The 57714-nt window shown below is 47.1% G+C and overlaps 4 protein-coding genes across 5 annotated transcripts; all 4 read left to right on the top strand.

The window, feature by feature from the left end:
* The first annotated feature begins 177 nt into the window (after positions 1-177).
* Positions 178-5815, top strand: LOC104153192 (lymphocyte antigen 6E). Of its 2 annotated transcripts, XR_011139368.1 has the most exons (4): positions 178-312; positions 2053-2172; positions 2891-3153; positions 5308-5815. XR_011139368.1 is itself a non-coding variant. In XM_068933511.1 (3 exons), the coding sequence occupies exons 1-3, from the start codon at positions 261-263 to the stop codon at positions 3046-3048; spliced, it is 330 nt and encodes a 109-aa protein (XP_068789612.1). In that variant the 5' UTR covers positions 178-260; the 3' UTR covers positions 3049-4198. The 2 variants fall into 2 exon arrangements, 1 of the variants encoding a protein (XP_068789612.1); XM_068933511.1 differs by lacking the exon at positions 5308-5815 and having other exon boundaries at positions 2891-4198.
* Positions 5816-18801: 12986 nt separating this feature from the next.
* On the top strand, positions 18802-28412 carry LOC104153185 (lymphocyte antigen 6E). Its single transcript, XM_009688946.2, has 3 exons — positions 18802-18901; positions 25965-26084; positions 26648-28412. Exons 1-3 carry the CDS (start codon positions 18850-18852, stop codon positions 26854-26856), a joined length of 381 nt encoding a protein of 126 aa, XP_009687241.2. The 5' UTR covers positions 18802-18849; the 3' UTR covers positions 26857-28412.
* Positions 28413-30339: 1927 nt separating this feature from the next.
* Positions 30340-41187, top strand: LOC138066105 (lymphocyte antigen 6E-like). Its single transcript, XM_068933509.1, has 3 exons — positions 30340-30809; positions 36912-37031; positions 37822-41187. The coding sequence occupies exons 1-3, from the start codon at positions 30758-30760 to the stop codon at positions 38028-38030; spliced, it is 381 nt and encodes a 126-aa protein (XP_068789610.1). The 5' UTR covers positions 30340-30757; the 3' UTR covers positions 38031-41187.
* A 1863-nt stretch (positions 41188-43050) lies between these two features.
* LOC138066104 (lymphocyte antigen 6E-like) lies at positions 43051-50615 on the top strand. The gene is made up of 3 exons (XM_068933508.1): positions 43051-45709; positions 49505-49624; positions 50343-50615. Exons 1-3 carry the CDS (start codon positions 45652-45654, stop codon positions 50552-50554), a joined length of 390 nt encoding a protein of 129 aa, XP_068789609.1. The 5' UTR covers positions 43051-45651; the 3' UTR covers positions 50555-50615.
* Positions 50616-57714: the final 7099 nt, after the last annotated feature.

Genomic DNA, 57714 nt, shown 5'->3' with positions numbered 1-57714 from the left:
AAAGCAATAAATGGAATGAATTGCCTTAGTGCTTTCACTCTTCTCTTGACCCATCAGACCAGCCTGAAGGCAACACCGAGGTGAGAAAACAACCCACATGCATTCCTTTCCTGTCAAATAATGCATAATCACAGCCCATGGACAGCCCACTCTTTCAAAATTGTTGCCTTCATAATCACTTGGTCCAAACGCGGAGAAGATATATATCCTGTCCTCAGGTGAGGGTGCTTTTCCTGGGCTGCTGAGACCATTGAGAGAAGATGAAGGCCTCCCTCGTTGTCCTGCTGGCTTTGGTCCTATGTGCGGAGCAAGGTGAGGCATCATAGGCTCTCTGCTAGCCAGGGAATAGCTGTGTGCTGGAGAATCAAGGAGGCATTGTAGCAATGCAAAGAAAGGCAAGTGTGGAAGAGGCACCTGAGCGCTTGCAGTAGTGCTGCTGCAGGACACAGTGCTCCTTCTTGGGTTTCCCATGTGTGAGCTCAGTCTTGGTGGGTGAAGGTTTTTTTTTTGCAGGGGAAATTTCCGTATAAACTCATGTGCAACTGCATTTATATGAAAGCGCAGCAGAAAAGAGGGAGCTATTGCTGCCTCTCTATCTTTGCTAAGAGACTTTCTAGTGGGTTTGTCTGTTCAGTTGAGGCAAGGCTGCAGTTATTTCTAAAACTCTTATGAAGAAGTGCTTCAATCTACTGTAGCCCGGTGTGTCAACAACTCTGTGTGCCTGGCTCTTGCTGAAGTCGGTGACACCTTTTCCACCAGCATCAGCTGGGCAGGACCAGAGCTACAACATCTGGCCTTGGAAAACACCCATGCGCAGCTGTTTGGTGAATGCCCTAGATTTTGACCCACTTGGGAGGCCTAAACCAGCTTGGTGATTTCAATGATTCCTGTGCCAAGCTGGGCAATCAGGGGGAGGTTGGGTGCAGGCTATCTGTTTAAGCAGCCTTGTGCTGGGATACAGGGTGGGGTATATATTTGCATGTTATTTGTACTATAGATGGTGTATTATATTTCACAGAGAGACTGCAATTAAATCAGAGCCCTGCAAAAGTCTATGATCTTATAGCTGCCGCAGACAAGCTAGATAAGGAGCTAGAGAGAATAAATGTTATCCTCACTTTCTAAAGAGGAACAGGTTTTGCCTGCATTTGGAAATTTGCCATGTTAGCTAGTGCAAAAAAAATAATTTCCTGGAATAGTTATTTCTATCCCATTGTAGCCTAAGAATACCTTTCTGCTGTTTAGCTTTGTTCACTTTCCAGAATAGCGATCCTGATAAATTTCCAAGTATTAACAAGGCCTGAGGGACAGCGAGACTGTCTTCAGTGCCAAAACCAAGAGCACATTAACCTGGGTTAGATAACCTAGGCAGTAAAAACAAACTGTTAGTCTCCACAAAACTTAGGACTGAAATCACACAGCTAAGAGTTAAAAGCTCTTCTCCTCACCAGTGTTTTAACCCAGGTTATGGACATATGTTTGAGGGCCCTGACGTCTCACCCAAAGAGACAGGCCTGGGAGACTGACTTCTCTAGACTTTAGGTCAGCTGTGGAGGTCCCAATTAACCATATTTGACTGTCAGTGCTTACTGCCCAATTAGGCTATAGTTTAATTTACAGTGTTTCCAGTAGATGGTTTTCTTTATCTATCCCTGTTGACTGTAGAGAAAACCTTAGACAACTGCGCTTTGAGCAAATGCCTGAAGCCAGAGAGGGTGAACCCAGACTTCTATAGCAAACCCTGCCCTTCCCTGCTGCCAGCATCATACCAAACCCTGTGCCCTTGGGTCATCATGTTTTATTTTGAGTGCAGGGCAGGAGGGGGAGAGTTGCCACATCTGCATGTGTATGCACAGGTGTGCATGCCTGTGCACAGGCTGCGTGTAAGCGTGCAGGTGTGCGGAGAGCAGAGCGGGTTAGGACTGGATCTTGCATCTCCATCATGTTCAGCTGATCCACATCTACTACACTTAAAAGTCAATGAGAAGAAAGATTGTGAATTTTGCTACCTGGAATGTCTCCATCTTCCATATCCTGTGTTTTCCTCCGCAGCAAAAGCCTTGTGGTGCTACACCTGCGAGTGGGAACGAAGCAACTGGAGCTGTCTGAAGGCTGTGAAGTGCTCAGACAAGGATGAGTACTGTGTGACGAATGTTGCCTCTGTAGGCATCGGTATGTGCTGGTATCCTCTGATAGCGGCTCAGGAATGTGAAGTAGGGGTTGTGCATGGATTTTTTTTGGTTGATTTTTGTGGCTGGATGGGACAAGGAGTCATGGGGGAAGCATGTTTAGGAGGTGAAATCCTTACTAGCCTGAATTGGCAGTGCTGAAGTTTGCAGGGTTTGAAATCCACCACCCCAAACACGCATCAAGAGCTTCTGCTTTAGCCTTTGCTTTATGCCTGTGAGGAAAAGATAGGGGACACTGAGAGATCAGAGGAAGGATAAAGAAACTGGGACCTTGGTCAGCCAGGGACATGAAAAGAATCAGATACCTGGGATGGATGAGAAGGTCTAGAGGGAAACAGAAGGGAATAAAGCTACTTGCTTTTCATAGAGAAGCCTGGAGATGTGCTTTTAATGTAGGTACGAATGCTGCTTGGAAGATGCCATGGCATGCCTAAGAAAGCCTCAGTGTGAGCGGCCATCCTGGGAGGTCCTGGATGCCTGGCAGGGATATTGAATGGCAGGGGTATTCATGGTGAAGCTGGTCACCAGTAATTACTGGAACATGCTGCGAATGGGCTGGGGCTCATTGGCTATGCTGTTCCTCGGGGCTCTGGGAGGGACAGCGAGACCCATCAGCCCATCTCCCTCCTGTATGAGATCTAGGAGCACAAGGCAAACCCTTCGCACTAACACTGTTCTCTCCCTTCTCCTTTTTTGGCAAGGATTTTTGACTTTGTGGAAGAGGATCACCAAGAAGTGCTCCGAGACCTGCCCACACCACAACTTCAGCCTGGGCCTGGCCTCCTACACCTCTTCTTGCTGCCAGACCTTCTTATGCAACCTGAGTGCATGCCCAGGACCAAAGCTGGCTCGGCAGTGAGGTGGTGGGAGATCCTTTGCCAATGTCCTTCTTCAGCTGCTCAGAGGTGGTGGGACATAGTGGATCCTGAAGGCCTGAAGAGCACAGCCAAATTCTTTCAGGAGGGTACGGACACCGAGCGCACTGCAGAGTAGATAAAGTGCTATGGTCACCACCTCCTGCCCTGTGTTGCCTCCCAACCTGTGAGGAAGCAGCTTCTCACTTGCTTTTCATGCTTGAGCTCTGCCGTCCTTTGCAGCTTGAAGGAAACGCTCCCTTGCTATGTCCTCTGCAGCCCAGAAGACGCAAATATTGCTTCTATATGTCACAGAGATTTCTAGAGAGGTTTCTCCTGTAATCTTGCCTCTTCCCTTAGCTGTACTGTAAGACTAGGCTTTCCCTAAGAGAATGGTAAATCCCCAGAAGATGAAGTTCCTTTCCTAGAGACAATTCCTGTTGCTGGCAGGCTGTAAGAGATGCAAATTTTCCCTCAGGAGCAGGAGGAAATCAGGTCCATCCACTCAGTGTCCCCAGCTTGGGAGTTTTGCTGGAAGAGCACTGTGAGGCCTTGAAGGGCTGGCAGGGAAGGTGGGAGGGGCTTGGAGCAAGGAGACCTGCATGGAGACGTGGGGCAGCTGGGAGCCATACAGCTAGCAGGTCTCAACATTGCAGCAGCTGCCCAGGCTCAGGGGGAAGAGATAAGAGTCCCTCTGCACCGACTCAGAACGAAAATCATGCAAATTCATGAGGCTGTCGCCAGTGAAGGTAAAAGCCAGTCCTGAGTATAAAACGCTGAACTTGTGATGGGCACTATCTGCAGCACTCTTCCCTTGCATCTCTCGCCCCCCTCCATCTAGCCTCTCCACTCCTGCCTCCCATCACCACCAACTTGGGGACAACGACATTCCTCTGTGCCAACACCCCATTAGCAGTCAGATATGTCAACCACATGCCTCTTCCTCTTGACTCTGCCTGCGGTGACATGTTATAGAAATGATACCTATCTGCCTGTATTTCTCTCTGCAGTCATTGTCCCCAAGTCTATTTGCATTTGCAAGAGCTATCCTTTGTTATCCCCCCCTTTGCCCCCTTTTTTTTGTCTTTCCTTGATCATTAATGGATGCTGTTTGAGCTAAGTGACCTGACCTAGGGTTTGCACTGCCCTGGAACCTACTACCTGGCAACGTTTCTTCCAGAGAATCACTCATTTATCCATCCCTCAGGCACCCCTAAAAGCAACTTCAGAGTAATGAAAAGTTTTTGCAACATTTGGGTTGAGCTGGTGAGGGACAGTGAAAAGAGAAGAATACAGATTCCACAGAAGCCAAATATTTCATGTAGTTGTTTCCAGAGGTTGCAGATAAATGAAGGTAAAAGGAAACTAAAAAATGAAAGAAAGCAGAGCTGGCTCAGAGATTTTTCATTATCAGATGTGCTGCTGAATGCCTCTTCACCCTCCCAAACATCACCTTTTGGAGGGATTTTGCTTTGGCAAGAGAATGGAAATGTTTCGGCTTGGATCGAATGAGAGGGTGGAGGAGCTTTTATCTGAGCTGGGGTTGTGGCTTGGCTACCAAACCCGTGCATCAGCTTTTCCAAGCTGCCAGGAGTGCTCTTGGGGGGCCAGCTCTGCCGTGCATTTCACGAACGGCAGTGACACCAGATGTGCTGATGGTGCCTGCTCCTTTCCCACAGGAATGAGCCCCGGCTGGGTGGCGAGTGACCCAGCAGGTACTGCTGGGAGAGACCACAATGGCACCCCCACCCTCACCTGCAGCTTTACCTGCCCTTATATATCTCCCGCCCCTCTGGCATTGCCGTGCCAATGAAATCGGGCAGATCTGCAGCCCGCAATGGTTGCATGGCCCGTTGCAAAGACAAACGCAATGCAGGAGAGCTGAGCCCCTGGTCACGTCACTCTGAGAGCGGCCACACAGCACGGCACTAAACGCCAACTGCTAAATGCAGAAGCACATCGTTTTTCCCAGGCTCCTCACTTTGTTTTGGGACCTTGTTCAAAATTGGCCCCTGGGGCTTGCAAAAAGGTCAAAACGTTCCTCAGCCAAGGGATGACGCTTGGTGTTGTGCGGCGCTTTGAACCAGGCCAGGGCCCTGGTAAACAAGGCAGACAAAAGGGGCTTTGAGCCGTGTGCAGCCCTTCTCCTTTGGAGTGGTGCCCACAGCTGTTGAGGATGAATGCTTCTTTCTGAAGTGCTGCATAATGGGAAACTTCAGAGATGTAGGCTCTGTTTTATTAATCGACTTCTACTTTCCTTCCAGTGGCCTTTTACCCCGCTCCTTCTCACAGTATCACCATGCGGTGAGGGCCGATCTTCACGCTGAAGAAGCCACACTGGGTGGAACCACCTCCCTTTACCTCTTCACTAAACTGCGATCTCTTCCACACGCTACTTAGGAATCTGCTCTTTTCCCCCCGAAGCAATCAGATCTCCCTTGACCCTAATACCCCAAAGCTCTAATTTACTCCTCATACAATATTTTTACCTAAAAAGGAGTTGTGTGTTTTTTTCTGTGTGCTGGAATTATTCAGCGCTCTGAAAGCTCTGTGGAATCCCAGTTGGATAGACTCTAATAATTAATATTTCATTACATCAGATTTAAACATCCTGCAGTAGCAGAGACAGAGCGCTCCTCCCCCCGCCCCACGTCCAGCTTGCAGGAAAACATTGTTAAGTATTTTTTACCCCTTTAAAGTAAAATGGACTGTTTGGGTTTGGTTTGGTCTGCCCGTGCTGCAGAAAAGCTTTCTTGTATCTCACAGCTAATAACGGAAAATAAACTCTCCTGGGCATAATTAAAGAGGGAAGGGTTCCTTCTCTTCCCCAAATGGTCCTGCAGCTTGAAGGCAACAAAATCTGGCTCTAGTTGGCCTCTTTAGGACTCCTGTGGTAGCAGAGCTGGGGGTGCAGAGCTCCTGGGGCAGGTCTAGCAGTAATTTCTCCTCTCTAAGATGTCTGAGATGTGCAAGGAGAAAGAAGAGGTGAATGTAATTCCTAACCACTGATTTTGACCAGGAATTTGAGTTCATCAGGGTCACAAAGAGATGGAATACCTTGGGCAGAAAGGGGCTGTGCATTGGATGAAAAAGACCTAGCTGTTGCTGTCACTGCAGCCTGCACCGAGCTTTGCTGACCCTGTTCAGAGGCGTGATGGTGAGGGGAGGGCTAGGACCTGTCATTCTGAGACTTACATCTGTGCCTGTGGTGCATCACTGAAAGATGTGGTGTTCCTCCGGGTAAATGACAGCTGGCTGTCCTTTGACATAATGGGATCGTTTCGATGCTGAGGATGACAACCCCAGGTGAGCCATCGGATGGCTGCAAAGGAGGAATGATGCCATCTCCAAAGGAACAAAACCTGGACATCATCCTGGGATGCCTTAATAGCAGCAGAGCCCGCAGGAGATGTGAAGGAGCCCTTTACCTCCCAGCGCAAGGCAGGGCTGCCGTCCCCCGAAGGGCTAACAGAGCCCATGTGTGGGTGCTGTCACAGGGGAAATGTTCATGAGGGAAGACGTGTCCAGGAATGGCACTTGCAGGCAGCACAAAGCAAACACAGAGTATTTTCCATGGCTGGAACTGGCGTGCTTTGTAGGGATGAAGCAATGAACTGACGAGAAATGGCATAGTAAATGCCTGATTACAGATAGTTAGTAGCAGATCAAAAACCAAGGGACTAGTCAAAAGGGTGTAAGGAGGAGTTGTCATGTGGCTCCTGGCTGTAGGACAGTTGAACTGGTTGTGTGCAGCTCTCAACCCTATCCCCCATTATCAGCTACCAGCTTACAATCTTGAACAGCCAAACTCACGCGACAAATTCAGTGCTGCGTCAAGCTGTGTGTGTGGGCAAGGCTGGAAAAGCGCTGGGAGGGCAGCTGGAAGCAGATTGGAGCTGTCAAGCCTTGCAAAGGATGAGCAGCCGTACCCTAGACACAGGTCCCAGAGGGGCTGGGGTAGACCATGCAGGGGACAGCTGATACAGAGCAGAGCAATGACCAAACTCTGGAAGAACGTGAGGGCACTGAATCTGGAAAGCACAGATTCGAGGAGACATGGTCTGTTTTCTAACATTTCAAAAGGCTGCTCCAAAGAGGGTAGGAATATTTTCTTTCCTTTATCCACTGAGGGTGGGATGAGAGGTCCTGCCCTCAAGATGCAGGGAGGGAGAGAAAGATGAAAAAGCAGTAGCAAGTAGGGCTGCTCTGGAGGTGATTGCAGAGGGTGGTAAAGCCATGCCGGACATGGATGTCCATGAGGGATGAGTTAGGCAAAGCCAGTCTCACTTTGGAGCTAAACTGGTCGTGGGCCATGCAAAGTGGGGAGGGAAGGGGACCCAAGAACTTTTGACTGAATGAAATATACTTGGTGTCAAACTTTAGGAAGTGGCCTTCTGGACCTCACGCCATGGCCTTAATTGACACATCTAAGTGTTGGATCTCAATTTCTATCAATCAGCCTCTTTTGTCTCTTCTTAAGTTAACGGAGAGCTGGGCACTTCCAGGGTGATTCACCCCATACCAGAGCAGGCATCAAAGACTGAGGGACCTAGTGGAAACACTTGACTCTCTCCAGAGGCCCAAGGTAACCAGAGCAGAGAGAACTAATTTTTACATGCCTAAACAAGTTGCTTTGAGTCCCAGCCTCAGTGACAAAAAAATGTGGTGGCAAAACTGTCTAAAAAGAGGTTCTGATACTTCCAAAACCCTCCTTGTGATTATCAGAAGGAACCATGATGGAAGTTGGCATGTTCCCGCAAAGCTTCCATGTCTGGCACATTTATGAATGTTCTAATTTATGGGGGGGGGGGGGGAAACACTTTCCCGGGAAATTCTGGACCATTTCCAGAGCAGAGAGCTGGACTAAGTCCACGAGAGGGAGCTGGTGCCTCTGTGCAGCACTGGACTCCCCAGCAGATGTTGGCTGCCTGCAGAAACACCGTGCTCCTGGAGCAATTTTCAGAGGAAAACCAGTAGCCTTGCAGGGAATGCAACGGCTCTGACCAGAGTGGCTCGGGGAAGGACCAGATGTAGGACACCAGCAAGGACTAGCAGCAAAATGCCATGCTGCTAATGCCAAACACGCAGAGCTCTGCTCAGTGACAGCAGGCCCTGGCCGGCATTCAGGGTCTGTTCCCTCCCACGCCTTTGGCAGCCAGGGATGTGCCTCAGTTTGGCTGCACAGGCTATATCTTGTTGATTTAATATCAGCTACTGGTGTGTCTGTGCCATAGTGGGGGACATATCCATATTTGGTACCTAAAGCTGGTACCAACCCATGTAAAGTTTCAACAGGGAACCTGTGACCATGGGCTGCTTGGAAGTGGGGTGTAGCTCTCCATCCCATGCTCCTCCATGGGTGTCACCCATGGGACTCCTCTTGGGAGTCACCTAAATTGCTGGGTGACATTGGCCTGGTTCTGAGCAGCGTGTAGGGATCCCTTATGTTCTTGGCACCTGTGAGGTCCCCTAGCCTGGGGAGTAAAGAAAGCATCAACCTGCAACTCTCTGTCTTGTTATGGGTGACTCTATTCTCTTTTTCTGACTTTCCTACTCATTCCATCTTTGTAGCGCCTCCTTAAACATCTTTCCTCCCCTCTAATACTAAACTCCACTAACTCCTTCCATTCTTCCTCCCATAAATGACCATGGCCACAAGCCAGGCACCTGCAACCCACCATGCAAGCAAATAGTAGCACTTCCCCCTTTTTCTTCTCACCTAGGGGTTGCTAGCCATGCTGTTCTCCCTTTTGCCCACCATCTGATGTCTTCAACAATTGCACGAAACCAGAGAGAGGAAGGTATGCACGAAGGTCTTTGGAGAGAGGAGGGGTTAGGTGAGGCCTCAAATCCAGCTCTACTGCCACTTCACTGTGTCTGACCTTGGGAAAGTCAATCAATGTCTCTGATTCATGCACTTAAGATGGAAACAATATATGGATTCTCCTCTTGGTTGATCTGGGAGCTCTTCAGATCTCAGCGCTCAGTATCTCCGTGATGCTTCACCCAGGTGATCTAGGGGTGGCTTTACACCAGGACCAACAAGGGCCAGCCTGCCCACCCAAGCGCAGAGCAAAGCTCGTGTGCCTGCCTCTGGACTCAGAGCTTGCCTCTTGCTGGCCCCTGCAGTGCTATTCTGCTGTAACTGGTATGAACACTCATCCTCTCTGCAATGCAATGCAATGCGGAAACCTGTCAAGGCAAAACCGGGGCTACTCCCACGTCATTCACTCCTCCAGAAATGCTGTTCTTTGTCTCACTGTGGTGCTGAGGAGCTTCTGCGACTAACTCTGTGAGGAGCTGTGCATACAAAAAGCACAAAAAGACAACTTCTCTCTCCTTCCCCATCATATCTGAGCTTTTACAAGGGATGGATGTAGATACAGAGGTGAGAGCAAGGGTGCGGGCATTGCTCATTTATCGGTTGCTTGACTATTGCCAAATTTGTTGTCAGCAGAGACACATCCCTCATGGTCAGAGCTATAGGCTGGGCCTATGCAGGTATGTTGAACAGGTCCAGGCACCCTTTGGCTTGCTGCATTTTGGACGTGAATGCTGTTGGCAGCACAAAGAGAGGATACGCTTTCCTGCCAAGGAACACTGAGCCCCTGAGTCCTGCTGCTGAGGCAGAGATGCAAAGTTGCCTGCGCACCGGTCTTCCTGGGAATGTAGGCTCCATTGCACGATGGTATAGTGACCTATATACTGGTCGTATGGATTGTCACTGTACTCTCTGGTTTTGAGCTGGGACCCCTGCGCATAGCAATTAACCCCTGGCATAAAGACAAAGAGAAGTACAGAGCATGTCCTGCTTCCTGGATCAGAACTTTATCCCAGGGATTAGCCCAACTCCAGGATGGCATGCAGAGTCCCACGTCCTTGGAAAGTCTGTGAAAGGCAATGGGAGCATTGCATGCTGCTGCTGACCTTTCTCTCCCCTCCCCTCGCACCCTTGCTGGTGGGGGTGACAAGCACAGCCATGGGTGCTGCCTCAGTGCCTCAGCCTGTGCTACTGCAGAGAGGAGAGCAGGGAGACCTGGGCAGGTCCCCAGCCCTGCAAAAGTTGAGAGAGCGTCTTATCTGCTCACCATCCAGACACATGTTGGTGGTGATAAGAAGGAAGAGCGGTATTATATCACCCACCCACAGCAGTGAAACCACTCCAGGCTGCTTTATGCCTCCGTTTCCCATGCTCAGAGCTGGGTTAAGCTTTCCCTGGGCGTGAAGACCTTGCTGTGCTGCTGGGGTGGATGAGGCTGGTGCCTGGAGGCAGATACTCCCACCAAGGTTGCACTGCTTGCTGTAGGGCTGAAGAATTCAGGGGAAGCAGAGCTTGACAAGCTGCTAGGCCTGACCTCATTTTATTTCCTAAAATACCTGCTGTTGCCAAGCCAGTGTGGATGGGAGTGGCAGAAACAGAGGCAGGCCCCCAATCCTGCCCGAGATGCTGTCCCACTTCCATGGAAACCAGCGCAGGAGGTGCACAGCATCTCCCAGGCCTCTTTGGAAAGGTCCTGGCTGTGTTATTCTTTCCTTTTTTGGGGGGCAGGAAGGATGCTGTCACAGCACCTTACCCACAGATAATCTCACCTCCCACTTCAGACTTCCTGCCTTAAATATCATGTCCCGAGCACAGTCAGGAATGCTAAGAAGCAAACGGATGCAACCAACTCCTGAGGCTAAAAGCTGGAGGGATACAGTCTAGCTCCCTCCAGAGTAGTAAATAACACAGGAAAGGGTCAATTCTCTGGCCCTGAGGCCACGGCGTATGGCATGCTTGTGCCCAGATGACTAACCCCTTTTCTTCCCCAAAACAAGTCAGCCACATCCAGATGGCCCATTGGGAAGAGTCACTGGCCTGGGCTATCCACAGGCTTGGTCTGGGAGGGCATTTGTTCACATAGGTCGAAACTGGAGGTTTAGGGGACAACTCCTGTCTGTGTCAGAGTCACTGCTTTGGGAGACATGACCCATCCCTCAACTCTGCTCTGCTGGCCACGTCTCAGCTGTTTTGAGCCTGTCGTTTATGAAGAAACATCTGCTGACAGCAGAGAGGCCTGTCTGCAGCATGTGCAAAGATTGCTTGCTCAGGACAGTGTCTTACATCCTTCCTTTCCTAGCCGTGTTTCTCCTGGGGCCTGGGAAAGTGAAGAAAAGTGATGTTACCCTCCAGCAGTCATTCCCCTAAGCAGATGGGCAGGACCTGTCCCAAAAGCAAGACCCAGCGGGAGTGGGGCCACCGGAGAGGTCATGGCTGGGTTATGGGTGCAAAAGTGACACCAGAAGGCAGTGCTTGGCACTGTGGTCATTGCAGAGAAGAGGAGAGAAGATTCCTCTCAAAGCCTGTGTGAAAGCTGTGCTTGCAGGAGGGGGGTATGAGTTTTTTGCCTGCAGAATGGGTGTCCTGGAGCTGAGCTCATCCCAGAGGCATTTCTGTTGGCACTTCCTTAATCCAAAATCCCTTTCAGACTGAATGAAAGTGCATTTTTCTCCATGCAGGGAGGCAGAAAAGAGAGGCTGTGAGCAAAACCGGGGCCTGGTGCCAAGCGCTGTGTTTATAGCTCAGAAATGGGAGGGCATTTACCTGGGCCTATTTCTGAAAGGAAGGAAAGGGCCTCTTCCTGCTGGAGATCTGGCTTTCTTGCTCCCACCCCTCTCTGATTCCTCCTCCAGCAGCTTCCAGTGAAGGCTGCATTTGTGTTGCAAAATGGAGGCTGCGGGAGTAGCGATTCCGGCGGCTGCAGACTGAGGACCAAAAATCATTACTCTCCCACACCAGTGACTTTGGGCATGTCTCTCCTCCCTTAAGCCCAAATTCGCCCTGGCTCTGGGAGTCTTTGCTGCTGGTGAAGCCCTGCAAAGCCATTTCAAGGCACAGTTATCTTTTTTTTCCCTGACATTTCAACGTGGTAGGTGGTGCTTGGCCCTTTGGGAGACCCTCTGTGTGCAGTCAGATTGGGGCAAGTTGTTCCTATCTTATCCTTTCCTTGGCAAATGCAAGGCTATCTGCAAGTGCAGGGTGGTTTCACCACTTTATTTGTTGCTCTCTAGATCAGTGTGGGTGACTTTTGGCTCCCACACCCCTGTCAGGCGGTCCCTGTTGAGCTTTTCAAGCCTGTGTTTGTGCTGTGTGGCTGATGAGCTGGATCCACGAGGAGCTGCAGATGGAGCCGCCTGATGGCACATGAGCGGCTCTCAGGATAACCCCACGAGCTGCAAGGACAGCAGGTGAGAAGAGCCACGACCTGGGATTATTTGCCACTGTTTATTATTTGCAAATGTATAGGGATGCTCTGCAAGGCAGACTGATGTCTATCCCTCCCTCTGCCTGACCATCAACACAAATGCACTCGAGTGAAACCATGTCTCACTTTTCCAAAAGGTGCTTGGGAAAACAAGGTAAAACAAAAAACAGACAAACCCCCCCACCCTCCCACAGCCTCAACTTTTTTGGCTAGTCTTCCTGGGAAAATACCCTTTTGCTTACTTGATGAGGAATATAATTGCATTCGCTATACCCTCCTGTTTGTTTCTCTGTCTCGCCGAACACACCCATCGAGCTGGGATGGTTTCAGCCCAGATCTCTCCTTGATACTCAACTCCTCCACCTGCCACAGGCTCACAGCCAAGTCCTCCTCCTAGGGACAGCTCTGCTCTCCTTGGCAGGCTTTGCAGGTACCATTGCAGAAGTTTCAGCACTGCTATTACCTGAGGTGTGACAAGTTTCTAGATGTAATGAGGGCTGGCCCGAAAGCCTGTTCTAGCCATGCAACTGAGGTTTTGACACCGTCCCTCGTTGGGTCAGCAGGAGTGACTCAGGAGAGAAACCAGAGCACCCTCATGTTCCCACCCATGTGCCATGTTTTTCCACTCTCCTCCCTGTAAAATATCAGACCTAGACCTTCCCAAAGTGAAAAGAAGAGAGGTTGGCTGTGGAACGCATCACAGCTTTTAGAGTGAAACTACGTTTTTGCTTATCAGTTGAGGCTTCCCCTAACCCTGGAAATTTCAGCTATCAGGTTTCACCACAGAAGATCATTCCTAAACTTGAAATACCCAGCGCTCGAAAGCACTGGACGAGTCAAGACTCCAAAGCTTTTTTTTTTTTCTAAAGAGAGAGATTCTGCAAATCATGCATGTTTTCTTGACATCTCAGGGTGAGGTGTATGTGTAGGGGTGTCATGCAGGGAGCTTTTGTAATAGGCAGGTATAGGACATTTTGTTTCTTATAAAAGCAAAATGAAAAAGTACACTAAAGTTTTCTAGATGTCAGTGTAGATGGCTGCAAAGGCTCCCATATGGCCAGCTGGTACCACAGCTGTGTTGTACAGGAGTTTATCTTACTTAATGATGATGTGGCATCTCCAAATCACAGAATCACAGAATCACACAACGGTTGAGGTTGGAAGGGACCTCTGGAGATCATCTAGTCCAACCCCCCTGCTCAAGCAGGGTCCTCTAGAGCATGTTTCCCAGGATTGCATCCAGGTAGGTTTTGACTATCTCCAGCGAAGGAGACTCCACCACCTCTCTGGGCAACCTGTTCCAGTGCTCAGGCACCCTCACAGTCAAGAAGCTTTTCCTCATCTCTCCATGGAGCTTCCTGTGTTCCCGTTTGTGCCCGTTGCCTCTTGTCCTGTCGCTGGGCACCACGGAGAAGAGTCTGGCCCCGTGCTCTTGACACCCTCCCTTCCGATACTTGTACACATGGAGGAGATCGCCTGCCAGGCTTCTCTTCTGCAGGCTAAAGAGGCCCCGCTCTCTCCGCCTCTCTTCAGAGCAGAGATGCTCCAGTCCCCTCACCATCTTTGTAGGCCTCCGCTGCACTCTCTCCAGCAGCGCCATGTCTCTCTTGTCGTGGGGAGCCCAGAAGTGGACACAGTACTCCAGGGGAGGCCTCCGCAGGGCTGAGGAGAGGCCGAGGATCACCTCCCTCCACCTGCTGGCAACACTCTTCCTAATGCAGCCCACGATCCCTTTGGCCTTCTTGGCCACAGGGGCACATTGTTGGCTCATGGTTAACTTGTCCCCCAGCACACCCAGGTCCTTTTCTGCTCTCTACACCACTACCTAACTCTAGGATTTTGAAGCTTAATTAAAAAAAAAAAAAAGAAAACTACAGTGATCAGAAAGACATTTGTGAAAATAAACATATGAGATATCGGCTACTTTTCTTCCTGGGCAGGCTGGCCAAAATCTTCGGCAACAAAGCTTTAGACCTGCTTTTCATAAGTGTTCATGTTGGCACGATTCAGATGCCCACTGTAACGTAAAATTTCCAAAGAAACACCAGAGCCCTGCTTGTTAGGACCAGCACGAACATGCTGTAGAGGAGCTGGCCCCATTTTAGTGCTTGCACGTTGACTGCTCATATGAAAGAGAATCAACAGGCCTGAACCTGGAGCAAGTAGAAATTCCTAGTTTCAGTGGAGAGGGAAGGTCAGATTTTGAGATTATAGATCGAGCTGCTTTAGAAATGCACCTTAAATAAACTTGTGAGGGTCATTTCTCCCCAGGTGTGGTTGTGGCCAGGGGTGTCCTCCTTGGGGAGGACTAATTCCTCCAGAGGATCTCAGAAGGGTACAGAAATTTTATTGACTGCCTTTTCTTCCTCCTCCCAAATTCCTTCTTCACTGTCCTCTCCCTTTCAGACCTTACAGACCTCTAATATGCCTCCTCCCAGTTGCCGAGATCCCACTGCTAGACTAATAAACCTTGGCCCTGGAGTCAAGAAAGGCGATTCACATCCATAACTTTGATGTCTTTCCTCTAAAACAGGGCGGTCACATCTAAACTGCTTGCAAGGAGCAGTCCCGTGTCTGAGACAATGCTAGGTGGGGGCATCCAAAGCTGTGCTAATGGTGCAACAGTATGCATGGCATTGGGGCTGAGCTTGTGCCCTGTTTAGTGAGCTAGTATGGACCTGGCCTTTCAATTAGGACACTAGTGGGGATGTGAATCAAGTTGCTTGACCCCATGCGTGATGATGCTGTTTGACGTCTCCCCAGGAGCTTCCAAGCTGATGAGGCTGAAATATCTCTTGGGACCTAGTAGGCTAAGGGAATGTGATAAAATGGTTTTGGTTCCCTGTTGGCTGGTGGCTGTGGCCCCAAAGGGCTGGTGTACAGCCAGGCCCCTTCCCCCATTGTGACTGATGGCAAGGCTCTCGGTGGCCATTGTGACTGTGGCGCTCAGATGGGCGCTTACATGGACTGTGTTGCACTTCAGCCAGATGCAACACAGGGATCAGGGATACCCTTGTCCTTCCTAGATGGAGGTTTAGGAGCCTCCATTGTCTGTCACCACATCAACATGAGGAGCTCTATTCCATTGTTTGGAGCCTGCCAGATCAGCTACAGATCCAGATGGACTATGGGAAAAGGTCCCATAGAGAGCTGGGTGCCTGCAACAGCCAGACCTGAAGGAGAAAAGGCAAAATAGCACGTGCAGGTCCTCCTTTTTCCCTGGGGTAGAAGGAGGTATCGCCTCCCGCAATCGTCCCCCCTCCTGTCCTTTACCTAACCTCACCATTGTATGGCCAGATGAAGCAACTCAGCCTTCCCTGGGCTGTCAAGAAGGGAGGACCAGATCAGTTTGGTGCTGCCCTGGGCTGGGCTGGACTGCCTGCCCTGCCTGCCCTGCCTGCCCTGCTGCATTACTCAGGAGCACTGAGAGCGTGACCCACCACTGCTTGATTCCCGTCTTCTCCCATGGTTTCCTCTTTCTCTGGCTGAGGCTGCTATTTGCAGCCCTGAACTGAAACAGAGAATTTTCTCTCTGAACCGTGGAGGAGGGCTGCTTGAGGGCATGATTGGAGCTGCCCTCTGGGAAAAAAAAAGGGTTTAGGGGAGGTTAATATTAAAAAGTTTCCATGCCTAGCAGTTTGTTTCACGTAACCATTCCCTCTTGGGTCGAAAATGTGCTTTATCCGGCTCCAACTACAAAAAAGGGACAGGCCTTGCACAATGCACTCCCAAGGTCTGGCACAACCGCTCGCTGGTGGCTGCCAAGCTGCAAGGGGGTTACGGTTTCTTCCTTAAAGCTCCAAGCCTCTGTTAACTATTTAACACTCACTGTGACAGAGTCTGGTCGACACCCACCTGGCCCACTTTCTGCAGCAAAATTAGCCCTGCTGCCATCCCCTCTCTCTTTTGATGTCCCTGAAAAAGGAGTTTTAACACCTTCTCTGCTCTCTGTTCTCTAAAGTCTCCACCACCATCTGCTTTCCCTGCTGCCTCTCTGCTGGTTGTCTTCACCCTCACTTTTCTCCCAGACCTTTCTTCCCTTGCCTGAAAAATTGCTCCTTGCTTCAAGAGATGTCTGTTCCCACCGCCTCACCACCGTGGTTCTGGTTGGAGCCCTGAGCTCTGGCGGTGGCCCCACGCATGACTGCAATACCAACAGGGTACAAGAACAGTGTTTTTTGGGACCCGGCCAGACCTTGGTCTGTGTACCAAAGCCTTTGCAAACTTATCCTTTGGGGGCACACGGCTAGGTGCCAGGTAATGTCTGCCTTTTTGCCAGTGCCACAGAAGGCACTGGAGCCTGAAAGAAGTGGCTGGTTAAATTGGGATTTGCAGAACTGCTGTTCTGCAAATGCTCCTTAAACCTTGAAGGGCTGTTGTTAAATCCTGAACAGTGTCTATGCGTAGCAACATACTGCAATTTGTACAGCAATAAGTAATGCCACCACAGGGGAAATGGTGAAGCACTAGTCCTTCCCTCCTATCGCATCTTACTTCTTACCCTCCTTTTGCCTGTCTTTATTTATTCCCTCCCCCCCCCCCCCCCCCCAGGCTTTGTCTGTTTGCTTTGATTTACTTTATTTTGTGCCGTTATTTCTCAGCTACCTCTTTCTCTCTTTCTAGTTCTTTGTGAAATATCAATCTTGTTTATTATTATTAACCTTCCCTCTCTCTAATCTATTTAAATGCTTTCTCACATTTTCACTTCCTACAGCCCATTTCTCACTTGCAGATTTTCTATTCAGCAGCACTTCGCTTTAACAGTGTCATTTATTTACTGTTCATTTATTTGTTTTAATTTCAAACCCTTTCTCTTGTTCTGGGCTGTGTTCATGCGTTGTTCCTTTCTCCCCGCTGCGGAGCTGCATTTTTCAGCTCAGTTGCCTCCAAGATGAGCTGAATCCAGTTCAATAATTCAGCTTTGCTTCTGGATTCTCAATGTGGATAGAAGGGAAAGAAGTTTTGTTTTCCTGACCTCTCTCTTTCACTGACATGTGGCTGATCGGAGCCTGGCCACTATACACAAAACAAACATGCGAACTTAACCAACTCTTTTCCCCCACGCTTTAGCAAATCATATTTCCTTCCTGATATTGTTCATGCATGCATTTATATAATGCCTTGTTCAGAGACTATGGCTTTCTCACAAATTATTTCCTAAGTCTAATTACTACGTTAGCTGTCATGTGGGTGTCCTACACCCTTGATAATAGAGAAGATGATTCAAGATTCATGCTCAAGGTCAGGACAAATCTAAAGAGCAGAGAGGAAGACTTTGGACACTGGATGCTCATCCCTTCCACCCCAACTCTGGGCATGTACAAAGAGACAGAAATAATTGGGGGTTGGAAGTACTGTAGAAAGGGAGGAATCGGACAGAGAAAGAATTACTGGAACAGACCAGTCACAGGAGCTAGGCTCAGGGACATCAGCCCAGGATCCTGCTGGCAGGTGATTGGAAGAAAAGCCTATGCTTTTGGGGAGCAATATTGGGAAAAGACTAAGCAATTGGATGTTCTTTATTCTGCTTCCACACTGTTTGTGACCCTATAAACCTTGCCTCAGAAATACCCTTGGTCATTTCTGTCTCCAGTTTGGAAGGTCCTGGTCTAATTAGATCTTTCCTCGTCCAGGGCTTGCTTCAGTTCTTAGCTACTTTCACTTTTATTCATTCCCCATTTAACTCCTGCAACCTTTTTCATGCATTTTCTACCTCTGCTGTGTCCTGGGTGATTTGGAAGGAGGTGATGAAGTAGTTCCGGGAGCAGAAGGAGGGAGCCCAGAAGGACTGGAAAGATTACCATAAAAACCTGACAGGATCCAGAGCTGGGCCGCAGGTAGCAATAAACATCGTTGCTTGGAAACTCCAGATGCTTCCAGATGACAGAGAAGCAAACAAAAGCTTTGGACCTCATCCCTGTCTAGTCCGTGAGAGCCCCTGAATGACAGTTCTCAGGCACAAATAGTGTTCTTTGCAGAAGTGGTCCAAGCTGCTTTCCTGCTTAAGGTGTTTTTCTTGGTACAAGTGAGAAAACTCTGAACGATTTTGGACAATCCAGTGAAAAATCTTCTCTTTTGTCTCTTCTCCCACTTCCCAATCTTACAGATATTAAGCTATTATATTATAGCAGACAGAAAAGACAGAGGATGCCTAGAGACTCCTACTATCTTGCAAGCTTGGAGTCACCCTAGATTGGCACACCTACATCTGCTTTGCTCCAAGTTTCACAGTCCAGCCCTACGAATTGAGAAGAGACTCCCATGTCTGAGTCAGACAAATTGTTCCCCACATTAGCAACACAGACGTGATGAGCAGGAGCCTGTCTTGGAAAAGAAAAACCGACTCTAAATGAGAGGTAGAAAAAATTGCTACTTGAAGCCCATTAATAGGTTAATGGCTACACACAAACACACCCAGCAACTGATCCCATGTTATGTCTCGTCACTCCCCAAACCTCAAATTGCTGTAATCAAAGGAAACCAAAGCAAATGTGGTCCCAGTATAAAACCTACCCATGGTGCAACATCCCATACCGTACAGGCTCTGAGGGCACAACAACCATGAAGGCTTTTCTCATTGCCCTGCTGGCTGCGGTCCTGTGTGTCAAGCAAGGTAAGGAACTAAGGAGGCTGGGGGAGCCTAAAACAAGGGGATGAAAATACCAGGAGAGAGGTTAGTGAAAACATAGGGACAAGGACATTTGACAGCTTTTACTGCAATTGCTGCAGTCCTGCTATGCAACTTTCTTTTGGCATCACTTGCTTCAAACTGTATTAAATGTTGTTGAGTCTTAGCTGCTGGATGAGCTATAACGAGGAGCTCCTAACCCAGAGAAGATGAGCTCACCCCTTCTGTTTTCTTTGGCACTTTGGAGTACCAGGCTCCAGCCACTCACAGGTGAACTGAAAAACGCTGAGAGTCAAGGAATTAAGCTGGGTTCACAGTTTTGTGTTCGGTTTTCTTTTTGTTCGTGAATGAAACTGCTGTTATTGTTGATAAAAATAACAGGACTGGTGTTGAGACCTCATCTTCTCTCAGTGTTTTACTTCATATCCCACAACGACATTACAATTAAGAAATTAAGTTGCTGGCGGATATTTGAAAGACTAAGAGCTCTTTGCTTATAGGTCTAAAGAGTTTAAATGTCTGGGAATGAGTGTGTTTGTAATAGGATTCACAAATAGTCGAGCTTGGCCATGAGCCCTTGAGAGCTGCTATAGGAAAACTGGAAGAAAGCACAGAATAATTTGCAGAGCATCCCAACATTGGGAGACCAGCAGTCATGCTACGACAAAAAAAGCATTTTTTTAATACAGAAGCAAACAACACAAGCCACTGGAAAATACTAACGGAAAGATGTCTGGGGACCAGGGCAGGCAACGTAATGCTGTATAGAGGAAGGGCATAGATATTGCTAGCTGTTTTACCAGGGAGCACTAAGAGACATGTTATCTGATTTATGTGTCTGATGCTGGCATGATCCCTGCTACTGCACACTGCTTAGGTTTGGAACCAGCTGTGCGCGAGGCTGGAAGTGCTGGAGAGCAGTGAGCCAGGACCTGCGGAGGTGGGCAAGCAAGTATGCCTGAGCAGGACAGACTGCTCCTGCTCAGCCTCTCCCAAAAGGAAGACTAGATAACTGCCTAGAAATATCCTGGAGGGAAACAGAAACCTGTTAAGGGCTTCTTCCTCACCAAAGCCATGAGATGTAGAAGATGACCCTGAACTGAGCTGGAGGAGTTCACTTTAGTCACGAGCCCAGCTAGCTAATTGCAGCAAGTCCCCATCATTGGTAATGCTGAAATCAGGACCGAGGCACTTTCGAAAGAGTGGGTCAGATAGTCACTACCATGCGCTGCGTTATGCTGGAAGTGACTGGTCGTTCACAGTGATATCTTCTGAGTGATGAATAAAGCCCCCGTTCTCCTCCAGCCAGCTGTGAGGGCCATCACAGAGTAGGGGAGGGAGAGAGGAAAGGAGATGAGAGGGAGAGGAGCCTTCAAGGACGTAGCTAGTGTTGAGGAACCCATTTAGATGTTTCACAAAGGGATCTTTCATTCCTTCTGCAGTCCTGAAACCTCTACTGAAGGGCATGCAGTGCTTCTCAGAGCATTTTTCCTACAAATAATGATAATGATAAAACTTGCAAAAAATTGGGGGGTTGTGCAACGGACTGAAAGGGACTGAACACGCTGGCACAGTCCAATACATCTGAAGTGTGAGCCTCTATCCAGAAATTAAAAAACAAACAAAAAGACAGAAAACTTATTCAAATTCAACCAAAAACCCAAATGAAAGCCTCAGTACTGTAGAAGATTTTCCAGAAAGTCTGGCAAAACAGAACCAGAGCAGAGTTTCCAAGGGGAGAGCTCCCAAGGGGGCTCTGTATGGCACTGAGCATATCTAGCTCTAACTCCTGAAGCCTGTAAACTGGTGCAAGGGTAAGGCAGGGGCACCGCCTGGACTCCCGGCAGGGACGGATACACGAACACAAGGCACAGTAGGGTCGATACTGAGCTTTTATTACCTCTGCGTCTCAGCGGGGGTTCCCCAGCGATTTCCAGATCAAGGCAATAATGGAGCGGGAGAGTCCCTGGCACCGCTGAGCGTCAGTCCAGGGCGAGGAACGCCGGGCGGGGGCACTACGTGAGGTTTTTATGGACTACACACATGCGCAGCAAGGCTATTGAGCTCATCTCTGCTTCCGATTCAAAGCCCAGGTGCAACGCCACACTGGCACGGGCTCAGCCACATGACTGTGAGTCAACACGCCTTGTTGATGCTCCTTTTCCCATGGAATGGTCTGGCTAGCTTCCATCGTCTATCTCCTCGACATTCCTCCGTGTTTTCCCATACGCTCCACCCCTGTGATAGAAAGATAGTTACAGGCCGTCTCAGTCTTCAGAAGGACGTGGAGTATGAGGGCAAGAGAATTTACAAAGCAATGAAATCAAAACATAGCATAATGCAAAGCAAAGATAAACAAGAGTCCTCCTTGTATAAGGTGGCCCAGCCATCCCATTAGGGAGCCAAATGATTGAGCCAGCCAGCCATCTCTGTCGTTCTGCGGGATATGTTGGATAATATCTTCTAAGTGGCTGATAGCGTTCTTAATCGATGCTGATTCATCAGTGACGTTAAAACAGCACATCCCAGTGAAGTTATGACATCTGTGGTTATGTCGTAGTAGGAGACAGTCGATCACTAGATGGTTTTGCAGTGTTCCTTGCCATACTACTCCCAACCTTTTATTTAAAGAGACAGTGGCTCCAAATATCCAATTTAAACCTTGAGCTAAAGCACAAGCAATATGTTCTGTTTATAACTACGCACCACCACCCCTGAGATCCCAACCAGGCTTAACAATAGGCCTATCTTCTGCATGGGAAAATAAACTTATTCGGGGTTACAAGTGGAATCTAGGATATGCCATGGGGTCTTCACCACTTTGTTATAAAGGGGAGGATGGTTAAAGCAACATGACCTACAGTGCATGGGCCACCTGTAATGCTGGCTGGCATATATGTATATGCTGTAGTGCCCCACAGAAGGAACCATCCTAGTGGTAGTATCAGGCGAACAGATGCACAGGTAATATTCATAGTGTCGTTACAAATTAACTGGATATTGGTTACTTTCTACAGAACATAGGTAGCATTTACAAAGCAAAAGCAAATATCTGTTTTAGATGCGTTAGCTATATGAAAAGAGTAAGCCCAAGGTGTCAGCTTTTGGGAAACAACACCCAAATTGCATAAATTCATGGGAATAACAGAAATAGCAAAATCTTTTAGAAAAGTGTAACTCCGCAATGCCACGAGCGGAGGTAGTACACCTATGTGACACGTAGTGAAGACATCATTCAGTGATTGTCCTCCTGCAACACAGAAAGCACAGAGGTGAGCTGATCTTTGTGTGAGCCAAATCCATGTATTTACATGGGAGGCTGGATGGCCTTGCGGATCAATAGCATCTGTCGTGGTCAACAAGAGGCAACATTCCAACAGCCAACTTAGAGATGCCGAGCTGATAACCTGTTGATGGGAAGATAGAAAGGCATGGTGTCGCCATCAGGAAGAACTAGACCAGTGGCTCCTGGGCCATCTGCTAAAACAGTGCCAGGCCATTTTTCCTTCTGAGGACTTAGTATCCATGCACTGGCTAAAGACTGTACTGAGAGTATTTGCTGAACTTGAGGCAACCCAGCACTGTGGATCAGAATTCCTCGCAGTATTGGTGGTCCCTGCGAGACATTCACTGGGGTGGATATGGATACCTGGAAAGATAAATCTTGAGATGAGGTCGATAAGAGTGGGGCTATTTGAACAGCTATTAAGGGTGTAAACAGCCATACACACTGTGAAGGGCAGTCAAGTCTCAAATGTAAGCGCACAACTCTTTGTCCAGTAATCATCAGTTGCTTGGGTGTATAGAAGTCTACTTCCCCAGAGGTGAGTAAGCGGGGGGCAACTCCCCTTCCCTTACAGATATCTGAGCAGGAATCACTAGGGTTGGTTTGGGTTGTACTTGCTCATAGGGAGGAAGCATTCCAACATGCCCGTTGTTAAGCATAAACAGTGCTTGTAGGAGTATGCTCACCCACCCTCTTAAGGTCTGCGTGGGGGTAAGTTTTTGAATCTGTTCTTTTAGCAGGCCATTCATTCTCGCTATTAATCCACTAGCTTGAGAGTGGTAGGGTATGTGCAAGATCCAGGTGATCCCCAAGTCCTTTGCCCATTCTTGTACTACATGGCCGGCAAACACGGTACCCTGGTCACTCTGCATTCCTTTTGGTATGCCATAAGCATACATGAGCTGCTCTAAGCCCCGTGCAGTAGAGGATTGATTTGCATGGGAGGTAGAATATGCATACATAAGGCCTGTGTAGGTGTCTGCAGCAGTTAATATATACTTTCACCCCTATGAGGCGGGCAATGGACCTACATAATCTATTTGCCAGGTTACGAAGGGTTGTTTGCCTCGCTTGATGCGACCATATGTGCTGGTGAGGGGCACTTTTGTTATCTTCATACAAATGGGACAGTTAGCATGTGCTGTCTTATACCAATGTAACGCCAACATGGGATGCCCTCGTGATAGATCCCAAGCCTGAGCTGCAATGGGGCCATAATGCTCTGATCGTTCATGCGCTTGCCAAGCTTGCTTTAACTCTGAGGGAGTCGCCATCTGGTCGACTGCTGTATTAGTGTTGCCAGCAGGTCGAGGGAGGTGATCCTGCCCCTCTATTCAGCCCTGGTGAGGCCTCACCTGGAGTACTGTGTCCAGTTCTGGGCTCCCCAGTACAAGAGAGACATGGCACTCCTGCAGAGAGTCCAGCGGAGGGCTACCAAGATGATTAGAGGGCTGGAGCATCTCTCCTAGGAAGAAAGACTGCAAGAGCTGGGCCTGTTCAGCCTGGAGAAGAGAAGATTGAGAGGGGATCTCATCAACGTGTACAAGTATCTGAAGGGGGAGTGTCAAGAGGATGAGGCCAGCCTCTTCTCCGTGGTGCCCAGCAACAGGACAAGAGGCAATGGGCACAAACTGAACCACAGGAAGTTCCATCTGAAGCTGAGAAAAAACTTCTTGACTGTGAGGGTGACAGAGCACTGCAACAGGTTGCCCAGAGAGGTGGTGGAGTCTCCTTCCCTGGAGATATTCACAACCCGTCTGGATGTGATCCTGGGCAATATGCTCTAGGTGACCCTGCTTGAACAGGGAGGTTGGACGAGAAGATCTCCAGAGGTCCCTTCCAACCTAAACGATTCTGTGATTCTGTGATTATGCTGAGTTTTGAGGGTCTCTTGTTTCCGATGAGCGTCAACATGTCGCACAGATACAGCTTTAGTTTGCACACTGTCCCAAATCCTTTCCCATAAGGGACTCCCTCAGAGTTCCTTATCATGCATCTTTCACTGTGCGGTGGCCCATGTTGGTAACCAGGTTCGCAGACCCTTGCATGTTACCCAGTTGTCCATATAGAGATAGCGTGCATCTCTCTCATCAAGAGCTATAGCTGCAGCCTTTAATTCGGCCCACTGACTTGAGTATCCTGTTCCTGCGGCAAAACAGATAGTATCCGTGGTAGGATTATATGCTACAGAGCGCCACACTCGCTCTCCTGCCCAGGAATATGCTGCACTGCCATCAGAAAATCAGGCCTACTCTCGTTGCTCAGGAGATAACGTCTCGAAAGGAGGCACCTCCTGGACAGGCGATGGCTCTACTGGGGGAGCGGGGGTGGGGGGTGGGGCAGCCCCTCTGGCTCAGACAGTAGAGGTAGGTGCTCAAAATATATTTCCCCTGACAAGGTTGCATGTGGGGTCCTCATATCCTTTCTTCCCCTCCTGGAACTGGGCTTGTAAATAGTGTTTCCATTTCCACTGAGTTGCAGCTTGGGCCACCCTTAAATGGGGCCTGCCCCAAGTCTGAATGGGGATGGGGGTGTGTACAGTCACGTCCGGGACCCAAGTAGCTAGGGCCTAAAGTGACTCTTAATTTTCTTCTAAAACCGCTTCTGGAATTGTCCGATCAAGTGTTGTGGACAGGTTCAACTTCAGGCACGAATTTGAATCAACTGAGCAATTGCACTTTGGAGAATCCTCGGGAGGAGGTTCCTATTTTGGCCAAATGGTGATTTGTTAAAAACAGGTTCAAATTCAATTGATATGGACCATTCTATACAGAAATGAAAACCTTCCTGGGTTAAGAAAGCCAGGAGGAATCAAAGCAGGGAAATTTCAGTCAAACTGAGGACCTTCCCCAGGTTCCAATTCGGTCACCTTTGACCAAGAGCTCTCCATCAGCGCTGGCAGTAGGGCAGGTTGCCCTGAAGCTGTTCAGCTGCTAAAACATGAGGAACATTTCATGGGACTCTGAACACAAGGGAAATAGCTTCCATCAGGTGTGAATCCACCTCTAGGGAATGAGACAATGTTCTGTCTGTGTTTCTAGCTTGGCCAAGAGCTGTCCAGCCTGGAAGTGTGACTCAATTTACAACTTCATTTTTGCCCAGAAATACATATCCTACCTCCTTCTGGCTTTGGCATCGCCCTGACTTAGCCCTGCTAATAGGATCACTGAAGATATATTTTTCCAGGCTCCGGTGGGAATAATCCTTCCACTGTCCAAAGCAACCTTTCCCAAGGCACTCCCTTTAATGTGACTCTATGCTCAGTAATGTAGCTCACTGGAGTGTTATAGGATGTAATTAATTCATATCTGTATATTTCTTTGCAAATGCACTCTGAAATTAAAACACTGAAAACTAAGCTCTTACATGAGAAGAGTTATCCTCTCCTTGCTAAAACTGGCCTGGTAGGTAGCAAGCTCTACTTTTCCATGGATAACTGTCAGCAGGGCCAGTGTGGTCCAGATAGAGATGGAGCTTGATCTAAAAGAAAGGTTATCTGAAAATGCTGCTCAGGCTGAAAAATGTTTTCGTATTTAATCACCCGAAATGTCAAGAAGACAGAAAAAAAAATCTACTTTGTTCTGTTTGTTTGCTTTCTCAACTTCATCAATCAAAAACCAGCCTTTATTTCACTTTGTATGAAAAATTGTTTTTAAAATATTTTTCACCTCATATTATCCAAAAAGGGACATAGCTTTTGACACTTTCTTCCCAGGAGGGTATTCTTGGAAACGACTAATGTATCATATGTGTTCTTTCCAGCTTCCTCACTTTTTTGCTATACATGTGAAAATGAACACTCCAACTGGAACTGTCTTAAAACATACAAGTGTGAAGATCATGAGAAATACTGTACAACAACATACAGCTCTGTTGGATTTGGTGAGTAGCAGTATCACGGCTTTTTTTTCCTAAAGACTTTGGTGGACAATAGCTTTTTTAGGGATACTAATTGGGCTCTTTGGAAAGAATTACTGATCACTCAGGGTTAAGGATCTCAACACATGGAGTGTGCGTCGTGATCTGCCGTGTGGGATACTTTTCTTACTACCTTGTGGCAGGGCTCGCTGCAGCAGATATATTTCCATGAGCAGATCCTATTGCTTGGACTCAGAGCTCACAGTCTGTGACACAGGAAAGAAAGGGTCTTCCAGGTAATAAGGAACGTGAGTTTAGAAACCAAAGATGCATCAAAAATGAAATCTTGCTGTCCTACCTGAGGCATAGTGCAGGTTACTGGCAATTCCTTGAGCTAGGACTTTCTGCTGTCACATATTTGATCCACGCTGTGTGGACATTCACCCAGAACTCATCAAATCTGCTGATCCCTGTTAATGCTGCACTGCAAATTAAGTGTAGTACAATATACTCCCATTGCCTTCTGGTCATGACTTGCGGGGGAATCTTAAATAACGGCTGTCCTTTCTTGTCTGTTCTCCACGCAGGCAAGGACACGGGATATCGTATCACCAAGAAATGTTCTGCCGACTGTCCTGAGACAAATCTGAACTTCGGTGTAGCAGCTGTCTCCACCAAATGCTGCAGTACTTCCCTGTGCAATTTCAGTGGTGCCAACAGCGTAAAAATCAGCTACGCCGTGATGGTCCTGGGTATTGTGGCCAGTTTTATCTGTGTCATCAGGGCAGGATTGTGATGAGGCTAGGACGGTGAGAGGACTTGATAACCTGAGAATTCAAGTGGTCTTCCCCAACGGAGAAACCGACATCTTCTGTGACAAATGTTTCCACTGGGCTTAACGCTACCCTGTTTTTTCCAAGATATTGTTTCAGATAACATCCACAGAAAGGCACAGAAAGGTTTTTCTTCCCCTATACCATTTGTTGTTTTGTATTAATTTTTCCTTGGGAAAGCTGTTTTGATAGCATGTATGTGACAATAATCAGATAAAATAAAGATTTAGGTTATTCTAGTGTGTGTTTGTTACATCCACACTAAGCTTAGCCTGGGAAAACGGCTCTGACAGAAAGGGTTGCGCTTTGAGTCTCTACTTCACAGTTGAATTTCTCTTTTTATCAGCATCTCGGAGCCTTCTCCTAGCTGCATTTCTCCATTGACTCACTTGCATCCAGCCCCACAAGACAGATACTTCTAAAAGCCAGATGTTAAGCCTGATCACTCAGAACTAACGAATGAAGGTGTCAGTCTGGAACGGTGAAGACATTTGTGTTGTTCTCAGCATAAGTTGGTACTTGAAGCGGCACAGAGAATTATTTTGTAACTACTAACGCAATGGGAATGGGATATTTGCAGGCGCTGGTTGCATTCCTAGCTGTACTGCAAATTCCTCATGCTCGTTCCTCTGATAGTTGCGTCATTTCACCTTTTAAAATAGGCAACGGTCCTTCCCAAGATGCCAGAACAGCACTGCTGGACCTCTCCTTGCAGAGATGGGACCTCCGTGCCTGCTCAGGAAGATGCCATCTAAGTGACTGCCCACAATTTCCCTGTAGGAGGGGGAAAATGGACAGAAAGTGCCTGGAAGAGGACTTGGGCATTTCTGGTTGGGTGGGGAGGTCTCTGCTCCTTGCCCTTCCTCTCTCACTCCTGTATTTCCAGGTGTGGGAAGGGGAAGGCAGGGTGGACAGCCCCTCTCGGAGAAGCTTGCAGGTTGTTTGGCAATGCTGGGGAAAGGGAACGCACTCTTGGAGGTGAAAGGATGTGTTATTCCTGTCTAAGTGGTGTACAAGTGCTCTGGGAGGATTGCGCAGAAGTTGCACTGGGGAGAAACTCACGCTTGCAGTCCAGCTGGGTTTGCAAGAAGTCCTGCTCCACCAGTGCTTAAGATAGGCTGCAAAGTTCATGCATTTCTGTGCAACTGGGGGAAACTGCTGGCTGAAGGCTTTGAAGATGGGCTTGTGTTTAAACAGCCTGTAAAGACCTAATTCCTGGGCAAGGAAGGTAACCTGGCATTTGTTGAAAACACAAGATGAGTCAGCTGAAGAATGGGAGGACTGATGCCATTTCTGTTCTGAGGGGTCCAAAAGAAACTTGGCTTTTTGCACTTTTTGTTAACCGGTTTTCCCACCACTTTTCCTATAAATTGATCGCAGTCATTTCTGAAATGGTTCTCAAAGGTTTTGGCCAGCTGATAAATCTTTTCTTGGCAAATACAATACCTGAATTAAGCAGAACAGTTCATTTTAAATTGCAGCTTTTACTTCATGAAAAATACCTGTTTTCATCAAAATAAAGAAATTGTTCACCCTTTCCGTGTGGCATTTTCAACCAGGTTTAGAACAACAAGAGCAAAATACTCTCCGTCCTTCTCCGCTCAGCAATTACGTCAAGGGAAATAAGTCTTTCCATTTCACCCCCCCCCCCAAGTTAAATCCCCTGTTCCTCCTTCCTTAATCTTCTACTTGAAGTTCATAACCACCCAGTACTTGTAAACTGTGACAGTATCTTTTCCTTTGCCTAGGTCCCTCTAGTCTCCTAATCATCTGTGTCCTTTCTGCCCCCCCCCCCGCCCCCATTCTTTTTAATTTATCGCACCTGGTATGGATGAGAAGCAAAGTTCTCATTAACATCAGAGGGGCATATGGGACCAATTTGGGACTGTGCAGGACAACCTAATAGGAAAAACCCGACAGTCAGAAAACCTTCAATAACTCCTTTAAGAAATACAGTACTGCAATCTCAAAATCTCAGCAACTTGCAGGAGACAAGAGATATTTTAGTTTTCACTTGGATGAGGCTGCAAGGGAGAAAAGAAAAAAAATAAAGTGCCTGGCTGGGCTGCTATTTCTGTACCTGATAATGGATGCTGTTGGCTGAAATAAATCTGAATGTGGGCTGCCTCTGCAGAGCAATGTACGGGCTGCAGAATGGCATTGCCTTGTGACTGGAGCCCCCTTTTCTGCTATTACCTCGAATAGTCAGCAATAAAAGCTGATTTATCAATAAAGACCGATGAGAGCTCTACTGGAGAAAATAAAATATTTCACGAGGAAGAGAGGTTTGCGTTCTTCGTTTCATGAGGAAGAGAGATTCTGCCTTCCTTCTGCCTGGTATCTTATAGAGGCATAAAGGCCAAACTACCCCTCCTTTAACTTCCTTGGTTAATTGCCACCTCTGCTCCCACTGAGTTTCATGCTCTACCTATTGAGAAAGCAGAGATTTCCATACCTTAGTCACACAGGTCTCTCTATTAACAATATTTACATGTTCAATTTAAGGGTTATGGAAAGAGTTACCTCACCCGAAGCACTGGGAATGCCTTTTAAGTGAAATAATGACTGTAGGTGGATCATAGCTGGAATCCCAAATATTTAATGGGAGAGGGGCATGCGAGAAACACTGAGATGGAGAAATAAACCAGATGGAGAGCAGCATGGGGCAGTCACTGGCAAAGACCTGGGGCACGCAGGTTGCTCCTACAGCCTGGAGTGTCATGTGAAGGAGATCCAGTTGGATCATTTCTGGAACTGCACCTCCATCCCTGCGATTAGATGGCAGAAAGACAATGGTGGAAGGAACAAGCAAGAATGATTAAAAGAAGATGAGAACGATTCTGATTTTATACAGGGAGATAGGAAGAAGCACAGTAAAAGAGGAGGAAAGAAGAGCACCATATGGAAACCCAGCCGACTACTCCTATTTGGTATTTCACATCATTTTGGCTGGCTATATATATATATATTTGTATGCATCTTTTTTTTTCAGAAGAACTAATAAGTTGAGAGCCTTGGTCGGATAATCCCTCATTCTCCAAGCTTTAACTGCTTTTTTTTCCCTCTCTGACATTTATTTTTTTAAAGACCTTCCAGTTTTGTAATTTGTGGGGGGGAAAAACAACAATAAAAGAAAATATAGCTTGTTCAACATGCTTGGGATGCGTTTTATTTTTCTTTTTTAATTTAAGTGGTCATTTTCATTGCTCAGTGGAATTTATTTTTCAATAAGATAACATTTTCCTCCATATAAAATAGCCAGTTTTTGAAGACAATCATTTATGATTTTGAACTGCAGTTTCAAAAAGGCCCACAGAAAATTGTATCTGGTCCCCGATGAAATGCAGTGGAAGGAGAGATTGCTCTTCTCATCTAGTTGCTTTCACAATCCTGGGAGACATTTTGGAATAAGTTTCAAACACAATTTCAATTTCAAATTCAAGTAATTTCCATATGCATTAAAACTGTGTGCAAGGATGGGATTTTCAAGATGCAGCCTGCTCTGACACCCAAGCTAGCCTGGAAAGGAAAGCCTTTCTCTTCTCACATGGACGCAGGGTTTTGTTTTTGTGTTTTGCTCTTCTTCCACTTATCCAGAATTAGAAACTGTTGCGTACATGCACCAGATGAACAAGCCACGTTGTGAAACATCAAGAAGAAGAACTTGGAAAAATATACGCCCTTTCAGGTTTCCAACAAGACAGACTTCCACATACAGGCAGGGACACGTTAGTCTTAATCACCAGCCATCTGACACAGGAACGCTATGGTTATTATCCTATCATCAAAGCAAACACTGCAGAGGTATAAAAACTGCCCTGAGTGAATCCTGCCTGATTCGGAGGCTGCAAAGACCTATAAAGGATGAAGGCTTTTCTTCTTGCCGTACTGGTCATAGCCCTGTGCACGGAGCGTGGTGAGTCCCCAAGGATCCCTTTGCACTAGCACGATCCTAGAGTCAGGGCAGGTCTTCGCTATTGCAGGGTAACGAGGGAGCTTTGCAATGTGAACAGTAATGCTGAGGGTCATTAGGCTTTGTTGAATATTACAGTCATCTGGGTAAGGAATAGCTGGCCCTTTTCTTTTATCAAATGTCTCTTCAAGAAGGGGGACTTATCCACACCAGGGGGAGTTGGAAGAGAGCTGAGGAGCTGAGGTGGGAGGTGAAAGACCCACCTCACCTGACCCTTTCAGTCCCATCGCAGCCCCTGGAGTGGCTCAGCTTCGGGAATTGAGAGCCCTGAGACCTAGCGCAGCTATGTGAGAAGTGAAGCTAGTAATGGGTTATCCCGAGCTGGATAGAGAAGGGAGTAAAGTTGTAGCAGTAAGGTTGTAAATCTGACATAAAACTACAAGCAATTATTTTAACTGTTTGTTTTTTTTTCCCTTGTTTTGTCAGTGGTTGCAAATTCAAGCCCTAATTAACTTCATTGGTAAAGATGGCCATGTCCACCAGGAGATGCTATTCTGGCTCTCACTTCTTTCTTGCAGTTTGTTGCTTTGAGGTGCAACTTTGTCGATTTTGATCTCTGGCCTGAGGTGGAGATGCAAAGAGTCCCATTCTCATTCTGGCAATGGGCTGTGGCTTTTGGGAAAGATGTGCTGGGAACTAGCACTGTAAAACTTGCTGTTCTGGGATCTGCCAAGGACTGCTGCCCATGCCTGAGGAAGAGGCCCTGTGTGAACAGGGGTGTGCTCAGGGTCAGGAGAGGAGTATCCATAGCAATATTGCACTCCCTCTGCTCTGGGGATTTTCCCTTATTGCAAACTGACTCTTTCTCAGTTTCATTGTAGGGTTTTACCTGCAAACTACTGGCCATCCTGGTCCTGGTCTGGCAGAGCACTTAGGCTCATACTTAATTTGGGGTTGCGAATGTTCTTAATGAAGTCAATGCGATTTCACAGACTTTGAACTCAGCATGTGCTAAATTATTGTGCTTAAGGGGGTGAAAAAGTGGAGGGTAATAAAAGGATCCTTTCCAGCAGCTTATCAACTGTAATCATATTTTTTTAAAAAAATCACATAATGAGACAGCAAACTTACTAAAAGAGTCAGGGAAAATTAACACGTACTTAGTACCACTTTGCTGTGCAGTCTAGCCAGAAAGCTTGTGGCTGTTCCAATTAATCCAGAATCTGTCTGATTTTAACAGCGTAAATCCCACATCTACCAGCGCTTGCACTTGCTAATGCATTACACACTTAAGTCATTTCTCTGGGTGGCTGGAATTACATGAAAATGCTCCTTGTGGGTCTCCATTCCAAGCAGGGTAGAGGTCTTTCTGGAGACAGACTGGAGACCTTCAAGGACAGTCTGGTTTAACCCCAGGTTTTGCAACTTGAGTAGGGGACATTATGAAAGAAGTGTTGTAACCCTTCTCCACTCAACCCTCATTGCAGTAAATGCCTCAACAGCAACAGCAAAATCAGAAATCTTTTTGATAGCATGAGCAATTCTTGTACTTACCAGGAGAGAGAAGACTATTTCCCTCAATTTTTGTGCTGAAATGCTTACCTTATGTATTTGACAATAACGAGGATCAAAATTGTCCTGCTTGACTCCAGGCTTTTCACTGAGCTACTAGGTTAGCAGCTCAAGTGCCTCCAAAGTCCTCTAAAGTCGATGATGAGAAAAAGAGAAGCCTCCTGAGCACAAAAGGAGATTGGTAAAATCAGCCCTGCAGGTGCCTGCCTGCTTCCCCTACCAGAAGAGTCTGAGGACAGCCGGAATCCTAAATAATCAGCCTTGGGTGGTTGGGATGAAACAAGACAAGTGCACCCATCAAGTGCCACTCTTTCCTACATGAATTCAGGAAATTTTTCCAAGAATGGGCTTCTCAAAAGAAGTTGCATTAATTTAACTTAAGGAATAAAGTGAGCTACATGTCTGGAAAACCCTGTCTGGGGACTGTGCTCCAGTGTAAGGGTGACTCGGGGATGAGAGGGTGGTTTCTAGTAGGGTGGAGTGGAGAATGAGGTCATGCCACTTTGTGTGAGGATGGTCTAAAGAGGGAGAAGAGCCTAAGGAGGCTAAAAAAGAGGCACTAAAAACATATGTTGCCTGCAGCGTCACGGTAGTATTGAAAACAGAAGCCAGGCAGGACAGCCAAGAGGGTCTGGAAATGCCCATGACCAAGGCTGGAAGCAAATCATAACATTCATATCACCAAGTCAGAGGCAACTGGGTGCCATGTTAAAGGCTATTGAAATATTAAGGGTGTCGAAAATGAGAAAAGAAGGAGATGGTATCTGAGTCACTGTCAGCCTAGTCACCTGGCCCCTGTGACCTCTGCTAGTGACTCTTCAGTGGGAGATAATAGGATCTGCGAGGACGAGAGACCACAAGAGGAAAGTGAAGGTCAGGGCTGAGTGGCCACGGAAAGGGTGGATGGACTGTCCAGCTGCTGTGGGGACAGGACGCAGCTTCCAGAGACAGAAAAGGATGAATAAAATCCTAAAAGGAACTGTTACACCTTTCTCCGAAATAGAGTGTACACTCTAGTCACTTGGGTCATGTCTGGGCTGGTAGGCCACTGGAGAGTGGAGACCTGTTCGGGCCAGATGAGCTTATCTAACGTCAAATATGGGCTGAAAGGAGGTAGGAACATTCCTAGTAAAGACATTGACAAGGGCAAAGAATCTCAGACAAGGGAGAAGGGCAAGGGAGAAGAAGCTAAACAGTGCTGCTATAGGAATAAGATGGGCATTAACTGGCCACAGATAAGGAGAACTCAGAAATGAGAATCAGAATCACAGAATCACAGAATCACACAACGGCTGAGGTTGCAAGGCACCTCTGGAGATCATCTAGTCCAACCCCCCTGCTCAAGCAGGGTCCTCTAGAGCATATTGCCCAGGATCACATCCAGACGGGTTTTGACTATCTCTAGCGAAGGAGACTCCACCACCTCTCTGGGCAACCTGTTCCAGTGCTCAGGCACCTTCACAGTCAAGAAGTTTTTCCTCATCTTCCCATGGAACTTCCTGTGTTCCCGTTTGTGCCCATTGCCTCTGGTCGTGTTGCTGGGCACCACGGAGAAGAGTCTGGCCCCATGCTCTTGACACCCTCCCTTCAGAAACTTGTACACATGGAGGAGATCACCTGCCAGGCTTCTCTTCTCCAGGCTAAAGAGGCCCCGCTCTCTCCGCCTCTCTTCAGAGCAGAGATGCTCCAGTCCCCTCACCATCTTTGTAGGCCTCCACTGCACTCTCTCCAGCAGCGCCATGTCTCTCTTGTCGTGGGGAGCCCAGAAGTGGACACAGTACTCCAGGGGAGGCCTCCGCAGGGCTGAGGAGAGGCCGAGGATCACCTCCCTCCACCTGCTGGCAACACTCTTCCTAATGCAGCCCACGATCCCTTTGGCCTTCTTGGCCACAGGGGCACATTGCTGGCTCACAATTAACTTGTTGTCCCCCAGCACACCCAGGTCCTTCTCTGCACAGCTACTTTCCAGCAGGTCAGCCCCCAGCCTGTCCTGGGGCCTGGGGTTATTCCTGCCCAGGTGCAGCACCCTGCGCTTGCCTTCGTTGAACTTCCCCACGTTCCTCTCGGCCCCACTCTCCAGCCTGCCCAGGTCCCTCTGTATGGCACCACAGCCTTCTGGTGTGTCAGCCACTCCCCCCAGTTCAGTATCCTCAGCCGACTTGCTGAGGGTGCACTCTGTCCCTTCCTCCAGGTCATCGATGAATACATTGAACAAGACTGGACCCAGGACTGACCCCTGGGGGACACCACTAGCTTCAGGCCTCCAACTCCACTCTGCACCACTGACCACAACCCTCTGAACTCTGCCATCCAGCCACTCCTCAATCCACCTCACCGTCCACTCATCCAACCCACACTTCCTGAGTTTACCTAGGAGGATGTGATGGGAGAGAGTGTCAAAAGCCTTGCTGAAGTAGACAGGTAGACAACATGCACTGCTCTGCCCTCCTCTACCCAGCCAGTCATTCCCTCAGAGTCGTTCCATGGTCAAGCATGATTTCCCTTTGGTGAATCCATGCTGACTACTCCTGATCACCTTCTTGTCCTCCACATGCTTAGTGCTGACCTCCAGGATGAGCTGTTCCATCACCTTTCCAGGGACGGAGGGGAGGCTGCCAGTTTCCTGGCTCCTCCTTCTTGCCCTTTGGGAAGACTGGGGTGACACTGGCTTTCTTCCAGTCCTCAGGCACCTCTCCTGTTCTCCAGGACCTTTCCAAGAGGATGGAGAGTGGCTTAGCACTCACATCTGCCAGCCCCCTCAGCATTTGTGGGTACATCCCATTGGGGCCCATGGATTTGTGGATGTCAAGTTTGCACAAATGATCATCCTTGACCAAGAGAGAGTCTTCCTTTCTCCAGCCTTCCTCTCTTGTCCCCAGGCTCTGGAATTCCTCAGGACTGGCCTTAGCAGTGAAGACTGAAGCAAAGAAGGCAGTCAATAACTCTGCCTTCTCTGTATCCTTTGTTACCAGGGCACCCGCCCCATTCAGCAGCGGGCCGACATTGTCCCTAGTCTTCCTTTTGCTACTGATGTTTTTGAAGCAGCCCTTCTTGTTGACCTTGATATCCCTTGACAGAGTTAATTCCAAATGGGCCTTAGCCTTCCTTGTCGCATCCCTGCATACTCTGACAATATCCCTATGTTCCTCCCAAGTGGCCTGTCCCCTTTTCCACATCCTGTACACTTCCTTCTTCTGCTGGAGTTTTGCCAGGAGTTCCTTGCTCATCCATGCAGGTCTCCTGCCCGCTTTGCTCGACTTCTTACTCAAAGGGATGCACCGATCTTGAGCCTGGAGGAAGTGATGCTTGAAAATTAACCAGCTTTCTTGGACCCCCCTTCCTTCGGGGGTCCTACCCCATGAGGTTCCCCTAAGTAGGTCCCTGAAGAGGCCAAAGTTAGCTCTCCTGAAGTCAAGGGTTGTAATCCTACTTATTGCCCTGCTTTCTCCTTGTAGGATCCTGAACTCCAAGAAGAAGAGAAGAATTTGTCTAGTCTCCAGAGGGTGACATTATGGCAAGAACGTTTGTTCAGATAAACGGATGAGTAGGAAATTTCCCTTATCATGCAAAGAAACCCTCCCCAAGGATCTCTTTCTTACGAATGACTGCTTTATCTCACTTGAGTGCAGGCTGTTTTCATTCATCCATACAAGCACAGTGCTTTGCAGATGCATGGTGTTACAGATGTACGCATTTTCAAGTGTTAGACAGTCTTCTCCCACGGATGGCCATAAAAAAATAACATGTTGCAGTTGAGGGGTTAGTTTGCAGAGTCCTGCCTTCTACAGGTTCAGGACTGTCTCCCAGCATGAGATCTCTGAAAATGAAACAGCCAAAGACAAGTGTCCAGTCTTCCCAGGCAACACAGAAATGCAGAGCTACATCACTTGTCCCTCACTTGAGCTACGTGTAGGGGCATTTAGCAACAAAAATCCTGTCCGGTACAGACAACGTAGTTACTCTCAGGTCTTTCTCTTCCTCTTTGTATTCAAACATTTTTTTAAAGAATTCACTGTTGATCTGTGTGCTCTGAGAAAGGATGTGCAGGCCAGGGGTCTTCAGTGTGGGAAAGAAATTACCTGAAGAGGATGTGATAAAGCGTGGATAGGAACCAGCTGGTCTCTTTCAGTACAAGAACTAGCGGCCAGCAAGCGAGGCTAGAGGTTGGAAAGAAAACAAAAGAGCTTCATGCTGCAAGTGGTAGTAGACCGGGAGAACTCCTTCCAAAAGCACATTTGGGATGACAGAACTTTAAATGGCCTCAAGGGAGACTCGGTAAGTATCCAGAAGAAAGATCCCTTGCAGTTAATAAATAAGCAAACCAATCAGATCAGGAATCTGAGCTTAAAGTAATTTGGGTCCAGGAAAGTTCCTGGAGCTGAATTTCATACACTCCTGTCCTGTTCTTATGCTTCTTTGGGTGTCTATTTGTGGTCACTGGATAGGTCTTTGGTCTGGACCAGCATTGACAGTTTTGTGTTTCTAGCAGCATTTCCAGAAGTGACTGATGGGTGTTGTGTGGTTCTTTTGCAGCTTTTTCCCTGACATGTTTCACATGCAAAGATGCATCTTCCAACATACAGTGTCTCAGTACAACCAAGTGTTCTGATTATGAGAAATACTGTCTCACAACGTATACTTCCACTGGGCTTGGTAAGTGCGAAGCTTTTCTAAGGCTCTGATGAGAAAGGAGCTTCTGATTATATGGAATGCAGAACATCTTCCCACTATGAAGTGTGGAGGAAGAATTAATAAGGATTGCAGCACACAGCAAGCAAATACTGCAGCAGGTGGGAACTCAGCATAACCCCTTTCTGTCACAACACAGCATAACAGCACTGCATTGATCATTAACTTGCGCTTAGGAGAGTGAGCTATTAAAAGAGAGAGGATTTCTCTGCATGAACCCCTTGTCTTATCTCCAAGTTCACATTCATGAAGTGATGATACTTGAGGGGACCAGGTATCATGGTGGGAGCAACCCCAAAGCACAGTAGCAATGAAGTCTTGCACACCTTGCACTGTGCAAACACATTGCTTCTCCAAATCCCTACCCCAGGTTGCACTTAGCTGGCCCTGAAAACAGCAGAAGATTCTTGAGGTCTGGAGGTGGTCTCTTTGGCTGCTCAAAGCTTTGAATTTGGGATCTATTTCTAGTTATCACGCATGAAGTGCTAGAGGGAGGCTAGTGTTGTTAGGAAGTCTGCTGGGCTAGATGGACATGCAAGGCCCTCCAAAGGTCACACGTACAGAGATGAAGGTGGAATCCAAGGGATCCAAGGGGTGCCAAAATCCAAGGGAAAAACAACAGTTAAATACAGAACAATGTATTCCCCCCCCCCCCCCCACCCGGGATATTGCTCAAACAGTCTGTCATTGTTGTTTGTAAAAAATATGTAAGACAAAATGATGAATTTCTCTGTTCTCTCTCTCCCTCATTCAGGTAATGACCGCAGTCAGCATATTACCAAGAAGTGTTCTGCAGTTTGTCCATCAATAAATCTGAATATTGGTGTAGCAGGCATTGCTACCAGCTGCTGTGAGACTTCCCTGTGCAATATCAGTGGAGCCAGCAGTGTGAAAACCAGCTACACTGTGACAGCTGTGGGCATCTTGGCCAGTCTCATCTGTGTCCTCCGACTGGGGCTGTAAAGGGGCTGGGGAGAAAGAAGCTGCTTGGCCTTACATTGCAAGGAATCATCATCTCTGCTCTACAGAGGTTTTGCCAGTGTGAACACCACCCCGTTTCTCCTAACTGGAACTTCACACCCCATCAGCAAATACTTTTGCTCTTACCACGCTCTGATGAACACACATAAGAGCATGGACCTACCTCAGAATGCTGGTGGGAAGAGAAAGTCATGATGAGGAGCCCTGTCCTTGCACAGGGGCACTGTACAGGGACCATCTCTCCTACTGTTGGCCTGTGTCACTCCATGCATTTATTCCTCTTCCTTTTAGCCCTATCTTTCCCCTATGTCATTTTTCCCTTTTTACCATTTTCTGCCCCACATCATTTTGTTCTGAGGAAGGCTTTGATATTGTAGCTGTTAAACGGAAGATGGGCACAATAAAGTGTTATTTTAGTCTATTGTGTGAGCGTGCGGTATGACACTTCAGGCATAGCAGCTTGAAACATTCGTGGTAGCAGCAACAAGAATGGAGGCGTTAGTCTGCAAGTTGCATTGAAACGATACTGAAATATATCAAATTTGCCTTGCATTCGCTTCAGGAAGCCTCTTCCCAGAGTTTCTTTTTTTTTGCCTTGGCAGAAGTATCATTTTCTGTCTACATTTCAGAGCAAACATTATTCTATTTAACTTGTTTCCAGTTTCGCTTGTGGATCAGCAGGTTGGAAGGAAATAGCTGTTGAGCTCTCCAGCAGGCAAACAGAGGGGACAAGATGGGACCTACCATGAAGGGATCTTGGGCATTAAGCTTTTTTTAAAGTGATTTAAGATCTTCTCGTGGAAGTTGCTTTATAAGCATTAAGGATTATTTTGAAAGGGAAGAAAAGTATCTTGCATGGTGCTTAAAGGGAGAATCATCAACAAAGAGATGCGGTTTCTATCCTGTGTATGCTGGAGTCAGGAGATCTCAGCTCCATCTGTAACAAAAAAATTAACTTCCACTCTCGATGACCTTGAAATCAAATGTTTGTGTTTGCTGTTAAGGTTTTCTACCTGGGTTATAACTGCAGGAATACACTTCCCTGCTCTGACTTTCCTTGTGGATAACCTTAGTCAGGAATGAGAGATTTGTCCCCTCAAATCCTTCCAAAGTGAGTCACACAAGGCTGAAATGCTTTCTCCTGAGCTAGGGAATCCTCCATGTAGGATTGCCCCAGAAGAGATCTCCCGGGACAATTGGTTGGGTGCAGCTTGCCCAGCTGATTTTCCCTCTGCAGACCTCTAACCTCTAACCCCTTACCTCTAACCCCCAGACATGTAGCTCCTGGCTGTTTTTTCAGTCCTAGTCTTCCTTATTGGCTTCTTCATCCAGGCTCACTCTGGGCTTTGTCTCTACTCTCCCTCTCTCTATTTTCTTACTATTTTTTTCTAGAGCTAATTGCTCTCTCTTTTCTTTCTCATTTTTTCTCCTTCTTGGCTCCCACTGCCTAGGTGTTCACCAAGTACAGTCATCTGCTAATCCAAGGCTGGCCAGAAATACTCTATCTTTTTCCATTACTCTCATTTGTCCTTGTGGTTTCTATGGCCTTGTCACCCCCGAACTGAGCTGGCTCCATTCTTCTTCCTGGCCTCTTTGACCAATCTATAACCTTCACCTTGCTTCCTCTCCTGCCAGATTTAGAGATATCAGTGTGGTACACACATTTGAATCTTGCCGCCCTTCTTTGTTGTGTTTTGCAAAGGGACCTGATGAGAAAGCAGAAATTGCTGTGCTCAGATCATAGCCTGCTTGGAAACAGGTGTCTACACGTCCAGGAAGACTGCATGCTCTGGAATCATATGGCCTTTAAGAGTCCTGATGGACTGAATTCATCTCCACTTTAGACTCCACTTTAGCTGCAGGCGTCAAGGGAGAGAGACAAGTGTTTGCAGTGAGCAGCTCCGCCCAGCTGAGCCAGAGGGTTCAATCTCTGCTTCTACTGACCACTGAAGAGATGTTGGCTACAGGGTGACAACAGGCTGCCGAGTACTCCACTCTGGCCACCTACCACTGTACCTAATAGGGATAAGATTGGGATGAAAGGCTACATCTCTGCTAGGAAATAAAACAAACAAAAAATTGTTCTGTGGCCTTGGATGGCTAAAGTCTGCCCCACACCCACACTCCAAGGTGGTGATACCCATGGGCTTAGAATTTGTTAGGGACGATGCTGGTTGGCACAGGCCAGGGCCAAGCCGGGGCGGTATTAGCAACTGAGAGACAAGTCTTATCCTGTTGAGTTTGTGAATGTAGACCTGCTCTTGGTGTCCATGTTTAAAATAAGGTCATGTCCTGTTTAGAGCTACCTGAACTTGGCAGCATCTCCATTTTGGATTGGGAGGAAAGCAAGAACATGAAGGAAGGTATAAAAATGTGTGGGCAAAGAGGGCAAAGGCACATGGAAGAGCCTGATTCTGCATTTCAGAGTTTCATGACCCACTTACAGCTGCTGCATGGAGTTATGAACAACACTGGGAACCCAAGAGTCCTGTCCCTAAGGGGGAAGCTCCATCCACGGCCCCGCCTGCCTCGCTCTCGACTGGTTTCTCCCTGGCCCCACAGGTTTTGCATTCCCTTCTGCCTAGCAACTCAACTGACGCATGTGGGCCAAAGACTGATCCATGTCTCAAATTATATAACAGGGTCCTTATCAGCAGGTGGGAGCAGCAATTGCCCTGAAGCATGGAAGGTCTTAAAACCATGCCTCTTTCTTCTGCAGCGAGCCCTCCCTTGGAAATAGGCTGTTGTGTAAGAAACTGCCCTCTGCCAGCCTTCCTGAGACGTCCTGATGTGACATCTCCCACGCAGATGGGGGCAGAATTAGGTGCCTAATTCCACATCGCTCCGCCCAGGGTTTCTTACTTGTTGGCTCCCATGGCTGCATACTTGCCACATCCTCTGCAAACTGCCCTGCAGAAACATCTGGGATGACATGGAAGGATCTCAGGAAGGGGGTCGATATCTCACTCAGATACTTGAGATAGCTCCTGGGAGACAGCTGGTGCCCTCTGCATGGATTATATAAGGCTCTGGTGCCTCTTCAGTGCTCTGAGTCACCATGTCAGGACCTGAATCAGCTAAGGTAGCCTTGCCCTGCCTGAATTAGGTGCTTGGATGAGCAAGGAACTCCTGGCCAAACTCCAGCAGAAGAAGGAAGTGTACAGAATGTGGAAAAGGGGACAGGCCACTTGGGAGGAATACAGGGACGTTGTCAGAGCGTGCAGGGATGCGACAAGGAAGGCTAAGGCCCAGTTGGAATTAAATCTGGCAAGGGATGTCAAGGACAACAAGAAGGCCTTCTTCAAATACATCAATAGCAAAAGGAAGACTAGGGAAAACGTGGGCCCGCTGCTGAAAGGGGCGGGTGCCCTGGCGACAAAGGATACAGAGAAGGCAGAGTTATTGAATGCCTTCTTTGCTTCAGTCTTCACTGCTAAGGCCAGTCCTGAGGAATTCCAGACCTTGGAGACAAGAGAGGAAGGCTGGAGAAAGGAAGACTCTCCCTTGGTTGAGGAGGATCGGGTTAGAGATCTTTTGTCCAAACTTGACATCCACAAATCCATGGGCCCCGATGGGATGCACCCACGAGTGCTGAGGGAGCTGGCGGATGTTATCGCTAGGCCTCTCTCCATCATCTTTGAAAGGTCCTGGAGATCAGGAGAGGTGCCTGAGGACTGGAAGAAAGCCAATGTCACGCCAGTCTTCAAAAAGGGCAAGAAGGAGGAGCCAGGAAACTACAGGCCTGTCAGCCTCACCTCCATCCCGGGAAAGGTGATGGAACAGCTCATCCTGGAGGTCATCACTAAGCATCTGGAGGACAAGAAGGTGATCAGGAGTAGTCAGCATGGATTCACCAAAGGGAAATCATGCTTGACCAATCTGATAGCCTTCTATGACAGAATGACTGGCTGGGTAGATGAGGGCAGAGCAGTGGATGTTGTCTTTCTGGACTTCAGCAAGGCTTTTGACACTGTCTCCCATCACATCCTCCCAGGTAAGCTCAGGAAGTGTGGGCTAGATGAGTGGACGGTGAGGTGGCTTGAGAACTGGCTGGATGGCCGAGCTCAGAGCGTTGTGGTGAATGGCGCAGAGTCAAGTTGGAGGCCTGTGGCTAGTGGTGTCCCCCAGGGGTCAGTCCTGGGCCCAGTCTTGTTCAATATATTCATCAATGACCTGGAGGAAGGGACAGAGTGCACCCTCAGCAAGTTTGCTGATGATACTAAACTGGGGGGAGTGGCTGACACACCAGAAGACTGTGCTGCCATTCAGAGGGACCTGGACAGGCTGGAGAGGTGGGCGGAGAGGAACCTCATGAAGTTCAACAAAGGCAAGTGCAAGGTCCTGCACCTAGGCAGGAATAATCCCATGCACCAGTACAGGCTGGGGGTTGACCTGTTGGAAAGTAGCTCTGCCGAGAAGGACCTGGGAGTGCTGGTGGACAACAAGTTAAACATGAGCCAGCAGTGTGCCCTTGTGGCCAAGAAGGCCAATGGGATCCTAGGGTGCATTAGGCAGAGTGTTGCCAGCAGGTCGAGGGAGGTGATCCTGCCCCTCTATTCAGCCCTGGTGAGGCCTCACCTGGAGTACTGTGTCCAGTTCTGGGCTCCCCAGTACAAGAGAGACATGGCACTCCTGCAGAGAGTCCAGCGGAGGGCTACCAAGATGATTAGAGGGCTGGAGCATCTCTCCTATGAAGAAAGACTGCAAGAGCTGGGCCTGTTCAGCCTGGAGAAGAGAAGATTGAGAGGGGATCTCATCAACGTGTACAAGTATCTGAAGGGGGAGTGTCAAGAGGATGAGGCCAGCCTCTTCTCCGTGGTGCCCAGCAACAGGACAAGAGGCAATGGGCAGAAACTGAACCACAGGAAGTTCCATCTGAACCTGAGAAAAAACTTCTTGACTGTGAGGGTGACAGAGCATTGGAACAGGTTGCCCAGAGGGGTGGTGGAGTCTCCTTCGCTGGAGATATTCAAAACCCGTCTGGATGTGATCCTGGGCAATATGCTCTAGGTGACCCTGCTTGAGCAGGGAGGTTGGACGAGATGATCTCCAGAGGTCCCTTCCAACCTAAACGATTCTGTGATTCTGTGATTCTTGTAGGAGGTGGTTTAACTTTGGCTCTTCTTTTCCCTCGCTCAGAGCTTTTGCACCGGTGATACAGAAGGACCTATGCTACCTTCTGCTCTCCTTGAACAGTGTGGTTACGTTTTCCACCAATAATCTTAAATTTCTTCCCTTTCTCTCTGAGATCAGATCAACACCCAGTGAATCAGTGACAGCAAGAGATAATATGGATGCCTAAGATAAAAACAGGGTCTTGACTTGGTCCAAAAAGTTTCTAGAAGCCGTGGAAAATGGCAAAAGCAACCTTTTTTCAAAATTAAATGCTGCTCTATCATCCTTTAGGCAACTCATGGCTCCATTCTGAGGTCCATTTTAGTGTTCCCAAATTGTTAGCACTTTTTTTTTTCCTGAATTGGTAGTGATGGGATCACTCTACAGAGGTGCTTCAGCTCCCTGGGTTTTTTACAATCTTACTTCTTACCTGCTGTCTCTGCATGGCTTGTTGCTCCAGGCCCTCCTCCAGGCCGACAGCCAGGATGATGGTCAGCAGGATACACCCTCTTGACTCTGGCTGCTTAATTGTTGCCTCTGACTGTCTGAGTTTTATAATCTGTTCTCCTGAGAAAGAAGGAATCGCTGTGCTCTAGTCACTGTGCTGCAAAATCAGTGCTCTTCAGATGCTGGGAAGAGGGCATGCTCCAGCATTGCACTATGTCTAGGTACTAACAAAGACTTTAATGTCCTGGGGACCACTCCCAGATAACTTTTTGACATGGAGAAGCTGATTTTCTTCCCAAATTTCTCTCCTTACACTTGGTACACATTTGTTGACAGTGCTGGGGCTGTTTCAGCCTCACTACTTTCTCAGAGCAGACTTGCAAGTTGGAGGCCTGATGAAAGCACTGAGCCAATGTACCACCGCATCAAGGCCCATGTAAAAACAATAGGTGCTGGAAAGGTCATCAGATGTGGTGGGAAATATGGTAACAATTTGAGGACTGTTTCATTCACGGAAGAAGGGAACGGGCATATACACAGCAGAAGGCTATGGGACAATTAATGGAACAAAGAAGGAAAAATTGATGCTTCCTATAACTCTAATTGCAAAACACCAGCAAGAGGAGACACCCACTGATTGTGAAGTGCAACCTGTTTGTAACCCACTTGGGTTGTACACCCAATGGCATTGGCAAAGCAGAAGGCTCGAGCTGATCATTGCTGTGTCCCCTGCTGACCTCATACATCTCCAAACACAGCAGTGAGGATGTCCTTCTTCACTTCAGGCTTGCATAACTGTGGAATTCACTACCGAACAGGAACAGTTTTAGGAGGACCTGAAAAATATTAGACACTCACACGGATAATGAAATAATCCAGTGTTGAGAGGCTTAATATTAGACACATAGAAAGGAAACAACCCCTTGTGCTGCAAGGAACGAACACCCTACTGATGGTCACTACTAGGGAACCACCTGTTATGTTATTCCACAGTTGCCAGTAAAAGGGCTTTTTGGCAACTTCCTCTTTTGCGTGTTTGCTACCTGATGTCCAGGCCTAATCTCAGCTTGGAGGAACCATCATTCTGAGATGGCAGCTTGAATTCTTACAAGATGCATCTTGTATTAGGGTCTCTTTCCCAGAACATCAGAACCAGAGCCATGCTAAGGGATTCGGAGGAGAGCAACACAGAGGAAGGGAGGAAAGGGACTGATTTAAGAGGAGAGATTGAAAAGGATACATTTTTGAGAGTAGACTAGTAATTCCAGGATGCCAACTTGTGATATCTTAAATGGAGGTGTGATTTCCAGAAGCTGCTAGTCCTGGAGAAAAGTAGACCCTCTAATGGCTCCCTGAAATAGGAGGAAAACTTCATTAAATAAAATGTGTTTTGTATTTGAAAGGTATTTGAAAAGTACAACCAAGAGAAAAGGGATTATGTATGGGTAATGGAAAAGTGAAAAAGAAATGAAGACTGTCATGAAAATTTGAAGAACATCTTCCGTTTAACTAGCTATCAGCTAATTTCATACAGTGTAAAATATACTGACTTCATTGGAGCTAAACCGGTTTAGGCCAGTTGAGAATCTGGCCTTGTGATTCTGTGGAATAGTTAAAGAAAAAGAACAGTATATCATGAGCCCTGGTACATCCACCATTAATGATCCAAAGGGACTAGAAAAATGCACTGCTAGGACTAATTCCTCATGCCTCCAGGCCCTGCTATTTAATCAATGCAGCATCTGCTGTTGGAAAGACAGAAGGAAGTAAAGGAAAAAGCTCAGAGGAGAGAAGAGCAGGAGCTTATTCCCCATTACTCATGAGACTGGAAGAGCAAGAATGTGGTATTAAAAGGACTTTTCACAAAGGTGACTGTGATTTCCATGGGCTCCAGCACGGAGAACTCCCACATGCACATTACACACCCTTGGGCTGATTTCACATCCACCTGTGAGCCACCTGAAACCTGTATAACTGCTGCTGTTCAGAAGGTATATAACCTGCTCTCCAAACACCTTTCCAGTCCAGCTGAGAGGATCTGATGGACATGAAGACTACTCTTGCCGCCTTGCTGGCTGCTGTCCTGTGTGCGGAGCAAGGTGAGCCTCTATCGCTGCTACTAGTTAGAATGAGGTTTATAGAGAAGACAGAGACAACTTTCTGTGTTGCATGAATTTAGAGGGTTATCACCAACTTTGCAGTACTGCAACACTGTAGCCATGCTTCTTCTAACTTCCTTTCACACCTTGGTTAACATTGAGTTTTCCATGTGTTGTAGAAATGAGATCAGTTTACAGAGCAGGTCTGATAAAGTAAGCAGGCAGTACCAGGCGATTTAACTCTAATTGCATCGCACTGGATGATGGGTTATAGCCATGCGTTGGTCTAGGACACCTTTCCAAATGATGCAAGCTTAAAGGGCCAGAAAAAATAATAAAATATATATTTTTTAATTCATATAATTCTGGGATATTTAGACTTTTCTATACTGGTGCTTCATCCACTAGCATGAGCCACATGGTTTGCCATGTATCTTGCTTCCTAGGAAATGCAACCGGTGAGCAGTTTTATAGATGAACTCAGAGACAGAGATGAAAGAGCTTTTCCATGCATATGTCACGTTAAAGGTATCCTTCCTCCCAAAGGGAAGTCTGAGGTACTTTAAATGAGCACTCTTTGGGACTGATACACGTGTATTGCTACATCGCTACTTGCCTGTAGGAATAAGGACCAGGTTGCCAGTCTTTCCCACGTGCCTGATGGTTTCTCAGAAACCATGATACATATCTAGCAGAGGTTGAGAAAGAGATATCTAATTAATTCTTGCGCTCTGATGTATCAAACCCCTTCTCCTACACTTTTTGTACATATGGTTCTGTAGCCTGCCTGCAAGATCAGGAGCACTATGAATTTTTGGGGTGGTAGAAAGGGGTACAACTATACCAAAGAAAAGGGACTTTTTGCCCATAATTCCTGAATGTAGCAACACATCATGGTCACTGGAGAGTAATTATCAAAGGCAATATCTTCAGTGGTCCCTAGCGTGAAGGGAAAGGCTAATGGAGATCCAAAATGCTGGTAGCAGACATTTATGGTGGGATATTTTATTCCTCTAGTAGGCTGATGACATTTTATATTGGCTTCAGCTTCCAAATGAACTTAAGGACAATCTCTTATATAGCATCTTTCTGGAGCCCAATCTGGATCACAGAAAGTTAGAAATTCTAATAGCAAGACTTCCACATTCAAATGTAAAAGATTGTAACCTCCTGGCCTAACACATGAAAAAAAGTAATCTTGGAAGCAACTGCTATTTGATTCTTCTCACATACCTGGGATTCCATCCAAGACCCCAATATGCAACTTTTTGATCAAAATCCTTGATTACACAGCCCATATTGGGGGGTTTGTCTTCATTTCCTTCCCTGAACTTACCATTACAGGAATATTTTGGCCAGAAGAAATCTTAAGAGTTCATGGTCCTTTTCCCTGCTCCAGTGCTGGACCAAATCAGGCAGATGTTCATCTAATGCATTCTTGAAAGCTTCCAGCAAAGAAGATTCCATAGCTTGTAATTGCTCAGACACCCTTCCCTTCAGAAAGTTAGTCTTAATGTCTAACCGACATCTCTTTTGTACACTTCTCCTGTGTTATCACCATAGAACATGACGAACAGTTTATCGCTTTCTTCTTTGCAGCTACCTGTTACTTGCTTGAAGAAGGTTACTGTGCCTTTCCTCATCCCCTGCGCGCTTTGCTTAAACAAGCTAAATGCTTCCAACCTTTTCTAAGAGGTTATATTTTTGAGATCTCTGACAACTTCTCCTCTGGTTTCTCTCCAAATGCTTCACATATTTTTTGAAGTGCTGAATACAGATTTGGATATCGGTGCTCCAGCTGAGGCTTTGCCAAAGTGCAAAGGACATTTTGCATATCTTGCACATGACATTGCTACTTGTGTTCCCTAGGGTAATACTTGTTTTCATTACTGCAGCACGACATTGTCACTCCTGCTGTTTACACTCCGGTATAAACCCCTGTCCTTAATAGGAACCTAACCAGTTGTTTCTCATCCTATATTTAAATAACTTATTTTTATCTTAGTGTAACACGTTGCATTTCTCTTTACTGAACTATATCTATTCTTTTTTCCATTCTTTTGTTACATCCATCTGTCAAAATCACTTAGAACTCTACTTATAAAATGTTTTCGGCTCCTTTCCCCTTGGTATCATCTGGATATGTGATGAGTATCCTCTATCCCATCTCCAGTCTGACTGGTGATGATAACGAACAGTACAGAGCCCACAGCAGAGCTCTGGAGAACCTTATGAGGTGCAGTGTTCCAGTGTGATGAATAACCTCTGTGAACTACCCTGTGAGCATGTTCTCATGCCTGGCTCTGCACCTATTCTGTTGCATTTTCACTCAATTGTGTTTCCTGAGCTTGTTCATAAGAATGTCATGAAAGACTGTAGCAAAAATTTTGGTAAAACCTTATTGCATCTCCTCTATCACAAAACATGCTACTCTAGCATGTTCTATCCCATACACAAAGATTCATGCTTATTAGTTATGACCAAAGTAAAAAAGTCACATTATGGCCTCCTCAGTGTCAACAGTCCCTTCCCTTCCTATCCCTTCCCTTCTCCTTCCCATCCCTTCCCCCACCCCTTCCCCTTCCCATTTCCTAGCATCAGGAACTTGTCATTTCCCGGTCTCTCCGACCTACATTGCCCTTCCACTTTCTCGCTGCCAACTTCTTATCAGGCAGAACTGAATTCACAAGAACATGCCTATCAGTTGCTTTCTGCACTTTCTGTACTGACAGATTGTCCCCAGGCTTACCAGGAACTTAGCAGGCATTCTGTATTGTGCTAGATTCCCTTTCCAAAAATACCTGTGTTTTAAAGTAACTCATCCCCTCTCTTACACAAACATGCATATTTTGCTCTGGATGATTTTGCTAGCTTGAAACACAATCACGACCTCCAAACCCATAAGTCACTTAATCTCTCTAGTTAAGGGCTGTCCTGTACACACTTTGGTGTGTTTTTTCATCCAGGTTGTGTTCTTGTGCTTGTCCTTTTTCATCATTACTTTCCAGAGGCTTTCCAGAGGTTCATCCTACCACCTTCTGGATTTCAGGGCAAGCATGTACATCCCTGATAGACAAGACAACTCACCTCTGCCCATCTTTGCTGCCTGTCCTCTTCTTCATCTGTACTGCAGATGTATGAATTATCCCATCAAATCTGTGTTTACCAGGCAACCCATAATTTTGATTAAGACTTCCCATTTATTCCCTGTCTTACACAGTAGTATGAAGAAGTTCAGCAGAGCATCTGACTAGTCTCCTCAGACTTCCTAGGACTGAGGTTAGGCCAGTTCAGTCAGTGGTGTTCATCCACAAGAAAAGATACGTGACAGTACTCTCCAAGCCAGATGAAAGAGAGCTAGGACGCTGGGCATTGCTAACCTCCTTGAAACACTCCAGGCCCCAGGATTCCTCAGGTCCTACCTGACTCTCCCTGTGTACTGCTTGCATAAGAGAAGTGACTGTGCAGTAATTGGTAATTCACGTGACAGAACTCTCAGGACAGAGAAGTTATTGCTAAGCAATAATCTCCATCATAAAAGACCCCAAATCCTTGAATTCCACTCACATCTACTGCTGTCAGAGATTGCAAACAAATCGATAACACTTCACAGTCGGGGGCACATGAGACAGAGAGGGATTTAACATTGCTACTGTGGATCAAGGGGTAAAGAAAGTCACTGGTCATTCACACACAAGCATTCACCAGGCTACCACTGGGAAAATGTAGGTAGGTATCAAGAGTGTAAGTATTGCTCTTTCTAAACAGTGAACTCCTTTTGTTCCCTTCCCCCAGCCTATGCACTTATGTGCTACGCGTGCCAGGAACAGGAGTCCAACAAGAACTGTTTGACCATTTCCATGTGCACAAAGGAAGATAAATATTGTGTGACTGTCCGTAACAGCGTTGGAACAAGTACGTTTCAGAACAATTCCTTGTCTGTGCTGTAGGACAGGAGTCCCAGTAATGGGCCTGAGGAGTTAGGGGCAATGCTTGTACTATATATAGCAGCACCAGAGAGTGACCTCAAGCCTAGGACTATGTGCGCTGCTTCACTGCTAGCTTCCCCCCAGCTTTGCTCTGATCGCTCCAGCTAGCTCTCTCCATGATAGTACATGGACATAGTTCAGTAGCTCACTCCCAGGGTTATTTTCAAAGAAATATGGACAAAACCGCACCGCAGCTGATTCCCTCTGCCCTGCACAATCCTTCAGCTCTGTCCATTGGGGCTCTGCACCCTCAGACAACTTCATGCACTCTCACACTGAGTTCCATGTCGTGCAAAACATTCCCCTGGTTTTATGCTGCAGGAAAATCACTCTGTTGGACAGGAAACCAGATTGAGCATTGCCTCAGACAGTTTCAGCTGAAACCCATCCCCACATGCTAATTCTATTTTAGGCATAGTCATAACATGGAGCCCAGGGGAGACCCGGTACCACGTTCCAGCAGTGTGGACATGACCAGACTGCTCTAGATGGGGCAGCTCCTGAGCAGAGGACATATTTGCCTCGGGGACTGGTCTCTGTCCTTCTTTCATTCAGCAATGCAGATTTAATGAGGGAAATAATATCTTAACAATGATTCCCCCTTTTTGCACTCTCTTTCTTTGTTTCCATCTCTTCTGCATTAGAGCCCAACAAGCCTAAGTATATCTTCTCCAAGATGTGTTCTCCAGTGTGTCCAGCAACAAGTCAGCAACGAAATCAAACTTATCAAAAGGTTTCTTGCTGTGAGAAACCATTATGCAATGTGAATGGCGTCAGCAGCAAGCAAAGCAGCTATGGAGTGATGTCCCTGGGCGTCCTAGCTAGTATCATTTATATCTTTACATTTGAACTGTGATGGTTTAAGAAAAATTCCACATGATGGCATTGTTTGAAATAAAAGTGTGTTGCTCTGGGATAATTCCTACCCTTAAAGAGTCATGCTTTGCAGACAAGCTCCCACTGGGGTTTTCAAGAGAGTATAAATAAGTTAGGTGCTGAACTCCCATTGATTTCCTAAGCCTACTTGAATCTTAAGTATCCCCAGACATCCAAGTCACCTCAGAAAATACATAAAAGGTAGCCCTTTTGGTATGTTCAAGCTTCAAATCATTATGGCTCTGAAGAAATCCTCAAAGACATATTTTTGTCTCTTTGAGTTTCAGAACACTGCAAGGAATAACAATCCACCTTCACAGAAACACAGGTAATAGCTCAATAGCTATGCTAGCACAGAGTTCAGTATCCTCTTCCATTCACAGTAAGTCAGTTATCACACATCAGTGAAGTGATTCATAAACAAATATGTAGAAGTAAAACTCATTTCCAGCATTTTGGATATTCCTCCAGCCTCAGTGGGAAATAATTTCTGGCTCTCCTGGCTCTTTGCTCTTGTAGAGGCATCATATTTTAAAATGAGTATCCTTCGTTGCACAGCTCCAGTGTGTTGGTGAAGCTTGGGGAAAAGGCAGAGAGACCAAATGTGGCTGAGGAAAGGCAACCACAGGGTACCAGAGGGGAGACAGGAGGCAGGAAGGAGAGGAGGCAGCATGGTGGACACTGTACAGGAAATTGGGCCCATGCTGTCCGCCTCCTCACAGACCTTTTCCAGGCTGGAAAAGACAATGCTCTCACATCTGTTCCCCTGTTTTGTTGTAGGGCCAAACTAATCTGACAGCTGGTGCGAACTCCAGTCACTTACAGATTGTGATGCTGGTGTAGAAACAATCAACTCTGTTTGGCTTTGTTTCCTGATGAGCTTCAGGCTCTCTGCTCCCTCCTCTCTCTGCAAGAACTCTTCAGCAGCTGAGCAGAGCAAGAAAAGCTCTGTAGGAGGCCTAGGGGCCTCCACAGCAAAGTAAGAAGAATGGCAGGCAGCCAGAGACTAACATGGACCAATAGTCCAGAGCCTTTTGGTCATAGAGGTCCTAGAGGACCCTGCTTGAGCAGGGAGGTTGGACTAAATGATCTCCAGAGGTCCCTTCCAACCTAAACGATTCTGTGATTCTGTGATAGCCCCTACTGCAAGCTCACTTCTCAGGACAAAACAAACAAACAAACAAACAAACAAACAAACAAACAAACAAACAAACAAACGAGTTGGTAGCATCACTGGCTCAGCTGTGTTCTGGGGGAAACCAGAACTTGTCCAAATAATTCATTTTTTTGGAAGAGACAATGTATTTGGTGGCTAGATGAGACTTGAGGCTTGTCTAAAGCACTTGCCTTGGAAATTTGCCTTTTTTGGTTGCATCCATAGAAGGATGTATATTTGAGATGTTTCACGCTGCCTGGATTACAAAGCAAATGATTTCCCAACAAGAGGATCAGCAAAGTTGCCCCATCAACCCAGTGTGTTTCTACTGTGATCCATGGAGTCTGGTGCTTGGCCCATGCTTCAGATATTTAGTTTAAAGGGCAGGAGAGGAATGAAGCAAATGAACCAGTAGACACCAAGGTGCCGGGCAGGGACAAGAAGCCACTGACACCCATTCATCTGGGCTCAGGGATGAAACACACATTTCGACAGAGCCAGAAGTGAAACTTGGCTTTCTGCCAGCAGAATTTGCAGTTAATGTCTCACATCAAACACAACCACAAAAGGGAAGGATGGCTGTGGTGGAGAAGAAGGAAGGAAAAACTGTTTAAACGGAAAGGAAGGGGGAGATGCCTGGATGCTGAGCAGAAGGGGTTGGCAGCATCGATATGGGTTGTGATGGTCATGCTGCATCCTGCTGCCACGAACATGTGTTTTATGAAGACCTGACCCAAAGGGAACCCACTTCGTCCAATAGGCCCTGTAATATAGCGGATGCTTTCAAAAAACTCCAGGGAAGATGGGCTTCAGGCCAAAGTCATTACTGTCTTTACCACCAGGCAAGTTGGCACAGGAAAAGGGAAGCAGAAGGAGCGATTTATATCTCACCCAGTTTCACTTGCTGTGAGAGGGCAGAGACCTGGCGGGTGAGGCCAGCCGGTGAAGAGAGAAAGGGGCAAGGCTTGAGACCAGTCCACTGAGGCTGGCAGCATGCAAAAGACCAGGCTGTGCAGAGTGAACGAAGGAGAGGAAACCGTAGCCAGATCTTTGCTAGAGCGGCAGAGGAGGAGTTGCTGCAGGGTCTAGAGGGAGAGCTGGTCAGCTCAGAGCCTGACAGCTGCTGCCGAGGACTGTCATTCAACACCTTCCACTTCTGCAGTGGGATGCCTGGGAAGAGGAAGACCATCAGCAACCAGACGCTCTTGAAGGAAGCTGGTTGGTTCTGCTCACAGGGAGCATTTCCTCCCTCTCTCCTGCTGGGAGATATCTGCATGCATCACTGTGTGCCCCCTTGCAGACCCCTATGGCCTTCCCAGCAGTTCCCTCCTCTTCACCATGCCAGTTTAAGTAAGTGCTGCCTGTTAATAACGCCTGAATGGATGTTACTACCAACAATTAAAACGAATAGAAGGGTTTCAAGATCTCTCCCGTTAGATATTTACAAGGTGCCTTTTCTCCCAACCTTTCTGGACACCAGAGCACCTGCCTGACTGTACCGGGTTTACCCTGACTGCTTTCTTGGAGCAGAGGCACCTTAAGGTTTTCATTGTGTTTCAAAGGATTCATCGGTTGCATTGCTAGTCATATTAGCGCCTGCCTGGCTCCGGGAATGAACGAACCCCCACTGCCGTGAATTAGGGGCTGATGGTCTCTGAACAGTGCATGGATAGGATTTATGAACTGAATGTCAGAGCTGATGCTCTGAGTGGGAAGTCATCGAATCTCTTTGGTAAGAAATAAAGAAGGAAAGGGGAGACTTAAATACTGTCCTTCTTGGCTGGGGCTGAGCAACAGGGTACATACTGATCCAGCTACTGAAAAGGCCACAGCTCCTTCTCTGCACTTTACCTGCCTTCCCGGGGCTGGAGAAAGGTGCAGGTAGAAGATCAGCATTCCTGTGGCCCAGGAGTTTGGGCATAAACAGAGCTGCCTCTTCTTCAAAGGGAAGAATCGGTCATGTTTGCCTTTTCAAATGACTTTGCAGTGTGAGGTGTTGCTGATGGTGCTCTCCAGGCTTAGCTGCGCTTGCCTGAGAACAGGTGATGCTTGGAGGTGCCACTTCAGTGCTGAATTTGTTGCACAATATCACAATTTTGAGTTGCAAGCCCAGACTCCGGAGACGTGTTCTCCTTCCAGTTTGCAGGTACATGCAGAGCAAAAGGAAACAGGTATGGAGACGTTAACCACATCTAGCACATAAATAACAGAGCAATTTTGCTGCCGCAGATGTTAATAAGAGTAACATGTATTAGCCAACCAATACATCAAAAGCAAGAACATTAAAATGAAGCAGGGCACAGGTTTAAGCAAAGAAAAGGTAATATTTTCAACATAAATATGCACATCAGCAAGGGATATTAGCCAAACTAAGTAGTAGCCAGGCACAGAGGCATTAAGAAGAGAAATATTTGGCATCACAGCTACCAAACACAACCTGTCTTACCTGCTCCTAGTGTTTTCACAGTGGAAAACATTGGGGATTTCAGGAGAGTGGATACCATCAAACACAGCATCCATCCTTATAAAGGGAATGGCAGAGCAGTCAGCCCAAGCCCCAGTGTTGGAAAAAAATCTGGAATAAATTGTCAGACGACTTGCAATAGTGCAGGGGATGCCAAGGAGATGGGGATGAACAGTAAAAGCTTTGTGTTGAATGAGTCAGTCCCACCTGTGAAGAGGTGGCAAAATCTGCAGTTCGGGTAGAAGCAGTACCTGTCACATATCTCAGTGCTAATAAAGCTGTTGGCACCGTATCACACGACAGTCTCGCATGCAAACGAAGAAAACACAGTCTAGACAAAATCACTGTAAAGCAGATATAAACTGACTGGATTGTGTTTTCTAGCAAATAACAGTCAACGGTTTGCTGTCAAACCGGAAGGATCTATTGAACAGGGTCCTTTGTGGCTTGCCACGATTCTGGTATGATGCAATATTTGAATTAAGGGTTTGAATGACGGATTAGAGAATAAGCTCATTGAGCTTGCAGGCAACAAGGTGGGAGAATCTGCGACTAGATGGGAGGACAAGGTGAGAATTCTGAGTGATGAATAAATCTAAGCGGTGGTCTAAAAATGAAGATGCCATTTGGAAAGGACAAACACAAGGCTCTTCAGTTAGTGGGGGCCAGTCATCTGCACAAATATAGGATGAAGAAACCTCTTTTGCAGCAATTTGGTTGAAAAAGAAGTTGCAGCGCTTGTTATGCCAGACCGTAGGATTAACATACTCATAAGATTAACATATGTCAAACCTGGCCGGGGGTGCGGGGAGGGGAAAAAAGGCCTTGCTGGAATGTTTGTAGTCCATTGCAAAATTGCACACATCACACTGGGAAGTGCAAACTGGCATGTGATGGGATGTGACCCTTCCAGTCTCTTCTCCGGTGGGAAGGTCTGGCCTGGTACATTCTCCCCTCTTTTTGCTATTGGGTTCATATGGCAGTAAAGAAGCTTTTAGATAGGATCTAAAAGGTTTCCCAGCATCTAAGGAAGGGTGAAGAGCTGGAGTCAACTGCCTGGAGAACAGCCTCCAGCAGCAACAGCTTGAGCGTCATCATCAAGATGCATTAAAGTATGATAGAAAAATATTTTCCTCAACATCCAATTGGGTTCTCCACTAGGGCTGGAGAATGAACTCAGCTGCCACTCCTGGTCCCCTCCAGTTCTCCTTTCTGTCATTCCCATGTACCTGTTGTGGGTGCTGATTCCCTTTCCTTCGTTAGAGCATAACTGTGCTGAGCTGTGCTGCATAACTGTAAAGCAAGGCTTAACTTCACTTTATACAATGATTATACAATGATATCATCAAACATGAACCAAAGACGCTCTTCCGTTGGAATCTTGTAGGAACCTCACTCCAAAGGACTTTCAACCCATAAAACACATCTTGGGTTGCCAGGATATCAGTCAACAAGTATAAGTGACAGATGTGCTGAGCAGGTGAGTCAGCTCTGCATGATATGAATGACATACGATATTCCTCTCTTCAGCTGATCTCTCAGCTAGGCAAATCCCTTACCACCAAGTAATGTGTTGTCACAAAGGGAGGTGACAAAGGTTTCAATTTTACTTGGTCCAGCAGGGCCAGGAAGCAGATGCTGACTTTGTGACCAGTGCTCAAAATAGCTCATTCGGGACCTGCCTCTGGCTCCAAGGCCTCTTCTAGTGTTAGATGTTAATCAGCAATTAGATAACATGCAGATGCTGCCCCTAGGAACAAGAAACTCCCTTCTCTGGTCTAGAGGAAATGAATGTAATAAAACTTAGTGCAAGATCTTCTGGAAGAAGAAAGTGATTTTGTAATGCCAAATCTCCAAGTAAGTCAATTTTGTCCTCTCATAGCTGTTCTTGCAGAGTTTATTTAATCAGTCTCTCACAAGCACCAAGATTTGTGGCCCCAGGTGATCTGGCCAGTGTCACTTGTGTGTGACAGGTGGACAAGGGACTCCAGCTATGCAGTCCTCATTATGCCTCTAGGGTTCTTCTCAATAGAGGATAACAAATTGATTTTGGACTTGCCTTTTACAGCCTTTAGGAAGAAATGCTGTTATGCTCCCCCCTCCTCTTTATTTTGCCCCTCTTAGGCAAGTTCCCTGAATTTTACAGTTCCTTTGTTTTCCTTATCTGTTCTTCATCCTCTTGACTCCTTATCTTAGGTTAGTTTGTTCCTGCTCTTGATTTGAATGAAATCATAAACAGGTGCTCTAAAGCAATTAACACATCCCTTTCCTTTTAACCCTTGTTCTGCTGTTTCTTCTAGGGTCTTTCACACACTCACACATTTCCATTTATATTTCATTCATACCATACCAAACAATATTTCTACTACAAACATCCACAAGCCCAGCACCTTGCCTACAGCTTCAGCATGGTTCTTGCTTGGAGATGAGGCCAGAAACAGAAACGTAGAGAAACAACCTACAAGACGGGTCCAAGGCCCATTCAGGGACCTGCTAGAGGCAGGTACACCTATAGCATAGCCCAGGCAAGGGCTAAAGGCCTTTTAAAGGCTCCTGGGCCCGCGGGCAGAGGGTCTGGTTAGAGGGACCTGATGAGGCTGGTCAGGGTAATTAAGGCCTATGGGTGCACTCAGGGACTGACACCACGGGCCCATTTATAGCGGAGCTAGTTTACAATGCCAGAGGGCATCATTCTAGAGCAACCTTTCTTTGAAGAAGGTCTACCTTTCAACACATTCCCAGCAGCCTGGAGAGATCACAGCAGCAATCAGAGCTTAACTTTTTGGCTGAGTAATGACCTCTGCTTGAATTTTCACAATTCTTCTGTCAAAAGACTAGAATAAACAAGCAAGACAGAGGGTGAGTCATGCAGGCTCTGGAAGTGAGGAGGTGTGAAAGTACTGACTTCTCCAACACAGACTGAGCATGCACCAGCCAGCAAACCACCTTCATATTAATGACTAGGGAAAAAAGAAACCTGAAACTTTGACACTAACCAGAAAAGAAAGTTCATAAATTTGACAGAGCCTGACTGTGACTGCAGGCTATGCTTTAAATGAGCAAATGAAGGTCCTGTTCCAGCAGATACTGCAGCCCAAAGATACGCTTGATTATGCACCCACATTTTCAGAAACCTCAGTAACTAATTGAGAACTAGTTCAGGTCAGTCCCCGTGGGTTGCAGCAGAGACCAGCTTGTCGAGGTGATGGGAGATAGCAAGCTGTTTGGCACTGTAGACAGCAAAGAATCCCAAATAAGCAGCACCTGTGGCTCTCCAACAACACTCAGACCTGCAAGCAAAGGCTGAATCATTTTAGCATAGTGTTTTGCTACGTATTGCTCTGGAACACAAAGCCCTGCCATCAGATACTTGCTGTGCTGAGTTTTGCTGTGCTGAGTTTTGCAACCTGCTCTCCCACACTGTAGCCTTGGTAAGGAGGTGAGAAATGTCAGCCTTACCTGGAGAACATTTCAGAGGGCTTCCGAACCTGGTACATCTTCCACTGTAGAGAAGTAGACC

The sequence above is a fragment of the Struthio camelus genome, chromosome 2 (genome assembly GCF_040807025.1).
Source record: "Struthio camelus isolate bStrCam1 chromosome 2, bStrCam1.hap1, whole genome shotgun sequence".
In the NCBI taxonomy this organism is placed as follows: Eukaryota; Metazoa; Chordata; class Aves; order Struthioniformes; family Struthionidae; genus Struthio; species Struthio camelus.
The sequence above is the reverse complement of the archived record's forward strand: the minus strand, read 5'-3'. Positions and strand labels throughout refer to the sequence as shown.

Coding starts and splice junctions, on each gene's coding strand:
- LOC104153192 (XM_068933511.1), top strand. CDS start 261: ATGAAGGCCTCCCTCGTTGTCCTGCTGGCTTTGGTCCTATGTGCGGAG. Junction 313..2,052: donor GGTCCTATGTGCGGAGCAAG/GTGAGGCATCAT, acceptor TTTCCTCCGCAG/CAAAAGCCTTGTGGTGCTAC. Junction 2,173..2,890: donor TGTTGCCTCTGTAGGCATCG/GTATGTGCTGGT, acceptor TTTTTTGGCAAG/GATTTTTGACTTTGTGGAAG.
- LOC104153185 (XM_009688946.2), top strand. CDS start 18,850: ATGAAGGCTTTTCTCATTGCCCTGCTGGCTGCGGTCCTGTGTGTCAAG. Junction 18,902..25,964: donor GGTCCTGTGTGTCAAGCAAG/GTAAGGAACTAA, acceptor TGTTCTTTCCAG/CTTCCTCACTTTTTTGCTAT. Junction 26,085..26,647: donor ATACAGCTCTGTTGGATTTG/GTGAGTAGCAGT, acceptor TTCTCCACGCAG/GCAAGGACACGGGATATCGT.
- LOC138066105 (XM_068933509.1), top strand. CDS start 30,758: ATGAAGGCTTTTCTTCTTGCCGTACTGGTCATAGCCCTGTGCACGGAG. Junction 30,810..36,911: donor AGCCCTGTGCACGGAGCGTG/GTGAGTCCCCAA, acceptor GTTCTTTTGCAG/CTTTTTCCCTGACATGTTTC. Junction 37,032..37,821: donor GTATACTTCCACTGGGCTTG/GTAAGTGCGAAG, acceptor TCCCTCATTCAG/GTAATGACCGCAGTCAGCAT.
- LOC138066104 (XM_068933508.1), top strand. CDS start 45,652: ATGGACATGAAGACTACTCTTGCCGCCTTGCTGGCTGCTGTCCTGTGT. Junction 45,710..49,504: donor TGTCCTGTGTGCGGAGCAAG/GTGAGCCTCTAT, acceptor CCCTTCCCCCAG/CCTATGCACTTATGTGCTAC. Junction 49,625..50,342: donor CCGTAACAGCGTTGGAACAA/GTACGTTTCAGA, acceptor CTTCTGCATTAG/AGCCCAACAAGCCTAAGTAT.